Source organism: Myotis nattereri, assembly GCF_964212035.1.
Source record: "Myotis nattereri genome assembly, chromosome: 3".
Taxonomy (NCBI): Eukaryota; Metazoa; Chordata; class Mammalia; order Chiroptera; family Vespertilionidae; genus Myotis; species Myotis nattereri.
The window spans coordinates 54,087,724-54,159,462 of NC_138077.1; the positions used below are offsets into that span (position 1 = coordinate 54,087,724).

The 71,739-nt window shown below is 49.1% G+C and overlaps 1 protein-coding gene across 1 annotated transcript; it reads left to right on the top strand.

Annotated features, from left to right (window-relative positions):
- Positions 1 to 331: 331 nt before the first annotated feature.
- Positions 332 to 39,016, top strand: ZDHHC19 (zDHHC palmitoyltransferase 19; the record flags this gene model as incomplete). The annotated part of the gene is made up of 8 exons (XM_081085976.1): positions 332 to 477; positions 783 to 904; positions 1,408 to 1,547; positions 2,344 to 2,516; positions 2,862 to 2,967; positions 14,305 to 14,390; positions 14,728 to 14,932; positions 38,858 to 39,016. 8 exons carry the CDS (start codon positions 332 to 334, stop codon positions 39,014 to 39,016), a joined length of 1,137 nt encoding a protein of 378 aa, XP_080942102.1.
- Positions 39,017 to 71,739: the final 32,723 nt, after the last annotated feature.

The window sequence follows — 71,739 nt, forward strand, 5'->3', positions numbered from 1 at the left end:
TGGTTAGAACCACCCACCTTTGCCCCAAGTGTGTCTCTACTCTCATGCTGTCTCGGAACGAACCTCCTGCAGGGCAGGGCCTCTCGGTCCCCAGCACAAGTGGGAGTGGGGTGGGCTTGCTGGAGGCAGTGACAGTCACAGGCTGGGGGCGGTTCTGCTGCAGAACCCTGGCCCCATCCTCCTCAGCCTCTGTGATGTCACACTGGGACTTTTCTCCTTCCACCCTGAGCTGCGGCTTCCGAGGCCGCTGTGGCCATGGGGCGCCTGGAGCCAGCAGGGGAGAGGGAGCCTGGTGGCTCTGATCTCCCCTGGGGGCGCGGGAGGCCCAGCCATGCCCCTCAGGAACGATGCCACTCTCCTCGTGAAGGAGCCCCGTCCCCCTCCGCAGGCCCCGCTCCCCTGGATCCTCCCGAGCCTGTTCGCGGCCTTCAATGTGGTGCTGCTGCTGGTTTTCAGCGGCCTCTTCTTTGCATTCCCGTGAGTCTACCGCACGGCTGGCAGGAGAGAAAGGAAACGACGGCGCAGAGGCAGGGGAGGTGCAGCAGAGGGGCCAGGGGAGGGAGGATATTCTAGGCAGGGGGACTCCAATGTGCAAAGGCACAGACGTAGAGGTATTTGGTGTGTGGGGGCTGCAGGTGGCAGGCAACCCTGGGGGCGTTGGTGGAGCCTCGGTGGATCTGTCGGAAGCCGTATGTTTGGAGCTGAAAGGCCTGTGGGCCCTGAGCGGTGAGCCGGTCCTGGCAGGGGCTTCGGAGCAGGGCTGAGTCCTGCTCTGGTCTCAGTTGCAGGTGGCTGGCCCAGAACGGGGAGTGGGCTTTTCCCATGATCACCGGGCCCCTCTTTGTCCTCACCTTCTTCAGTCTCCTTTCACTCAACTTCTCAGACCCCGGCATCTTACATCAAGGTGAGACCTTCTCCTGGGCCCCCTGGAGAAGGAGGTAGCCCCCCCCAGGATCCCTAGTGTCCTCAGGACCCCTTCACCCTAAGTTCTCATCTGCTTGGGCCCTGCTTCTGGCACTTCGTTTCCCAAGGTGTGGAAAGACAGAATTCTGGAGGTTTTCCAGTTGCTTTGGAGGCGGGGGCGGGGAGAGGGAGGGCTGGGCCAGGCTGGGCAGAGAAGCCAGCTCTTCCCACTCTCTCCGCCTCCTTCCCACTGAACAAAAGCCTTAAAGCATCAGTCACGATTCCCAAGGCCCGAGTTCTCGCAGAATTCCTCAGGCGAAAACCATCTTTCCCTTTGGCTGCCAGCCTCTTCAAGTTTGCTCAGCTCACTCTGCGGGGACTAGGGTTTCCCCTGCCCACCTCCCCCCCACCGTTCCTGGAGCCCAGCGAGACGGTGGAACCCCCCACTGGCAGCCGACTGATGGAGGAGCCTCCTGGCGCTGCCCAGTCCTCTCCCCATGCCAGGCTCCAACGAACAGGGTCCCCGGGCAGTGCATGTGATCTGGGTGAACCACCAGGCCTTCCGCCTGCAGTGGTGCCGGCAGTGCTGCTTCCACCGCCCACCCCGGACCTACCACTGCCGCTTGTGCAACATCTGCGTGGAGGTGAGTGCCCCTCTCGCCCGCCCACCTGCCAGCCCCCTGCCCCCATCCAGCACTGGTGTGGACCAGGCGGCTCACTCATAAAGGGCCAGTGGCAGCTATGAAACAACTTCCGGGACTGCTAAAGGCCGAGGGTGGCCGTGACTCCCAGCCACGCTTGGTCACTCATGCAGTCCCCGCCCCTGTGCCTGTGCCTGCACAGGTGCTGACATACCCAGGGCCACCCACATCTAGGCTGGCCTGTGGGGCTGGGAGAAGGAAGGGTAGCCCTGTCCTACTCCCCCCGCCCCCCCCCCCCTCCTGCCCTGGGCTTGCTGACAGTAGATACCCAAGGCCCTCAGACTCACTCTGGCTCAAACCCCGAGCTGAGAGCTTGTCTTTCTCACTTGCACAGCCCACAGAGGTTTTCAGATATGCTGTCGTCTGTGGTCCTTCCAACCCTAGGAGGGGGGGCTGGGCCAGGCTCTCATCCCCCTCCCGTGGGTGAGGAAACAGATGCCCTGAGATGCACTGTGTCCTGCCTGAAGTTGCCAGCATGTGTCCCACCAAAGCCCAGGCAGGCTTGGCTTCTCAAGGCCTCCTGCCAGGCCACGCGGTGAGCCACAGCCCCAATAGCGCCCGCACCCCGGAAAAGCCAGCGCTCAGGGCTTTGTGGCTCACTTGGGAGCAGGGAGAAGGCAGAGCGTGGGGCCAAGGGCAAGTGGCTTCGGGAGGGACGGGAAGGCTTCAGGTTTAGGGTCAACGGAGACTGGGCCAGAGATCGGGACCTAGAGGCCGGCCCCTCCCCACTCTCGCCCAGGATTTTGACCATCACTGCAAGTGGGTCAATAACTGCATCGGGCACCGCAACTTCCGCTGCTTTATGCTGCTCGTGGTGTCCCTGTGCCTCTACTCGGGCGCCGTGCTGGCCACCTGCCTGATCTTCTTGCTGCGTCTGACCCAGGAGACCCCTTCCATAGACAAGGTCGCCGCGTATCCGCCTGACTGCTGTGCCCGAGCAGGGCGCTAGGGGGCGCTGTGGCAGCCGAAGGGGGTCCTGGGGGCGGAGCAATGATGGGGGCGGGGGTTAGAGAGAGAAGCTGCTGGGGAAGACCACGCTGGGCCTAGGTGAGGTGGGTGGGCCAGGGAGCCGGGCGGGGCTGGGAGGAACTGCAGGGAGGTAAGAATCCCGCAGGGTCACGGATGCGGGGTTTGGACAGGTTTACGCGCTGGAGCGCAGGGAGCGGGTGGACGGGGTGGTTGTGGGCCGGACGAGGCGGGGTGAGGGGCAGGGCCTGGGAGGCCGGTCCCGCAGCTCTGCTCCTTAGCTGTGCGCAGCATCGTGGTGGCTGTACCCGCCGCCTGCTTCCTGGTGCCGCTCTGCCTGCTGCTGCTGGTCCAGGCCCTGTCCGTGAGCGCGGCCGAGCGCTCCTGCGAGGGCAAGGTATGCGGGGCCCGGCTGGGCGCCGCTCTATGGGGCCGTGGGGTGGTCACCTGGCCTCTCGGGCACCTCCGCCCTTTCTTGCTCCACCGCCCTGGTCACTGATGGCCTGACTTCCCTCGAAGATGCCTCGTTAGCCCTTACAGACCCAGCCTGGGCTCAAATCGCACCCCGGCGGTCACTCTCCCTCCTGCGTGCACAGGGCCTACTGTGTGCTGGGCCGCGTGTGCACTATTTTGGGCGGGAGGCGCACAGGTGAGTAAGGCTATGTCTTGCGCTTGTGTTGAAATCAGAATAACACCTGCCAGACACCGGTGAACACTCTGAGCGGCCTGTCCTACAACCTGCAGCGCAGACTCAGAGGGAACTGACAGCTCAGTGTAGGGTAGGGGGCGCCGCTTAGTGGTTGTGATGGGCAGCAGACGGGGAGAGCATTGCTGGTGAGGGGCCAGCTAGCAAAAGGCAGGGGAGCCTGACGGTGGCCGGAATGAGGATAGGATGGTGAAGAAATTGTCTTTTATTTTATTATGTTTTGATTGACTTCAGAGAGAGAAAGGAGAGGGAGAGAGAAACATCAATGATGAGAGAGAATCATGGATGGGCTGCGTCCTGCAGGCGAACCCCAGCATGTGCCCTGACCCCGAATTGAACCCCAACCTCCTGGTTTATAGGTCCACGCTCAACTACTGGGCCACAACGGCCAGGCAAGAAAAAGTCAATTGGAGCAGGAGAGGGCATAGAAGTCAAGTGGACTGCTTGAGGTTCCCCAGATTTAAATGGCTCAGAACCTCGGGTGGAGAATTTGGTCTTGGTGCAGTGGACTCCTGGGAGCCATGATAGGATTCTTTTTTTAAACATACAAACACCTACAGCCCTGTAACCAACCCCATAACCAAGATTTAGAACATTTTTATCACCCCCCCCCAAAAAAAAAAAATTCCCTCAATGGCCTTTTTCTCTCTGCCAACCTGGCAACCTGATCTGTTTTCTTTTTCTTTTTCTTTTTTTGAGATTCATATTTTATTTACAAGCAAATGAAGACTGTCCCCTGTAAACTCTAATTTGGGATGAGAAGAGCAACATAGAAAAGTAGTTGCTGGCTCCATAGTGATGTGTGAAAGGAGTCCATCCACCTATTTCTTTAAACAATGATTTTGTTAATAAAAAGGGGTGAGGGGGAAGCCACATGACTTCTTCATGTTGCATATGTGAAAGAATCCAAAAGAAAAACATCATTTTCATTTAGTGAGAGCCCCTGCTCCCCAAGCGCAATAGCCTCAGAGCAAAAGAGTTAATACTCATCAGGGGTGTCTGCTCGAGGAACGGAGAGACCTCGATCTTTAAGAGCCTGAACCTTCAGCTTCTCGTTTTCCAGCTTTGTCTGCTGTTCTACCCTTTGTTCGTCTAGAATTTCTTCAATAGACACTTGCTGCAAGGGTGTGTCACTCTCCTTTTCCAAGTCTATTTCTCCTAGTAGGACCACATTTTCTCCTCTGACCACAAAAATCCCCCGAGGAATATCACCGTATTTTTTGCCCACGTGAATACGCTCCACAGTCTGATGTAGCACTAAATTAGTGTCGATGTCCTCGATGAGGCTGGCGGTTCCGGGCATGTAGTTCATGTTGAGCTGAGATAAGGCTGCAATGTAAAGCGGCGAAGGGCTAGCGCGTCCAACACCTCCTTCCTCCTACCGTGATCGCAGCCTCGGCAGGACTGGGACTGGGACCCAGGTGGGAACCCGCACTTCTGCCCCGGCTTTCAGCCGCCCTGTTTTCTATCCTTATAGTTTTTCCTTTTCCAGAGTCTCATATAAATGGAAACAAAGCCTTTTGAGTCTGGCTTTTTTCACTTAGCATAATGCATTTGAGAGTCGTCTATGTTGTTATCCATGTCAGTAGTTTTCCTCTCGTTGTTGCTGCGTATTATTCCATCAGATGGATGTGCCACAGCTTGTTTATCCATTCGCCACTGCCAATTGCCTTCCAAATGGCTGTTCCATTCTGCATTCCCAAAGCAGTGCATGAGAATCTCAGTCGTTCTGCATCCTCACTAACATTTGGCATTGACGGATTTGTTTGTGTGTGTTTTTTTTCTTTTCTTGATTTTAGCTTATCTAATAAATGTGTAGAAGTATCTCATTGTAGTTTTAATGTGTATTTTTATAATGCCTAATGATGTCGGGCATCTTCTCATGTTCTTATTTGCCATATGAATGTGTTTGAGTAAAAGTCTGTTACAATCTTTTGTCCATTAAAATATTAGATTGTTTTCAAACTATGGAGTTTTAAGAGTTCCCAATGTAGTCTGGATTTAGATATTTTCTCCCAGTCTGTGGCTTGTCATCTCGTTTTCTTTTTATTTCTTTATAGTATTTTGAATTTTGATGAAGTACATGATCCGTTGTTTTTTTATGGATTGTGCTTTTTGATGTTATAATTAAGAAATATTTGCTTGACCCCAAATCACAAAGTTTTTAAAAATATGTTTTCTTTTAGAAGTTTTATAGTTTTAGAATTTATAATTAGGCCTACAATTCATTTTGGGTTAAATTTTGTATGTGATACAAGGTATGGATCAAGATTTATTTTTTTGCATATGGGTTTTTCCAGCACCATTTGTTGAAAAGACTATCTTGCTTCCATTGAGTTGCTTTTGCACCTTTGTCAAAATTCAGCTGGCATGTAGGTGTGGGTGTATTTGAGGATCTCTATTCTTTCGCCAATATCATACTATTTTGACTAGTAGCTTTATATTAAGTTCTGGAATCACACATTGTGAGTTCTTCAACTTCGTTCTTTTTCAAAGTTCTTTTGACTATTGGTTCCTTTGATTTTCCACATAATTCTTATTTTTATTTTTTTTATTGATTTCAGAGAGTTTTTTAAATGTGTATTTTTTAAATTATTGATTTCAGAGAGGAAGGGGGAGAGAGAAAGAGATAGAAACATCAATGATGAGAGAGAATCACTGATTGGCTGCCTCCTGCATGCCCCCCACTGGGGATCTAGCCATGACCCGCAACCCGGCATGTGCCCTGACTGGGAATCTAACCATGACCTCCTGGTTCATAGGTTGATGTTCAACCACTAGCCACACCCGCTGGGCATCCACATAATTTTTAGAATCTGTTTGTCAATGTCTACAAAAATGTTTGCTGAGATTTTCATTTGGATTGTGTTGAACCTACAGGTCAGTTTGGAAAATTGATATTGAGTTTTTGAATTCATGAACATGGTGTACCTCCCCACTTATTAACGCCTTCTTCGACTTCTTTCATTAGTGTTTTGCAGTTTTCCATACATTGATCTTACATATACTGTGCTGGATTTTTTCTGTTTCCTTTTTTGGTGCTTTTATAACTTTTTTTTTTATTGTAAAATAAGTATATATTTCCAAGAAATTAAAGATTGAATCAAGGTGGCATTCTAGAACTCAAAATACCACAGTTTAGCAGCTGATTACCTGGTGAAAGTCTACAATCATTACTGAGGATGTTTTCATTGCAATTCCATCAGGTTAGTTACATCTTTACTCTGTTGATATTCCTATTCAAGTTTATGCTATTTTCTGTATTTACTTGTGTTCTTCAACATCTTTCAATAATTTACACTAAGAAAAGAGAAAAATGGTAATTGGCGTACGACGCTACCCTTTTCATTGGCTAATCAGGGCTATATGCAAATTAACTGCCAACTAAGATGGCAGTTAACTGCCAACAAAGATGGTGGCTAATTTGCATATGTAGGCACAATGCAGGGAGGCGAAAGGGAAAGCAGGAAGAAGCCCCCTGCCACTGACAGTGATCGGAAACCCAGGGGGGAGCTAAGAGCTGGGGGGCAGGGCAAAGGCGGCCCTGGGGCCGCCTTTGCCCTGCCCCCCAGCCATGATCGGAGAATCAGGCGCCTTTGCCGCCCTGGCCAGTGATAGCAGGAAGTAGGGGTGGAGCCAGCGATGGGAGCTGGGCATGGTCGAAGCTGGCAGTCCCAGGAGCTAGGGGTCCCTTGCCTGGGCCTAAAGCGAAGCCCACAATCGTGGGGCCGCTGCCACTGCGGGTCCCCGCTGCCTGGGCCGGACGCCTAGGCCAGAGGCGTTAGGCCTGGGCAGAGGCGGAGCCTGCAACCACGGGGAGCTGGGGGTCCCCTGCCCAGGCCTGACACCTCTGCCGGAGGCCTCAGGCCTGGTCAAGGGGCCGATCCGGTGATTGGTGATCGGAGGGTGATGAGGGTCAACTCCTCTGGCCGAGGCATCAGGCCTGGGTGGGGGGCGGAGCCGGGGATTGGGGGGATATGATGGTCCCCTTGCCCAGGCCTGAAGCCTGGGTCAGAGGCGTCAGGCTTGGGCGGGGGGTGGAGCAAGCGATCAGAGGGAGATGGGGGTCCCCTGCCCAGGCATGATTCCTGGGCCAGAGGCCTCAGGCCTGGGCGGGGGTCAGAGCCAGTGATCGGGGGGAGATGGGGGTCCCCTGTCCAAGCCTGACACCTCTGGCAGAGGCGTCAGGCCTGGGCAAGGGGCCGATCAGGCGATTGGAGGGTGATGGGGGTCTACGCCTCTGGCTGAGGCATCAGGCCTGGGCAAGGGGCAGAGCCAGCAATCGGAGGGGTCTGGGGGTCCCCTGCCCAGGCCTGACGCCTGGGCCAGAGGCATCAGGCCTGGGCTGGGGGCAGAACCAGTGATGGGGGGAAATGAGGGTCCCCTGCCTAGGCCTGACACCTCTGTCAGAGGCGTCAGGCCTGGGCAAGGGGCTGATCCTGCGATTGGAGGGTGATGGGGGTCAATGCCTGAGGGCTCCCAGTATGTGAGAGGGGGCAGGCTGGGCTGAGGGACACTCCCCCCCCACACACACACACACCCAGATCACGAATTTCGTGCACCAGGCCCCTAGTTTTATACATAACAGCCTTGCATATATTTTGTTAAATATTTTTCTAGCTACTTTATAATGCTTTTTACACAGTTTTACTTCTATTAGCTAGATGCAATTGTTAATCTTAAATGAGATTAAATTTTTACTTTTGCATCCAACAACCTTACAGAATTTTCTTTTTCCCTTTTTAAATTAAATTTATTTGGGTGACATTGGTTACTATGATCATATAGGTTTCAGGTGTGGGTTTCCATGTTACAAGATCTGTGTATTGTACTGTGTGCCCACCACCCAAAGTCAAATATCCCATCATCATATATTAGGACCCCTTTCACCTCCCACCCCTTTCTCTCTGGCAATCACCATACTACTGTTTATGTTCATGAGTTTCAGTTTTATATTCCATATATGAGTGAAATCATATGGTTCTTAGCTTTTTCTGATTGACTTATTTCACATAGTATAATATTCTCAAAGTCCATCCATGTTGTAAGTGGCAGTATTTCATCCTTATGGCTGAGTAGTATTCCACTGTGTATATGTACATCTTCTTTATCTAGTCCTCTATCATAGGACACTGGTTGTTTCCATGTCTTGGCCACCATGAATAATGCTGCAATGAACATAGGGGTCCATATATATTTGCAAACACATGTTTTCTAGTTTTTCGGGTATATACTTAGGAGAGGGATTGCTGGGTCGAATGAGAGCTCTATTCTTAATTTTTTGAAGAATCACCAGACTGCTTTCCATAGTGGTTGTACCAGTCTACATACCCACCAGCAGTGAATGAGGGTTCCTTTTTCTCCACAACCTCTCCAATACTTGTTATGGCTTGTCTTGTTGATAACAGCCACTCCAAAACAGGTGTGAGGTGGTAGCTCATTGTAGTTTTGATTTGCATTCCTTAATTGCAAGTAAGGTTGGCATCTTTTCATATATCTATTGGCCGCTGGTATGTCTTCTTGGGAGAGGTGTATTTTCAGGGCTTCTGCCCACTTTTGGATGGGGTTGTTTGGTGTTGAGTTTAATGAGTTCTTTATATATTTTAGAAATTAAACCTTTGTCAGAGCTACTGTTTGCAAATATTATCTCCCATCTGGTTGGCTGCTTCTTTGTTTTGTCATCAGTTTCTTTTGCTGTGCAGAAGCTATTTAGTTTGATATAGTTCCATTCATTTATTTTTGCCTTTACTTCCCTTGCCTTTGGGGTCAAGCGCATAAAATGTTCTCTATGACCAAGGTGCATAACTTTGGTACCTATATTTTCTTCTATGTAACTTATTGTTTCGGATCTTATACTTAAGTCTTTGATCCATTTTGAATTAATTTTTGTACATGGGGACAAACTGTAATCCAGTTTCATTCTTTTGCATGTGGCTTTCCAGTGTCCCCAGCGCCATTTATTGAAGAGACTGTATTTACTCCACTGTGTGTTTCTGGCTCCTTTGTAAAAAATTATCTGTCAATATACATGTGGTTTTATAGCTGGGCTCTCTATTCTGTCCCACTGATCTGTGTGTCTGTTTCTCTGCCAATACCATGATGTTTTGATGATCATTGCTCTGTAGTATAATTTGAAGTCAGGCAGCATGATACCTCCAGCTTTGGTTTTTGTTTTTGTTTTATCCTCAGGATTTCTTTGGCTATCATTGTGTGTGTGTGTGCATGTGCGCGTGTGTATGTGTGTGTGTGCGTGTGTGTGTATGTGTGTGTGTGTGTGTGGTTCCATACAAATCTGATGATTTCTCATTCTATTTCTTTAAAAAATGACATTGGGATTTTGATGGGGATTGCTCTCAATTTCCTAATTGTATGCTTCATTTCCAGGATTTCTTATTGGTTCTTTTTTAAAGTTTCAACCTCTTTGGTAAAGTACTTGTTTTGTTTTCTGAGTGCATTGAATTGCCTGTCTATATTTTCTTGCATCTTGCTGAGTATTTTCAGAACTACAATCTTGAAATCTGTTATTTATATCACATATTTCTATGTGTACCAGCTTGGTTTCTGGGGATTTTTCATTTTCTTTCTGATCATCGTTGCTCTTCTCCTTTGTCTAGTCATGTGTATCTGTCTATATGAATGGCTTCTATAGCAGCTTCCTCTAAAGAGGTCTTACTACTATTTTCCAGTAGATGGTGCTGAATTGCAAGATTTTTTTTTTTTTTTTTTTTTTTACCTCTGATTTCTCAGACTTGACCTCCCTGGCTTCCCTAAAACAGTACAGCTGCACTGCTTGGGGATGGGGTTTGTTTTACCTTCACTATAATGGCAACCCCTGACCTCCATGGGGTTCCACTCCAAGCACCCCACTTGGGGATCAATTACAGAGGGAAACAGTGGTTCTACTGCAATAACTCTTGGTTTACAGACAGTATGCTCCTTGGGCTACTGGAGGTGAGTTTTGGGAGTCCAAGTGGTGGCAGGGCTCTGTGGTTCCATTTCTTGTCTGAAACACCACCACCCGGCCCAATAGTGGAGAGCCACATGGTAGAACCCTGTGCTCTGTCAGACGTCCACTGGCTCAGTCACTGTTAGTTCCACTTGCCCTGTTGGACAGCCCCTCCCCCCGAAGCTCTCTGTCCTCCTGGCTGAAGAAAGTGCCTGCTACCCCTGGCTTCCTCCCCTCTCCAGTCCATGCCATGAGCTCCTGGCTACAGGACTGCACCAGTGGGCTATCTACACGATCCTCCCTTCTTGTCTTCCATTTATGTCTTCCTGGTTGCCCACCTTTAGATGTTTCAGTGTGCAGTTCTCTCAGGCATGCCTTTGTATTGAGTAGGGAATTCTTTGTTGAATGATAGTTGATTAACTTGTTGAAATTTCAGGGGTAAAGGCCAAGGGGATCTCTCATGCCACCATTCCTCTGACCTGCTTTTATAACTGAAAAAACTTTTTCATTTTCCTTTGTTTGCTATTACAGTCATGCATCACTCAGCTGTAAGAGATGCCTCCGAGGCAGTTTTGTTGTTGTGCAAACATCATAGAGTGCACTCACACAAACCTCGGTGACGTAGCCCAGTACACGCCTGGGATACATGGTATAGCTCATCACTCCGAGGCCTCAAGCCTGTACAGCATGTTACTGCATGAATAGCGTAGACAGCTGTAACGTGTTGCACTATGACGTTACAATGGCTATAACCTCACTAGGTGATGGGAATTTTTCAGCTCCATTATAATCCAAGTGGGACCACCATTGTAGATGCCGTCTGCCATTGACCAAACGTAGTTAGGCGGTGCATGGCCATATGGTCATGATGTGGTGCAGGACAGTGGATTCTTGTATGTTGGTCTTGAATCTTATAATTTTGCTAGACTCTCTTATTAGTTCTAATAGCTTTTTTGTTGATTCTGCATAGAAAAACATATCTGTAAATGAGGACAGTTTTATTTCTTCCTTTCCAACATTATGGCTTTATGTCCTTTTCCGCACTGTCCTGAGCTTCCAGTACAGTGTGGAGGAGGAGTGGCAAAAGTGAACATTCTTGCCATGGGATTCCCTCAGAACAATGACTTCTAAAGACTGTTTTAGGAAGATTGTAGTGTGCCACTATAAAGGGGGGGGAGCTAGAGTTATTGAGACAGCTGAGAAGACAGAGGAACCCTCTTTGCCCACCACTTCCCATCCTTCCAGTCACCACTCAATCATTCCACTCCACCCATATTTGGTTCCCAGCCCACCTGTGACTCTTCTGCTCAGCCCTTCCCCATTAACCCCATGTGGTCTACCTGTTTTCTCTCTCAAGCTTCAGTCCATCATTTCAGCCTCTTTTGGGGGCAGCATTCTCCCTTCCTACATCCTGTGGCTCACCCTTCCTCCACTGCTCAGAATGCCCCCACCCATACACCCCAATCCAGGATCTTCAGCCTAAGAAACCTAAATGAAGTTTGCAGTCTGTGATTCACCAGGCAGGGCTCTTTCCCACTGCCTGCAGGCCCCATTTCAGGTACCGCCATCCTACCACCATCCGGTGACACACTTGCTCAGTGCTTGATAGCAAGGGCTCTGGAGCCAGAGTACATACACTCAAACCACAGCTCTATAACATACCAACAGGGGGATCTTGGGTATATTACTTAGCCACCTGGTGCCTCCTGGGTTAATATGCATAAGACACAGGACTGTGGCTGGTACAAGTAAGTGCTGTATACACTGTTGTTATTGTTGCCACTCCTTCCCCTCATCATGTACACATGTTCATGCCTCTCTCATCTTAAAAAGCAAAGCAAAACCCTCCCTTAACATCACAGGCGTTCACTCCACCTGCTGTACTCTCCCCTCCAGCTCAGCCGTATTTCCTGAAAGAGTTGTCCGTGCTCATTAGTGCCATTTTTTTTTTCTTTTTTAAAAAATATATTTTATTGATTTTTTACAGAGAGGAAGGGAGAGGGATAGAGAGTTAGAAACATCGATGAGAGAGAAACATTGATCAGCTGCCTCCTGCACACCTCCTACTGGGGATGTGCCCGCAACCAAGGTACATGCCCTTGACCGGAATCGAACCTGGGACCCTTGCATCCGCAGGCCGATGCTCTATCCACTGAGTCAAACCAGTTAGGGTGTTAGTGCCATTTTTCGCTGTCCTTGGCCCAGCCTCTTTCCTCAGCGTCACACTTGTGCTGCACTCTCCAAGTGGCCAAGCTGGCAGGCAGCCCTCAGACTAAATCTTCCCCGGTTGCACACAGCAGCACCTGAAACGGGACACACCTGCAGTGGCCCCTCCCCAGCCGCTGTGGCCCAGCTGCCGCTCTGCCTGCGCCTTGCGGTCTTGGCCTGGGCCTGCTCTTCCACCAGCACAGCGCCTGAAACATTGTTGAGGCCCCAACATATTTATGAGTAAATGCGTGAACCTACAAACAAAGGAATCAGCAATGCTTTGGAAGAGAAGGAGAGTGGGAGGGAAAAGCCTGATGCCCGCCTGGGGGAGGGGGAGAGAGCCCAGGCAGCAGCGGGTTGGGCAGGAGATGGGGTGAGGAGATGCCTACTTGGTTGTGGTCCTGTGGACTGTAGGGGCATTTGAAACATGGGGTTGGGGCAGGAGACCCAGGTCTGGAGCCAGTGAGAGAGGACAGTTTGGAAACTTCAGAGCTGCTGCATTCCATTCACGTCTCAGAGGGTCCTATGTGGGGAGAGAGAGGAAGGTGGTCTGCTTTATTAATCAGGTCTTATGAATTTATTAAATAATGATCATGCCTTTAAGCATTGAACCATAGACATTTCCCTATACTTCATATACATCTAATACATCAACATTTATTTCTCTATAATTCTGATTGTCAACTTGATCAAGCTCTTTGAGCCATTTACTTAAAATTGTGAATAGAGTGCCAATCTCCCTCCAGTGCTTTAAGCATCTTTAAGCAGGCAGAACTCAAGTATCTCAGTGGTTACTGTTGCTCTTTGGAGCCGTCTTGACTTTTCCGACCCCAGGCTTCAGCTGCCCTGCATGCAATCCTGGTTCCTTTGGGTGGAGAAGACTGTTGGAGATCAAAGTCTTAGGGACAAGGATGGGGTGTAGGGGAGCTAGTGGGGGGCAGAGCTTTGGTTATGACAAACATTTTGTCGCTAAGGCTCTTGAAGTCTGAGTGAGACTTGGCTTATGCTGGGGAGTCAGATGGGGCTCAGGAAGGCCCAAGGCTCATGAATGGAGGGAGGAACAAGGGAGGAAGAGAACCTGGTCAAGAGTGCGCCTGGGGCGGACTTGCCCTTTCCTGTGTTGGGTGCTCAGGACCTTCAGCCCAGATTCCCCAGGGCTGTGTGACTTTGGTTAGGGCCATGGTCGGCAAACTGCGGCTCGCGAGCCTCATGCAGCTCTTTGGCCCCTTGAGTGTGGCTCTTCCTAAGCCTTAGGAGTACCCTAATTAAGTTAATAACAATGTACCTACCTATATAGTTTAAGTTTAAAAAATTTGGCTCTCAAAAGAAATTTCAATCGTTGTACTGTTGATATTTGGCTCTGTTGACTAATGAGTTTGCCGACCACTGGGTTAGGGAAATAGGATAGGGCTCCATACAACCGCTCGTCCAGACAGTGAAATTCAGGGAAGGCACACGTTTAGAAAAAAACGAGAGGTAAGAAAGTAGAGAAGTGGGAGAGCAGGATGTGTGCATATGGAACTGTCTTTGGAGCAGTTTGTCAGCCAACGGAAGATTTGAACGTCTACCTGGAAGGACATAGTAGGAGAATATGTGTGGCCAAAGGAGACAGAGGTGGGGAAGATGCTGCCGAAGGGGGTACAAGGAGATGGGAAGGATCCCTGAGAAGGCAGGAGAGGTGGGTGCAGTGCCAGGGTCGCCTGGACAGAGCAACTCAGAATTGGGTAGGGGAGGCCTCACTCAGCTCACTCTTGGGCCTCTCTGCCCTCTGAGTTTGCAGCAGCCCTGGGCTGAGCTGGGAGGGAGGGCCAGTGGGGTGGTCTGCCCAGTCCTGCTGGCTCTGAGCTCCTCTTTCCATCTACACCCCTCTCCAGTGCCGATACCTGTGGGGATACAACCCCTTTGACCAGGGCTGCGCCAGCAACTGGTATTTAGCAATTTGTGCACCGCTGGGACCCAAGTAAGTTGGCAAACCAGAGGTCCAAGCAGTGGCCCATGGCGCCGGTGGGGTGGGGGGTAGCTGGGCCATCTCTCCTGGCCTCTTAGCACAGTTCCCAGACCCTCACACTCACTTTTCTCTGAGGTTTCCTTCAGGGCGTTGTGGGAGCTTCCAGAGCCTTCCTACTTCCTTTCATTCCTGTCCTAAGAAATGGAGTAGAGGGATATGCAGGCCGGATAAGACCGGCCCCAGCTCCCTGCAGGCCCAAGCCCTGGACTGTGTGTTCCCTAAGCTGAGGAGGCATGGGGACCAGGCCAGGGGGGCCACTACCCCTTGCATCTGGCTTATTGCTCCCCAGGTACATGGCCAAAGCTGTCTGGCTGCAGAGGGTGGTGGAGCCAGACTGGGTGCTCATGCAGAACCTGCATTGCCCAATGTGCCCCTCTGCACTCAACCCCTCAGTTGTCCCTGGGCCTGCGTCTGGCCACCAGCCCCAACCTCTGGCTCCCCACAGACCAGGAAATGCTCCCCCAGGGAGTGGGGAGGCGGCAGCCCTCCAGGAGGTGAGTAGTGAGTGTGTGCTGGGAGAGGGGTGGGTTCGGATTGTACAGGTGCTGGGGGGAAGCCCCCCTCCCATATTGGGCTGGCTCTGAAGCTAGAGCGCTCAAAGCTCGAGGGAGAGGCGTATAGACGGAGGAGTGCTGGAGGTGGGGCCACAGTCCTCCAGGTAACACCGGGGGTTCCTGGAGACACAGAGCCCACACCCCTCACTGCTGGTTAGTCTTGGGCGGTCACTTACCCTCTCTGAGCCTCAGCTCCCTCAGCTGTAATGAGGACTAAACGAGCCCAGTGGTTTATAACTTAGGGGGTCAGTTTCCTTTATTTAAAGTCATTTTTCTTCTCTGAAGTCCAATGGGGGTGCCATGACATTCTATGGTGCCAGCCCACTCGCTTTGCTCTGCCTGGGGGCGGTGGTGGCTGGGCAGTTTCTTGCTCCCCAACAGGTGGGCCCTGAGCTGTGGGCAGGGGCTTGGGAAAAGACCCCACACCCCCACTTCCTTCAGCTCCACGCAGGCCCAGTGCTGCCCCTGCCTCAGGAGGCCCCCAGATGAGGCTTGCCCCTTCACACCCAGCGATGCCCGGAGTCCCTGCCCCCGAACCTCACCTCCTGAGCCCGCCCTCGGTGGGAATTCCAAGACCATCCTCCTTCCCCCACCAAAGTCCATTAAACACCCTTTTCCTGCTGTACAACTGCCCCGCTGCGTGTGTCTGTCCTGGTGTGAGGGGCTGGGACAAAGACCCTGGGAGGGAGGACGGCCCAACACTAGTTGGCTCCGTGACCTTGGGCAAGACACTCAGATCTCTCTCGTTCTTAAAACGGGGCCAACCGTAAAACCCACAGTAGCTGTCCTGGCCGCCGGCCTCCAAGGGAAAAGCCCCGCACTGTCAGGGAGGTCGGCCTCGGGGGAGATCCGGCCCCGCCTGCCGCACCGCCGCCTGGCTGCAGGGGGCGCCCGCTGCCTGGGAATTCGCCAAGCCTGGCCTGCTCCAGCCCGAGGCCTTGGAGCCACCTGGGTGGGTGGGGCTGGCCCTCCGTCTGGGAGTGGGCCCTCGCGATCCTCATCCCTGGAGGTGGAGAGTGGGGGTCTCCACCATAGTCCGGCCCTGCTTCTTCCTGCTGGCGGGTCTCACCTTGGTCCCTCCCTTCTGGGTAGTCAGGTCCTGTTCCTGCGCAGGCCCCAGGCCCTGGGAGCCCGCAGGCCCCTTGAGGGGGTGGTGTGTGCGGGAGTCCACAGGAGACCGCGGCTCCTCTTGGAAATAATGGCACCTTCCTGAAAGGTGGTCAGGGGCTGGAGCGAGTGAGGTGGTTCCTGCAAGACAGGTGGCACACAGTAGGCGCACAATGAATGCAGCAGTTCTCCTCCACACAGCTAACAACACCCAGGGTTTCTCCAAAGACCACCTTCTCAGAATTACCTGGGCCCCGGCCCCCGACCCAGAATGATGGAATGGGAGGGGGTGGGGGTGGGGAAGGGCGAGAATTTGAATCGGAATTTTTACCAAGTGCCCATGTGACCGTGCCATCTGGAAGTCTCAGAACTGCTGCCTTCGGAGGTGAGGATGGGGAGCCACCACCTTGCTTCCCTCGTAGCCAGGTGAAATGGGGGTGGGGGGGTGAAGGTGAGGCGGTCAGATGAGCACCACAGGGGCCTGTGGGGGTGGCTGTGCCTGTGTGAGCCTGCACGTGCTGTGTGCTGGCGGCAGGAGCTCCTTCTCCAGGCGACCTACAGTGCAGGACACGGGGCTCCAGTTCTCATATGCTGAGCTCCTGAGAAGCGGCCTTTCCCTCTGCCAACTCCACCGGCTGCGGCCACCAGGGCCTGTCCCTGTCCAGCCCCAGCCTCACCAGCCACTCTGGCTCTGGCTCTGAGGCTCCTGGCCAGCCTTGTGCAACCCCAGGACTCCAGCTATTTCTCATCCCCTTTGCCCTGCTCCCAGTGTCTCCCCAAACCCCAAGCCCCCTTGGGGTTCATGCTTTTTCTCAGCTCTCATCTCTGCTTAACTCAGCATTGCCCTGGCGTCTGGGGAGGGGTGAAGAGTACTGCTCCCCAGCAAGCAAAAGGGCAGCCCAGTGTGAGCGTAAGTGGCCACAGTTAAAATTCCGAGAGCCCGCATTTACGAGCAAAGCTGAAGCAGCCTCAGGTGGCCTGGGAAGCCCGCTGCCCATGGTCACATGACGAGGGAAGGAAGGTATGAGGCCTTTTCGGCCCCTGAGCCTAGGTGTGCATATGAAACACGGATCTGTGTGAGTCTCTTCTCTGTGTGCAGGGGGCACAGCTCAGCCCGGGCTGGTGAAATGGGGCACCCGCAGAGCTCTCAGGCCCACTCCCAAGTGCGAGTCCTTGGGGTGGCCTGGGCCTGGTCCAGAGTGGACAAGATCCAGGAACCTGGGCCAAGGCCTGGGTGGGGAGGTATTCATGGAACTGGCTGGTTCGGGAGTGGCATCTACCTGCAGTCCGGCTGTGCAGGGGGCTGAGAAGGCCAAGTCCCAGGGCCTGGGTGGGCCTAGTCCTGCCCTGCCCACCCCCTCACTGCCCTGACTGGTTCAGAGCTGGGTGCTGGTCATCAGGACTTCACTTACCGGTGTTAAAAAACAGAATTCAACTGAGTAAGCTTGAAGATCTAATTGGTTTTTTATTTTTATTTTTATTTTTTAAAATATATTTTATTGATTTTTTTACAGAGAGGAAGGGAGAGGGATAGAGAGTTAGAAACATCGATGAGAGAGAAACATCGATCAGCTGCCTCCCGCACACTCCCCACTGGGAATGTGCCCACAACCAACGTACATGCCCTTGACCGGAATCGAACCTGGGACCCTTGAGTCCGCAGGCCGACGCTCCATCCACTGAGCCAAACCAGTCAGGGCTATTTTTAATTTTTACTTTAAAGATTTTTAAAATTGATTTTTAGAGACAGAGGAGGAAAGGAGAGGGAGGGAGGGAGAGAGAGAGAGAAAAAGAGAGAGAGCGATCAAATATGAGGACATTGATCAGCTGCCTCCTGTAAGCCCCCTGCCAGGGGTAGAGCCCGAAACCCAGGCATGTGCCCTGACCAGGAATGGAACCAGCAACCATTCTGTGCCCAGGACGACGCCCAGCCAACTGAGCCACACTGGCCAGGGCCTAATTGGCTTTATTAAATGACTCATGAAGGCTGCTCTGAGGGGTTGTATAAAAAGGAAGGTTTTTATAGGAAGAAGAGTGGGGCAAGGGAGCTATGAGCAAAAGAAAAGAAAGGTTATTTTTGGGCCTGAATGTCATTTTGGGGGAAGAGAACGGGAGGGTTTTGCCATTCAGATTGCCTTTTTTTTCTATGGGGCATGGAGAGGGCCTACATGACAGATTATGTTATTGGTGCTTGACAAGAAAATTCCAGCCTGGGTGAGATTACTTTTCTGGGAGAGGTTGAAACTGCAGTTAGATCAGGTATTAAACCTACGTTTGGCATCATGAGCTTTAGCACGAGTGATGCCGTTTTGAGCCTGTGGTTTTCTCTTCAATACCAGGTCCTTGCCTCCAGCTACATAGGGGGTTCTCCCATCTCAGGCCAGGCCTTCCAAGTCCTAAGCCAGGGTGAGTCACCTCCTTGACAGCCTGAGCACAGATGTAACTTTCCTCAGATTCTCCAAGGAGGCCTTGACCCCCCTGCTGTGGGATGAGGATCCTAGGTGTCTCTAGTCTCTACCAGCCTCAGATTTCTAGGATTTCTGCTCCTCTAGGGGTAAGTGGGACCTAGCCCGCCTCTTTTTTTGACCACCCCCCCACCTCGCCCCCTCTCTGTTATGCATTGGGGCCCCTCAGATAGTCTTTCCTGCCAGGCTGGGGGCATCAATTGAGCTGCACCCACCTTCCTTTTCTCCTCCCTCCCCATTTCTGTTGAACTTGCCCTTGATTCTCAGACACACCTCTTGAAGTCCCACTGAGCCTAAAGGAGGGGTGTTATCAGGGTCCATTGTTGGAATCTACTCTCCACACCTCATGGAGCCATGCCATCCCTGCCTTCCCTTGGGCTGCAGCCAAGGGGTGACCCCTACCCTCCCCCTCATCACCTCTAGAGCCTTCCTCCACGGACCTGCTAGAGGTCAGGGCGTGTGGGTGGGAAGAACACTGAGCTGGGAGTCAGTTATCACTCAGCTCTGCTTCAAACCAGTGCTGCAGGAGCACGTCTGTCCCTTCCACTTGGCCCAGGTTCGTTGTCTATACACACGATGACCATGGCTCCCTCCCCGGTGGTCACGGGGGGTCATCTCACCCAGTTGCCCCTCCACTCCCAACGACAGATGGGAACTAGACAGGGGAGGGACTGCTTAGGGTGACAGGGTCTCCGAGGCAGGGGGGCACGCTCCGTTTTTCCCAGGCTCCCTCCCGCTCCTGCCCAGGGGACCATTGCAGAGGAGGAAGGCCGACGGCGGTGACCACAGGGCCCTGCCTTCCAGCCCCCATGCCTCAGAGCCAGGCCCTGCATTGCAGCACAAGGCTTGGGAAGCTGATAAGAAGTCCGGGCTTAACTCTGTCTCCAGCCCTGTGCTGGGAGCGATAATGACGCCCTGCCGCCTCCCGCTCAGCCCTGCCCTGCTCTGCCCTGCCCGCCTCACCCAAGGGGCCCTGCAGGTGGCTGAGGGTGGGGCAGGGCAGGGGCTGATGGTGCAGAGGAGGTTGCAGCAGTGTCCTGACATGGGGGCCAGAATCCTAATACCTCGCAGGGCACAGGCCCCTGCCTGGCTGCCCCTCCTGGGCACCCGGGCACAGTGCCTGGCACCCAGGGTGATGCTCCATCGGCACCCTGTCCTTTAGTTCCTGCATGCAAAGCGAAGCTGGAAGGACGTGGCCCTGGGCTGGAGGTTTGCCAGGGCCTGGGTAACAGAACTTTTATTGAGCACCTTCCGTGCCAGGTGGTTCATAAGATCGCCTTTAACCCTCATAACAACCCTCTGAAGCTGTTATTCTCGTGTTAGAGATGAGAAAGCTAGCGCTGAGCAAACACCACTTCCCCAAGGTCACCTGCAGCTGCGCGGCCGAGCCCAGGCCATGCCGGCCTTTCCCATGGCACTGGCTTCACAGCAGCTCTCCTCCCGTCCACTCAGAGCTCTGGTTAAGGCATGGGCTCTGAAGCCAGACGGCCTGGTTCCCCGGCCGGAGGTGAATACCTATCTCAGCCCCATTGCGGAGATTCGTTCTGCAGGGCATGCGAAGAGATTGGCACGCGCACTGGCCCATGGCAGGCGCATAATCGACAGCACAGTATGATCCTGGGGCCTCAGGAAGCTGGGCACATGGCAACAGCAGCCTGCTCCTGCCCAGTCTGGTGTGGGTTTCCTAGTGGCCGGCAGCAAAGCTGAAGGATGCTGCTTCCTAGGGGAGGTTGTGGTGGCATTTTACAGAAAATCAAGCAGCACTGCTGTCTCCGGGCCAAAGGGGAATGGAGCCTGGGCTGAGTCTTCAGGGAGCAGCAAGATGACCACGCGCGGGTGCTGCCCTCCCACAGGGAGTTCTTGTTAAGACAGCACCTGGTTGCCCTGGCCGGTTTGGCTCAGTGGATAGAGTGTCGGCCTGCAGACTGAAGGGTCCCGAGTTCGATTCCTGTCAAGGGCACGTACCTCAGTTGTAGGCTCCTGGCCCTGGTCGGGGGCTGCAGGAGGCAACCCATCGACATGTATCTCACATGAGTGTTTCTCTCTGTCTCTCCCTCTCCCTTCCACTCTCTCTAAAAATCAATGAAAAAATATCCTCGGGTGAGGATTAAAAAAAGAAAAAAGAAAGCACCTGTTGTTCCTGTTTTGTGTGTGTGTATGTGGCAGGGGGCGAGGGGGGGGCGGGGGGGGCGGCGCGGGGAGGGTGCCCCAGGCTGAAGGAAATCACAAGCTATGGTGTTCTGAGCCCTGTGTCTGGGCCACACTGAGGGCCGCTGCCCACAGCTCCTGCCCATCTGCCCTCTCCCCGCCGTCTTTGTGCATGTCCCCATTGTCCCTCCGGCCTGTCGGCCTCACCTCTTCTCACCCTCGCATTCTCTCCTTTCTCTCCCTGTCCCTCCTCCTCCTCTTGTCACTGCCTTTCATGATCTTCCTACTCTCTCTGCCTCTCCCCCCACCCATCTTTCCTGGACTACAGCTTCCAGGAACACAACATTAACTGTCTGACTTTCAAGTATTAACTTTTAACTGTGATTCCTGGAAGCCCCTGTGCCTGGGTATGGAAACCCACAGAACTCCGGGCCAGGCCTGCACAGGGCGCCTTTGTCTCTGACCTGGGCTTCCTCCTCTGAGCCAGGCACGCGCTCACCAGGCCGCCTTCTGGCCGGCCTGTCTTGCTGCTGAAATCGGGGATTCCCAAACTGGAAAGCGTCTACTGACTCTCTAGCTCATTTCTCAGTGAGGAGAAAACTGGGGGAGAGGTTCCACAGGGCTTTCCCCAGATCGCATGTCTCGGGAGAGGCCAGGCGGGGCGGGGCCCAGATCTCCTGCTGCTCAGCCTCCCGTCACCCCAGGTGAGAAGCCAGGTGGGTCAGAGGCCTGGACTGACTCCTCCCTCCCTTGGAGGCCGAGTAACTTGGCTCTGGTGGCTAACATCACAACAGCGAGGACAATAACAGCATCGGTTTGAATGCGAACTGTGGGCTGTGCTTTGCTTGTATTATCCGTGTAATCCTCAAAGCAACTTGGGAGGAAGATGATGCTGTTCCATTTTTTTAAAAAATATACATATTTTTTATTTCAGAGAGGAAGAGAGAGATAGAAGCATCAACGATGAGAGAGAATCATCAAACAGCTGCCCCCTGCATGCCCTACACTGGGGATCGAGCCTGTAACCTGGGCATGAGCCCTGACTGGGAATCAAACCGTGACCTCCTGGTTCATAGGTCGACGCTCAACCACTGAGCCACGCTGGCCGGGCGCCTCTGTTCCTTCTGTGGACGTGACCCTGGCCACGTCTCCCCACCTGCAAGCAGAGTTTCCTGAAGGATCCTCGGGGCTGCTCCTGCTCTGACTGCCAGGGGCCCATGGCTCAGTGACCAGCGGAGGACAGTGCCTGGTCTGAGGACAAGCCCTCGGGCAGACGGGGCGTGTGCAGGACTTCTCCCCTGGCCTCGAGGGTGGGGACATTAGGTCACCAAGCAAGAGTACTGACCGCTGGGCAGGACCCTTGGCCATCTGGGCTGGGAGAGCCCCCTGCCCACAGTTCCTAGATACCTGTTCCCAGGCCCTGGCAGAGGGGGAGGCGTGCTCCCGCCCGCCCTTTCCTGGCCGGGGCAGTGGAACGCTGTGGAGAGAGCACAGACTGGGCGTCGGGAGGCCTGGGTTGGAGAGCAGGCTCTGTGGTTCCTGGCAGCGGCCCTGGAAAAGCCCCAGCCCAGTGGTTCTCGACCTCCCTAATGCCGCGACCCTTTTCAGTTCCTCATGTGGTGGTGACCCCCAACCATAAAATTATTTTCGTTGCTACTTCGTAACAGTAATTTTGCTACTGTAATTTATGAATTGTAATGTAAATATCTGATATGCAGGATATATTTTCATTGTTACAAATTGAACATAATTAAAGCATAGTGATTAATCACAAAGACAATATGTAATTATATATGTGTTTTCCGATGGTCTTAGGTGACTCCTGTGAAAGGGTCGTTCGGCCCCAAAGGGGTTGCAACCCACAGGTTGAGAACCGCTGCCCTAGCCCCTCAGAGCCGCTGTCACCACATCTGCAGAGGGAAACGAAAGCCCATGCCTGCCGGCTCCCAGCGGCAGATCACATGGCCTCTGCGGGAAGACTCTCTCTGGACTGCGGCTTCCTTGTGCAGGCCGGCCCGGGTGGGTGTGGGGCGGCTGTCAAGGGAGAGTGGAGGGCCAGACTCGGGCTTGGGAGCCGGCAGGAGTAACTCCCTTTCCGTTTCGTCTCCATCTCCCTTCTTTGGGCCTCCTTTGCAGACTCTGGATGTGAGTCATTTGGAAGTGGCCGAGGATGGACCATCTCATTTTAAACCCCAGACAGACTATGCCTGGGTCACCTTCCTTGGGTGACTTCTCAGCGCCCTTTCTCCCCTACCAAGTACCTGTCCCCGGAAGGAGGTGGCTGGATCTGGGTTCAGGGCAGGAATATGGCCCCCTCTGCTCCCAGCTGGCACTGCCATCTGTTAGCCCCCCCCAGGCGCCTGGCCTCAGGGAGCCCTGGCGTGGAAGCCTCTGAAAGGCCTCCAGGTCTGGCTGTGCCCGGCTCACTCTGAACCTTCAGTGGGGACCTGGCCTACACCCATCTCGGCCAAGAGTTTCTATCTGCCTTGGACACAGTCCAGACCAAAAAGTAAAGGAGGCTTGTTCTTGAAGCAGAGACCAGAAGTAGGCACACAGAAGGCTCTTTGCTTTGGAGTCGCAGCTTTAAAAGGTTTGCTTTCTTTAAATATCCTGCTGCAGGAAAGAAGCCCAAACCCAGACATTCCTGAAACATGAATTCCAGGTGGCTTTAAAGGAGCAATTTGTTTGGTTTCCGTCCCACCCTGTTTCTGCCCAGTGGGTCTCCTCCGGCTCTCGTCCCTGGGTCTGTGGAGGGCCCACACCCAGCCAGCCTCACCCGGGGTTTCCTCAGCACCGAGCCAGCCTGAGGGTCTGTCACAGCCGGGCCCAGTCCCAGGAGAGGGTCTGTGCACTTCCAATCAGGGAGTGAGTGAGGCCCCTTTCCCTCCATCCTTCGCTGCGGCGTTGACACTGGCAACCACACCCTCTTTCTTGAAAACTCTCTTTGCCCTTGACCTCAGGAATCAGACGCTCTCCTTGCTCACCTGTTGACCTCCCAGTGCTCCGTCTGTGCTTCTCCCTCTCACCTCCTACCAGGAAGTCTTCCAGGCCCCCTGCTCCGGGCGGGCCCCCTCTTGGAGAGCTCACTCACCCCCTGGCCCCCAGCAGTGCGGGGCCGGCCAAGCCTCCATCCTCAGGCCCTCGGGCCCTGCCAGTGCCCCATGCTCTGGCCTGGATTTTCTTCTTTCCATTTCCATTTTCCTGAGATATAATTGGCAAATAAAATTTGTATATACTTAAAGTGTAAGCCTGGGCGGTGTGGCTCAGTGGTTGAGTGTTGACCCATGAATCAGGAGGTCATGGTCCGATTCCCAGTCAGGGGACATGACGGGTTGCAGGCTCAGTCCCCAGTGTGGGGTGTGCAGGAGGCAGCTGATGAATGATTCTCTGTCATCATTGACGTTTCTATCTCTCCCTCTCCCTTCCTCTCTGAAATCAGTTTTAAAAAATTCTTTTAAAAGATAAAGTGTGCAATGTGATAATTTTTTTTAAATGTTGATAATATTTTTTTAATGTATATATATTTTATTGATTTCGTAGATGAAGGGAGAGGGAGAGAGAGATAGAAACATCAATGATGAGAGGGAATCATTGATTGGCTGCCTCCTTCACACTCTGTACTGGGGATCGAGCCCACAACCTGGGTATGTGCCCTTGACCGGAATCGAACCTGGAACCTTTCAGTCTGGGGACCGATGCTCTATCCATTGAGCCAAACTGGCCAGGGCACAGTGTGATAATTTGATATTCATATACGCTGAAAGAATTCCCACCATCAAGTTGGCCTGAATTGCCCGTGATTAAATTATTAACTTGGAGTTCCACCAGAGGCTCGCAGCCTTTCCAAGTCACAGCACTTGCAGGGGGTGGGGGGGGGTGGGGCGCGAACAGGGGGGAGAAAGAAGAGAAAAAGCAGAGGCAGAACCAGCCACAAGTGGAGCACTTGTTAGTGTGAGGAACAGTTGAGCAGGGTGTCAGGGCCTGGATCCAGGGGAGAGGGTGTCTGGGCTTATCACACTGTCCCAAGCCCAGTTCAAAGGCTGTCCCAGAGCTAACCGTGACCAGGAAAGGAGCAGGATTAGAGGGCTCCTGAGCAGCCTTGCTTGCCCTCCTTGCCCCCTGGGTCCCAGCTGTGGGGGCCATGGTAGAACTGTGGGGGGTGGGGTGGGAAGGGAGGGCACTGGGTGAGGGGGCATCTGGGGGGGGGGAGCCAATCAAGGGCTTATTGTTCTCGTCCAGGGAGGAGCTGACAAAGTCTGAGGCCTGAAGTGGGAGAGTGGGCATAAGCATTCATTCATTCACTCATCCACTCACTCACTCAACAAAGACTAAATAACCATAATGTATCCAGGAGGTATTGAAATTAATTTTTTAAAAAAGAATATGTTCTGCCCTAGCCGGTTTTGCTCAGTGGATAGAACATTGACCCGTAGACTGAAGGGTCCTGGGTTCGATTCAGATTAAGGCAGCTGTTCTTAACCTGTGGGTAGCGCCCCCTTTGGGGGTCAAACGACCCTTTCACAAGGGTCGCCTAAGACCATCCGCATATCAGATATTTACATGACGATTCATAACAGTAGCAACATTACAGTTATGAAGTAGCAACGAAAATAATTTTATGGTTGGGTCACAACATGAGGAACTGTATTTAAAGGGCCAGAAGGTTGAGAACCACTGGATTAAGGGAACATAACCTTGGTTGCAGGCTCCTGCGGGAGGCAACCAATCAATATGTCTCTCTCACATCAATGTGTCTCTCTGTCTCTCCCCCTCCCTCCCACTCTTTCTAAAAAATCAGTGGAAAAATATCATCAGGTGAGGATTGACAAAACAAGCAAAAATAAAAATAAAGAAGAATATAATAATTATTAGTTTAAAATTACACATATGTATTTTTAAAAGACTGGAAACAGCCCAGTCAGTGTGGCTCAATGGTTGAGCGTCGACCTGTGAACCAGGAGGTCATGGTTTGATTCCAGGTCAGGGCACATGCCTGGGTTGTGGGGTCCATCCCCCATGTGGGACGTGCAAGAGGCAGCTGATCAATGATTCTCTCTCATCATTGATGTTTTTATCTATCTCTATCTCTCCCCCTCCTTCCACTCTGAAATCAATAAAAAAAGATTTTTAAAATAAAAATCCTATATAATAAAAGCGTAATAAGCAAATCAACCGAATGGACAAACAGCGAATGACCATCTGGATGACCATCCAGCACCATGCTATGACACCCACTCGCACCAGGCCAGCCAAGGCGGGTGCGATGCAATTGGTCGGGGGCCTGGCCATCCCCCCATGATTGCCCTGCAGAGGGAGGCCCAGGCCACCGACCGGTGGGCTGTGGCAGGTGGGTGGGGCCTCCCTCTGCAAGGGAAGCCCAGGTCCTGGGTGCCAGAGGGAAGCCGGTGCTGGCAGCCGCGGGGGAAGGAAGGCCTACTCTTGCACGAATTTTGTGCATCGGGCCTCTAGTAAATAAATAAAAGATTGGAATCAAATTGTCAAATGCTCATGGTCATGAGTAAGTCTTTCCTAATTATGGGGCTTCTGGGGTTAGAACATTTGATTTCAGGCCCCGCTCTCCTGTACCTGGCTGTGTGACTGCCAAGCCCTTCTCATCCCTGCGCCTTTCCCTCATCTGTGAAATGAGTGTGTGGACCCAGAAGATCTGTAGCTCGCCCCAGCTCTGATTTGACCTGAGACTATTCAGGCCAAGGGTTAAGGCTGTTTCAATGGCCTGGCTGGGGCTGCTCTGCTTAGCTCTGGGAGCTGTGCCCCCCCCATCCCCCCCGGCACACCCCTCTCCTGGAGGGCTCCACGATGGGAGGGAGAGGCCACCCACAGCCTGGCCAGCTGTCGGGCAGCTCTGATCTCAAATTAGAATCATGCCTCTCCTCTCTGTACACCCACTTAGCACCAGGCAATGCTGCAGCCTGGTGACCACGAGCTGAGGGGGCTATGGCCAGAGCTGCTGCCTCGGCCTCAGCTGGGAAGTGAGGGAGCTCACCAGGCGGGAAAGTAACGTGTTGGTCACCTGTCCCCCCTGGTACCAGACACGGTGTGTGAGTTGTTCTGTAGGTGCTAGTTCATTCGTCCTCCACCGCAGCCCAGGATGGGAAGGTTGATTTTCACCTCCTGGGGGAAGAGGGGAGGCTCAGAGAGGGATAACCGTGGCCAGGCGCACAGCTGGGAAGTGGGGCTCCAGGATTGGAACCGGATGTCTTGCCAGGAGTTGAAAGCAGCTAGAGCCCTAAGCTGCTCCTCGAGGATTTGGGAGGGTTTCCTGCGGAGGTAGGCCCCTCTTGCCCCAACTGCCAGAGTTGTGCATGTGGTGGTGGGGGTTAATCTCACTCTGACTCTACCTGTGGGAAACACATTTCTCTTCCCTAGAAGGTCCTCCTGGCAGAACTCTCCCCTTCTTGTTCTCGGGCCTCTGGTCACCTGCACCCTGACTTCCCAGGGCCTCTGTCATCTCTCTGTGGAGGCTGTGCTCTCTTGGGGGACAGCAGCTCTCGAACAGGAGAAAGTGTAGGGTCCCTGCCACCCTGCTGGCCCCTCACCCTGAGCTGATTCCTGCTCCTTCCTTTCCCAGCCTCCCTGTCTATGACTGTCTTTTTCCCAGCCTGCTCTCCACTGTCCCCCCGACCCCCGATTCCATTTTTCTTCCTTTAAATTTTAAAATAGGAGGCCAGGGGAAATTATGTTCATTCTTCTACCTGGCCTCAGAGGCTCAGGCATGCATTCAAGGCAAAAAGTAATTTCTTGTCAAATGCTATTGCTTTTCTGTTTTGACTCCTGGATTATAATATTTTGCTAATGTCCTGGAATATTGTGAGTTAATTGGCCCTCCTTGGACGAGGCTGAATACCTAAATACCATAATATTTAGGTAATTTTCAGTGGGAAAATGCCTTAGACAACATCTTGGAATATAACTTGGGTGGAAGTGGGGGCTGCCTGTAATTCTTGGGTAGGATTCCTGACCTTGCTGACTTAGCTAATAGTCCATACCTCACAGGACTGTTGCAAGGACCAGACGAGGTGAGGTGTGGGGAGGGGCCAGCACAAAGTAGCTGTTCAGTAAATATCCTCACTGCCTCCCACCGCATACTATCCTGGAGGTTCATCTCTCTGAACCCCCATTTCTTCATCTGTGAACTGGGGTAGCAGTCCTGGAGGTGCCCTGACTATACAGCTGGCCTTTGTATCTGTGGGTCCCACATCTGCGAACTCAACCAACCTCAGACAGAAATAGAGACGTTCCGGTGTTGCTGACATGTACTCTGTAGTTAGGCCTCAGGTAGTTGTGTCCGTACTGAGCACGTACAGACTTTTTTTCTTGTCATTATTCCCTAAACAATGTAGTTGGCAACTATTTACATACCATTTATATTGTATTAGGTACTACAAGTAATGCAAAGATGATTTAAAGTTTATGGGAGGGAAGATTAGATGCAAATACTGCACTATTTGGCATGAGGGACTTGAGCATCTGAGGATTTTGGCATTGGCAAGGGTCTTAGAACCAACCCCTCTCCTGTCACCTGCAGATACTGAGGGCTGGCTGTACCTCATAGGGCGGCTGTGAGGTAGCAAGTGGAGAGCGTGAAGGGCCTTCTATGCTGAAGGTGCGGAGCTCAATTAAGGATTGTTATATGCAGGCCCCACTGCACAACTTAATGGACTTGTTTTTGAAGAGATAAAGCTCCAGTCCCCAAACACTTAAATCCTGGTGAGGACAGGCCACTCGGAGTCAGGCCCCGCCTGGCCACACCGCGCCAGAGGCCTGAGCTACGCTGAAGAGCAACCTCCTGCCCTCACTCCTTCCCCGGGTCCCAGCCTTCCCCGCACTCGGTTCTCAAGTACCAGCTGGTGGGAGGTGGAGCTAGGACCACAGCCTGAAGGTGACACCCAGGATGAGCTGACTCTCACTTCACAGTCAGGCCTAGCGCTCCCTGTCCCCTGAGTCCCAGTCTCCTCTCTGGGCATGGGCCTGGGGCGGGCCACCTGGAGGGCCTCATCCTGGCTGTCCAAGTGGCTAGTGACTACCCCAGCCAGAGGTTTCCCCAGGGCTCGCAGCCACTGCCCAGCTGCCCATTCGTTCCTGCAGGGTCTCCCGAAGCATGCTGCACCAGGCTGCCGGACTTTGCATTTTAATAAGTAAGCATTCGCTGTAATGAGCATTAGAAAGGAATCTAGCCAGCTCCAAAGAGGCCGGACCTGACCAAGAATTGAAGGATCTGGAGCCAAATGGATCAATTCAAAGGAACAAGAGGGGCTGCAATATGAATCTATTTATTGTGTGAGCTCCGTGTTCTTCAGCGACATATATTTTGTATAAAGTGAGATGATTAAAAGTTGATTTAGTGACAAAAAACAAATAAAAAATAGAGCAGGTGATATGCAGGCCTGGTTAAAACTGTGATGGGAAAGAGAATGACTGAAGTTTGGGAAATGATGTTTTTCCATTTAATGCTCACAACAGCCCTGAGAGTCGGTGTTGCTGTCTTTTATGGAGGTGGGAGCAGGCTCAGAGAAAAGAGGCCAGTTGCTCAGGGTCACTTGGGGGCGGGGGGGGGGGGGGTGAAGGAGCCAATCAAGGGACCAGAGAGAGGGCTCCTCCCAAGACCCCTGACAGCTCAGAGCGCACCTCTCCCTTGGTGAGCCGTTTCAGGCAGGGGCTTGTCTTTGGACCAGAAACAGTTGACTCAGACGGGCTGACCTCAAGTCTGTGGCAGAGCAGATAGCAAGACTGATTGGGGATTAGAGAGGGGTGATGAGAGGAGAACCAGGCTGAGACAAAAGACAGGCAGCAGCCTGCCAGGCTGGCCAGGGGTCCAGAACCTGCGAGAGGAACTAAATAACTCAACATGGGGGGTGGGGAGTGGGTGGTGGAGGGGGTGAGGAAGTGGGGGAGGGGGCATTCTTTTAATCATTGGACTGGCCTAGAATTGCCCTTTAACAGGCTTCTAACACCCAATCTGAGACTAGGTGAGAAGGATTTGAGTCAAAGGAAAGCTATACATTCCACAAATGCATCCACACCCACCCACCAAACACACAGACACTGCTCTAGCCACAGTCCCATCACCCTTCCCTCCCCTCCCCCCCTCTCCCCACCCCCTTGCCCCCACACACCTTGGGGTCAGAGGACTTTCCAACTTAAGTGGCCATCTCAGATCTTTTGTCCTGGTGCCTCTTAAAAAACCCCTAGGGTGTACTCTCACCTTTGGGATGAACTGTTGTTAACCTGTCCCTCTGCCTTTGTTATGTTGTGAAGTTTAATAGCTCTGCCCTGGTCTGTGTTGGTCAGGCTAGAACACCGGCCAGTGCACCAAAGGGTCACAGGTTCTATTTCTGGTCAAGGGCATGTACCTGGGTTGCAGGTTTGATCCTAGGCCCTGGTTGGGGTGCAGAAGGTAGCCAATCCATGTTAGTTTCCTCCTCTCTCTCTCTTCCCCCCCATTTCCTCCTGCCTCCTTCCCTTCCACTCACTCTAAAAATCAATGGAAAAACTATTTTCAAGTGAGGATGACCAACAACAAAAACAAGGTTAGCCCCATGAGTGTGGCTCAGTGGTTGAGCGTCGGCCCATGAACCAGGCAGTCATGGTTCGAGTTTGGTGAGGGCACATGCCTGGCTCGTACCCCAGCTGGGGGCGTGCAGGAGGCAGCCGATCAATGATTCTCTCTCATCATTGATGTTTCTATTTCTCTCTCCCTTTCCCTTTCTCTCTGAAATCTTTGAAAATATATAAATTTTTAAAATCACAAAAAATAAAAACAAGTTTAATAGCGTAAGCTCATGCCTGCGGTTGCCAGAGACACACATGCTGGTCGAAATAAAACTAACAAGTAATGAAGGTACCTGATGAGCTAGCCCCATGTGAGGTGTGGATTTGTTAGGTGAAAAGGAAAGGAGGAGGCTGGCAGAGATGAATGAGTTGGCCTTGGCCTGGAGGAACTGGGAGCTCCCTCAGGGAAGGAGAGGGGGCTTGCCTGAGAAAGCTTAAACAACTCATCATCAGATGATTTCAGTGAGGCTTGACGGTCAACCATAGGATGGTGGTCACAGTGACGTGCGTTACCATTCCCAGAGGCTGCAGCCCACCTTCCCAACTGAAGAAAATCTGGTCTTACCTGTGTTGTGTCAGGCCTACTCCACAAGTTACAAAGCGCATTCCTCCGTGAGCCAGATGGGGCAGGAGTGATGAGCCCCGATAGACAGGCGAGGAAGCGATTAGTGACTTAGTTCAGTGGACTAAGGCAGTGAGTCCTGAAGGAAGGCCAAGTTGAAGTTGTTGGTTTTTAAATATATATTTTTATTGATTTTAGAGAGGAAGGGAGATGGAGAGAGAGATAGGAACACCAGTGATGAGAGAGAATCATTGATCGGCTGCCTCCTGCACGCCCCCTACTGAGGATCGAGCCTGCAACCCAGGCATGCGCCCTGATCGGGAATTAAACCGTAACCTCCTGGTTCATAGGTCGATGCTCAACCATTGAGACACACCGGCTGGGCTCAACTTTCTTTAATTTTAATCCTCACCCGAGGACATGTTTTTATTAATTTGAGAGAGAGAAAGAGAGAGAGAGAGAGAGGGAGAGAGACATCAATGTGAGAGAGAAACATCTATTGATTGCCTCCTGAAAGTGCCCCAACTGGGGATAAAACTCAAGGTATTTGCCCTGACTGGGAATCAAACCCGCCACCCTTCGGTGTAGAGGACAATGCACAAACCAACTGATTTACACCAGCAGGGGCAACTTCTTTTATTTTTTATCTTTAAGAAAGATAAAGCTTTTGTTAAGCCAATCCTATTCTTTTTACTATCTTGAAGCTAAGACGTGGAGGGGACAGCAGTGCTACTTAGGCCAGTGATGGCGAATCTTTTGAGCTCGGCGTGTCACCATTTTGAAAAACCCTACCTTAACTCTGGTGCCGTGTCACATATAGAAATTTTTTTGATATTTGCAACCATAGTACAACAAAGACTTATATTTTTGATATTTATTTTATATATTTAAATGCCATTTAACAAAGAAAAACCAACCAAAATATGAGTTCGCGTGTCACCTCTGACACACGTGTCATAGGTTCACCATCACTGGCTTAGGCAGTCTCGACTCTGCCTGGGAACACGGCTGACACCACCGGTGTAGGCTCACTGAATTTCTGTCACCTTCAGAGGCTTCTCCAGTCATCTCCCCTTTAGACTTGGAAAAACTCGCTCTTGGCCACTCAGCAAACAAAGGGCAGAGCTGAGATCCAATCCAGGCCGGCGCCGCGGGACCGGCCGGTGGCGTCAGCTATTGTGGCCCCTCCGTGCTGGGCACCCACCACACGCCCAGCCTTTTGGCTTCACTGTGGACACAGAGAAAAATGAAAATCCTCTGTAATCCCACAACCCAGACCAACCACTATGGGCATGTTGGCGAACGTCCTTCCAGTCTTTCTTCTGTCTATCAACATGCACATGTAATAAAAATTACCACCACACTGTTTTGTGACTCTTAGCAGCTGTATGGACACAAAATTGACTAACCTGGACATACTTGAAGGTGCACAATTTGCTAAGTTTTGACACGGGTGTACCTGTGAAACTGCCACCACATTCAAGATACTGCACACATCTGTCACCCCCAAAAGTTTTCTTGAGCCCCATTCATATCCCCCTTTCCTTCACTCTCCTCACAGTACTGACATCATCTTGAAACTCAGCAGGGAGAGGGTGATTGCTTGAGCTCAGGCTCTCAGTCAAGGCATGCTTCAAGGAAGGCAACCAGTCTCACCTTCTGCAGGCCAAAGGCTGCGTTTGATTTGTCAGCTTCTTGCTGCAGCTTGGCCTGCTCTCCAGCACCCACTGCCCGCCTCCCTGGGCTCCTAGCCCTCCTCCTCTCCCCTAGCCCTCCATCACACAGACCTCTCTCCTTGTATCGGAATCTCCCAGCTCCCTAAAGTTCACCCTGCTTCCTTCTCGGGTTCTGGAGCATCATCCAAGAAGGTTGCTGCGGTCCCTAGTCACGGATGTTACCGGTGTGCTTTAGCTATTGATGCCTAATCTTCTCTCTATGACTCAGGGCCACACCTGCAACCTCGTTTGCTAATGTAAGGTGGCAGATGGAGTGAGCAGTGTGGCGGAGGGGAGACCAACCACAGTGGTTTTACTGGAAACTTGCTTTCTTGCAAAGACCACACTTGTCCTCCAGCCTCAGAGCGGGGTGGTGCTTGTGTTTCTGCCTGGCCTATTGGCAGTCTACCATGCCACCGATTTATTAGCGAATCAGGGCCTGACGCAGCCTTCTCTCCTCATCTGACATCAAATCAGCATCATAGACGCTGTACTTGTAATTGTTTTACAGTTGTCAGAAGCCTGGCTCACACATTTCCTCTTCTGATCTTCACAATAACCTTGTGAGAAAAGCAGGTTCTTCCCATGGCCGATGCTTGCTACACAGCCGTCTCAAAAATCAATTCCTGGTCCATTAATGATGTGACAGGCAGAATATAAACCATTAAGAAGGGAGTGTAGGAGCATATCTCTGTGACCTTGAGGTCCAAAGAATTTTTTGAAAGCACTGACTGTTAAGAAAAGAATGAACAAATCCTACAACGTGAAAATGAAAGCTGATAATATATCAATGTAGGTAAATCAATTGTAGCGAGTGTATCCCTCTGGTGGGGGACGTTGCGGGGCGGGGGTGGCTGTGCATGTGTGGGGGCAGGGGCTGTTTGGGAGCTCTCTGTACTTCCTGCTCTGTAATTTTTCTGTGAATCTGAAACTGCCCACACATATAAAGTCTGCTTAAAAGGGGAAAAAATAATGAAAACCTTCTGTTCCTCAAAGGAAGCAATCAATAAATAAAACAAAAAGCTATAAATAAATAAATAAAGAAAACAAAAAGATGCAAAATAGGAAGAGATGACACTTGTAAAACATAACCAATACAAAGAAGTCTTACAAATAAGTGAGAAAAAAGACAAGGAAAATGCAACTCTTTTGCAAAAGAGAAGACATGCATTGTCAGTAAACACATAAAAAGATGCTGAACTACTTTAGGAAGCAGGAAAATGCAAATTGAAGACACTAGGAAATACCATTTTACACCGGCCAGATTGGCAAAGGGGATAGCAATTAGAATCACCTTACCCAGGCGAGATTTGCATTTGCCCTGTACCAGAGGGGCAGTTCCCCGTAGGGTACACTCTGCAGGAAGTTCAAGGCAGCTCCCTTTGCAATGTCAGAAAGATGTGTCAGCAAGCCATATAACTTTACAAGGTAAAATGGATAAATGGTGGTATCCTATATAATAAAAGCGTACTATGCAAATTGTCCCCTTGACCGATAGTTCTTCCAGGAGTTCGACCAGGGGGCGGGTCAGCCGGGGGAAGGGAGGGAGGCCCCGACCCACAGGCGGCAGCAGCTAGGGACCCTACCAGTGCATGATTTTTGTGCACTGGGCCTCTAGTATCTTATAATGGAAGATGGCAAAGAAAATGTTAAACCTCAGCTTCATTCATTCACAAGTGAATTTTTTTTAAAAAATATATTTTATTGATTTTTTACAGAGAGGAAGGGAGAAGGAGAGGGATAGAGAGTTAGAAACATCGATGAGAGAGAAACATCGATTCAGCTGCCTCCTGCACAGTCCCCACTGGGGATGTGCCCGCAACCAAGGTACATGCCCTTGACCGGAATCGAACCTAGGACCCTTCAGTCCGCAGGCCGACGCTCTATCCACCGAGCCAAACCAGTCAGGGCCACAAGTGAATTTTAAGACTATAGTGTGGAACGATGTATTCCTTTTCCTGGGGCTGCCAAAACAAAGTTCCAAAGGCTGGGTGGCTGAAACACAGAAATATATTCTCTCAGGATTCCAGCCAGGTTGACCAATAGCTGCAGTGTTCTCACCACAGTGGAGGCTAAAAGTCCAAGATCCAAGCACTGGCAAGGCCCCGCTCCCTCTGAAAGCCCTAGGGAAGGGTCGGTTCCAGGCCTCTCAGCTTCTGGTCATTCCTTGGCAGCATAATAGCAGTGTTCACATGTCATTCTCCCTGTGTGCGTGCCTCTGTGTGCAAATTCCCCCCTTTTATAAGGACACCAGCCATCGTGGGTTAGGGCTCACACTAATGACCTCATCTTAATTTGAGTAGCTCTGGGGAGACCCTATGTCCAAAAAAGGTGACATCTGGTAGTACTGGGGTCCTGGGGGTCAGGACTCACAAGACAATCTTTTTTCTTTTTTATGTGGGGGAAACAATTCAATCCATAAGAAATTTTAAAAGTGGCAAGGTACATATAATGAGACAACATTTATATAAAATTTAAGGATACATAAATACATAAAAGTTTAATGAGCTGTAACCGGTTTGGCTCAGTGGATAGAGCGTTGGCCTGCAGACTCAAGGGTCCCAGGTTCGATTCCGGTCAAGGGCATGTACCTTGGTTGCGGGCACATCCCCAGTAGGGGGTGTGCAGGAGGCAGCTGATCGATGTTTCTCTCTCATCGATAATTCTAACTCTCTATCCCTATCCCTTCCTCTCTGTAATAAATCAATAAAATAAAATATATATTAAAAAAAGTTTAATGAGCCAGGCTGGTGTGACTTAGTGGTTGAGTGTCAACCTATGAACCAGGAGGTCACAGTTTGATTCCCATTCAGGGCACATGCCCGGGTTGTGGGCTCAATCCTCAATATTTCTTAAGCTGACTGGCAAGTGCACAGGTTTGTTTAATATCCTATATAATAAAAAGCTAATATGCTAATTAGACCAACAGCCAAATGACCTTCCAGAAGACCATCCGGATAAAGCCGGGACTGCAAGGGCCAAGCCCCTTGCACAAATTTCATGCATCGAGCCTCTAGTTCTTTATAACATTTAATATGTTATTTTTATTTATAATGAATGTAATTAAGAAAAATAATCAGGAGAACAGACTTGGAGGCAAGTATAGATGGCACTTGGCGGAGGGGGAGGAGGGAAAGGGGTGGTGGCTGGAGGAGGAGGAGGTTGCACACTGTACATGTGAACAACTAAGTTCAGAACGGGGATGTGGGTCAGCCAGGCTCACACAGCCGGCCTGGCTCAGCCAGGGGTGGCACCCAGGTCCTGGACCCCTAGCACAGGTCCTTCCCTCCCCACAGCGGCTGCCTCTTGCTTATGGTCATCCTCAGGATAGTTGGATACAGGCCCTCAGGTTAGTCCCCATACGCTACCAGAACCCCACCATTCTTGGAGCCTTGGAGCTAGAAGGGACCACACTGCAACCTCGTGACACACTTGACTGAACTCTCTTGTCCTCTTATTGTGGTGCAAAGCCAGTGTCCAGTCATGTGCACGACGGTGTATCTTTTTATTATGTACTAGAGGCCCAGTGCATGAAATTCGTGCTGGGGGGAGGGTCTCCTTAGCCCAGCCTGCACCCTCTCCAATCTGGGACCCCTCGGGGCATGTGAGACTGTCGGTTTAGGCCCAGGGATTGGGCCTAAACCAGCAGTTGGACATCCCCCTCACAATCCTGGACTGCTGGCTCCTAACTGCTCACCTGCCTGCCTACCTGATTGCCCCTAACTGCCTCTGCCTGCTGGCCTGGTTGCCCCCAACTGCTCCCTCCCCCCTCCCCCCCCCCCCAGCTCCCCGCTGCTGGCCTGGTCGCCCCACGCAGCCTATTTGGTCGTCCATTCAGTTGTTTCGGTTGCGACAGTCACTTAGGCTTTTATATAGATAGATGCTGAAGTGTGTTCAGGTCCTTGTGAGCAATGAGTGGTGTGGTGAGAACATTGCAGCTATTGGTCAACCTGGGCTGGAATCTGACTGCATTTGCTATCAGTTTGACCCTTAGTCAAGTTTTTTTTTTTAACCTTTTCTGAGCCTCATCTGCAAAAGGGGGCTAGTGCTCACCTCACAGGTGATACTGAGGACTCAGGAAATAAGGTGAGTGCCAGCACAGGGTCTGGCACTCAGCAGATGCTCAGTAAAGGTAAGACACCCCCCCCCCCACACACACACACACACACTCCATTTCTTGCACAGAGCAAGTCTGGGTCTTCTCTGCCTCTCTCTGGCCAAGTACAGACCACCTACCCGCTTGCCTGCTCATGGAAGGGCCGCCTGTGCTGCAATCTGAGATGTGGTTTCAGGAATTTACTGCAGGAGAGGCGTCTGAGCTGCTGTCCTGTAGAGTTTTACTGGTGCCTCCTTAGTGCCAGGATGTGGCCACAAGGCAGTTGTCACTCAGGCTGTCAAAAGATGGCCCCAGCTGACCCCGCAGCTGTCCTGGACCCTGGCACTTGGTCCAGTGAGCTGGAGACTGTCCTCTCTGCGGTGACCCTCCCTGGGGTGATGGACCAAGCTCAGTTTTAGCTCAGTCCATCCATCAAGTAAAAGGAATATTATTCCTCCTGCATGCCTCACTTTCCTACTCTGTAAAATGACAGGGTAAATGAGGCCATGGCTCAGCCCTTTCCAGCAGCAGCGATTCTGGACTCCTTGTAAGAGGTCATTCGAACCTGCAGAGTTAGCCCATAGAAACACAGGGCCCCTGTTTTACTTTGTTTGATTTCCAGAGCATTTAGTTCCCCAGCACCTGCAGGAGCTGATCTAACAGAAGTCAAAGGAGAGAAAGTCTGGGTCCTTATGAGCAGCGGAAGGGCAGAGAGCCGAGCACTGGGCCAGCAGCGGCCCCGTCAGTGTGTGCCACTGGCCTCCAAATACTCAGTTTTTGGCTCAGGAACTTTACTTCTGGGAAATTATTCTAAGAAAATGATCAGAAATATGGGTCATAGGGTATAGATAGGATGTGTATCACCGTATTGTTTAAAATATTGAGAAACTTTAAACCACCTAAATGTTCAGAAATCAAAGACCACTTGAATAAATTTTATTAGGTCTCTATGATTGAACACAGGGAAGCTATTTAAAAAATCATGATATAGGAGATTTTTTAAATGCTCATAATACAGCTAAGTGAAAAAGTTATATATATATATATATATATATATATATATATATATATATATTGAATGATATAAATTATAGATGGAGAGTTAGATATAAACACCTATATGTTCAAAATAGAGAGGAAGTATATCATGTTATTATCTCTGGGTAGTAGAGTTAAGGATAACTTTTATTTCTTTATGAACTTTTACATATCATTTATGAGATATATTACAATCTTTAGCTCCTTAGACTTTTCTATAAGTTTAAGATTTTTTAAAATTATTTTTATTGATTTCAGAGAGGACAGGAGAGAGTTAGAAACATCAGTGATGGGAGAGACTCATCGATCGGCTGCCTCCTGCACGCACCACTCTGGCCAGGCAGGTTTAAGATTTTCGTTATTTTTGTGGGTCAGCCTTTATTGGTGAGCAGGCAGGTGGGTGGGGGGTTCCCATGTGAGTCAGGACGCTGTGGAGGAGCAAGCCTCAGGCCCAGCTGGGAGGGGGGTTTCCTCAGTCACCACGGACACAGATGGGAGTGATGGGAATGGGGCTGTTACAGCAACTCCCGCTCCATGATGGTCACCCAGACACACACACGTCCCCCATCCCCCTGCATGGGGCTGGCAGAGGCAGTGAGGGGAAACCCTGAGGGGCGGCCATGAAGTCAGGCTGCACCAGGTCACACGGCCTGCGGTGATGTGACAGGACTCGCTTCAGCCAGGCAGGCTGCCAGGCGTCAGGCGACCTTCTGGAAGGGCAGGGAAGCAGCAGAAAGCAGCCTCAGGAGGTGAGCTGTGGAAGGAGGAGCCTCAGGGGAAAGCCAGTCTGCCCACCACAGCCCCCCTCCCCACCCCCCAGCACCCCCTCCCCCGCAGCATGATGGACCACAGGCTACATTAAAATGCCCAGGGGACATGGAGGGTATGGGTTGGGGTGCAGGGAGGGAACAGGGAAGGGATGAGCAGGGGACAGCAGGGGCTCCCGGCATAACCTCGCGGCTCCCCTGGGGTGCTCTTAAAAATAAGAAACAAAATTCCTAAGGAATGGAATTCTACGTAGAGAAAGCCCTAGTTTAGTTTCTTTTAAAAATGAGAGAAAACGTGATTTGAAGCCACAGTGCGGTCCGCTTCGCAGGGTAGTTTCCTGTAAGAGGAGAGGCCTTGGGATGGCGCAACCCCCGGAACGCAGGCTCCTCGGCACAGAGCACAGAACGGGCCTGTGCGGACTCTTCCTCTCGCCTGGCGCGCTCCGCGGGCCTCGCCCAGGCGGACGTTCGTGCCCGTGTGGTTCACGTGGTGCCCGCTGCTCCTCGGAGGAGCAGAGCCCGTGTCCTCGTCATCCACCGGCTCCTCGGCTTCTAGATGACGAGCTTAAGTGCCCATCTCGATGAAGGTGCTGGTGACCAGCAGCTGCTCGGCCCCGATACCCAGGGCGGGCCAGAGGGCATCAGGCGGTTGCCCACATGCCGCGTGACAACGGCTGGCCGCGCCCTCTGCGTTGGTGCCATTGCAGGCATTCTTGCCAGCGTCCGCCTCCAGCTCTAGGCTCCGGGTGTGCAACTCCGCCTTGGCCTCCGAGGGCAGCGCTCACCGGCTCTGGGAGAGGCTGGTGAGAACCTGGTCGCACATCGTGTGCCACACCCAGGGGCACCCAGGGGAAAGACGGACTTGCAGGCCAGCACAGCCGTCTCCCCTCGGCGGCCTGCCCTGCCTTCCTCACAGCCTTCATCTTGGGGGGCCGTTCACACCCACCGGTGGTTCTGCCTGCAGCTGCGAGAGGAAGTGCAGGAGTCCCTGGTACTGCATTGCCAGGTGGGGCTTCCTGTCCTCGGCAGCACCCTGTCCCCCTTGTCCAGCGGGGTCCTAGCATCTCCGTGTCACTGTCGTTCAAGGCGCAGGTGAGGCACATTTTGGCGCCAACATCAACTATGGAAGTCGAGATACTCCTCGCCCGGAGCCAAGCAGGGTGAGTGAGCTCCAGAACCAGGAGTCGTGCCTGCCACATCCCGCGTCCCTGTCGCCAGTCACCAGCCACCCGCCCCTGGCGCTCTAAGAATCCGGAGGAACCCTGGTGCACTGCTGGCGGAAATGCGAACTGGTGCGACCTCTGTGGAAAACAGTATGGAATTTCCTCAAAAAATTAAACAAAATCTCTAAGGAATGGAATTCTACATAGAGAGAACCCTAGTTTAGTTTCTTTAAAAATGAGAGAAAACGTAATTTGAATCCACAGTGTGGAACTCCCATTTGACCCAGTGATCCCACTTCTAGGAATATTTCCTAAGAAATCAGAAAGAATATAGGCACCCCTATGTTCATAGCAGCACAATTCACCATAGCTAAGATTTGGAAACAGCTTAAGTGCCCATCAACAAATGAGTGGATTAAAAAAAAAACTGTGGTACATCTACACAATGGAATACTACACAGCTGCAAAAAAGAAAGGACTCTTACCATTTGCTATGGCATGAATGGACCTGGAGAGTATTATGCTGAGTGAAATGAGCCAGAGAAAGATAAGTATCACATGATCTCACTCATATGTGGAATCTAATGAACAACATAAACTGATGAACAAAAATAGATCCAAAGACATAGATGCATGGATCAGACTGTCAACCTCAAAGGGAAGGCAGGAGGGGGTGTGTGGGTGGGAAGAGATCAACCAATGAACTCGTATGCATATATGTATGCAAAACCCATGGACACAGACAATAGGGTGGTGAAGGCCTGGGGTGGAGGGCAGGGCACAGGCTAGAAGAGATCAATGGGGGGGGGGGGGGGAGAGGACATATGTAATACTTCAACAACAAATATATATATATATATATTAAGCCCTAGCTGGTTGTGTCAGTGGATAGAGTGTCAGCCTATAGACTGAAGTGTCCAGGTTTAATTCCAGTCAAGGGCAATACTTCAGTTACAGGCTCCTGGCCCTGGACGGGGGCATGCAGGAGGCAACAAATCAATGTGTCTCTCTCACTTCTGTGTTTCTCTCTGTCTTTCTCCCTTCCACTCTCTCTAAAAATCAATGGGAAAAATATCCTCAGGTGAGGATTAAAAAAAAAAAAAAAAAGAACCTGGAAGGTGGGCCAGGTGCATGTCAAGTTTAAGATTTTTGATAAATATTTATTTTACCTGCAGTAAAACAACAAAAATGTAATGAAGCCCTAACTGGTTTGGCTCAGTGGATAGAGCATCGGCCTGCGGACTCAAGGGTCCCAGGTTCGAATCTGGTCAAGGGCATATACCTTAGTTGTGAGCACATCCCCAGTAGGGGGTGTGTAGGAGGCAGCTGATCAATGTTTCTCTCTCATTGATGTTTCTAATTCTCTATCCCTCTCCCTTCCTCTCTGTAAAAAAATCAATAAAATATATTTTTAAAAAATGTAATGAAATTTTTAATTTATTAACAGTGGTAAAAATTTTTAATAGTAATAAAATACACAGGACAAAATTTACCATCTTAACCACTTTTAAATTACAGTTCAATAGTGTTAAGTACATTCACACTGTTGTGCAACCAGTCTCCAGAACTCTTTTCATCTTGCAAAAATGAAACTGTACCCATTAAACAACTCTGCATTCCCACCTAGGCAACCACCATTCTACTCCTTATCTCTATGAATTTGACTGCTCCAGGTCCCTGTTACAGAAAACCGAAGAAGAACCAAGCAACACTTAGAGAGATGGAGTTACATTTAATATTATGTGCGGGCCCAGAGGAAAATGTCTCTCAAATTCTGGGCCCCGTCACACAGGAAGTTTCTTGTATTTATATTTTTTACCCTCTTTGTCTCCCAAATATGGGGTTTTCCGGTCCCCTTTGCAAGTTCTTAAAGGGCCCTATGTGCTGGGGCTTTGAGTCCTCAACCAAAGGCTTGGCCTGGTGCCAGCACTGATAACTTCGTCTGGAGAAGGTTTAATGGCCTCTCTGAAATGGGAGTAGTCTTATTTTCCTTATTATTTAAGCCAGTAAACATTTACAGAAGCCAAAATGCAGGGTTAAAATTACAAACAGCAGTTTTTATATAACATGGATGCTTCACAGACAGTATTTCTCTTTTGGTGACTGATTTCTTTTACTTAACACTAAAGGCCTGGTGCACGAATTTGTGCACGGGTGGGGTCCCTCGGGGTGGCCTGCGGAGATCAGGCCCCAGCTTGCATCCCCAGCCTCACAGCCCTGCAGTCCCACTTGGCACCCCGCCTTTGCCTGGCACCGCCTGCTCACCTGCTCCACCATCCTGCTGCGGTCCATCGGGGCGGGCAGGGCCTTCACTGCCACCCACTGCCAGCACCTTGTTGCCGATGCCCGCCATGGTCCGTGCCGCCCCCTGGTGGTCAGCACACGTCATAGCAAGCGGTCAAACTCCTGGTCTCCTGGTCCAATGACAGCCCAAGGGGACAATTTGCATATTAGGCTTTTATTATATAGTTTGATTCATCTATGTTGTAGCATGGTTCATAATTTCATTCCTTTTTAAGGCTGAATAATATTCCATTATCTGTATATACAGAATTGTATCTATTCATCTATAGATAGACACTTGGGTTGATAATTTTGTGGCTATTGTGAATAATGCTACTATGAACAAATATCTCTTCCAGACCTTATTTGCACTTCTTTTGGATCTATATTCAGAAGTGGAATTGCTAAATCATATGATGATTTTACTTTTAATTTTTTTGAGGAAACTTCATACTGTTTTTCATAGTGGCTGTACCATTTTACATTCCCCCAACAGTGCACAAAGGTTCCAATTTCTCTACATCCCAGCCGATGTTATTTCTTTTATAGAGTCAAAAACTGTCATTTTTAAAAGAGGACGGAGCAGCTGAAAATTTGCCTGTTCCCTCTGAGTGCCAGGCGCTGATTCCTGGGCTCATTGCATCGAGGTTATGCTGAGCCTCATTACGCAGTTCCAGCCTCCTTGGAGCTTGTGGTCCAGCCAGGAGACCTGCCCCGGCTGCGATCCATCACCCTGGACCCCACTGGCAGGGCCTGGCCACGCACCCTAAGCTCATTTCAAAGGCCTCGTGCCAGAGCTTGAGCTGCAGAGGGTTTGTAAACACCCTGTAACCAAGGGCTCTAAAGGGGTGCATTCAGGCCTGGCCTGGCAGGCACAGCAGAGTTCGCCATGGCACACTAATGGCTTCTTTGCTTCTGCATCACAGCCAGGAAAATCCCATGCCTAGACTTACATCTTCCTGGTCTGGTCTCTGGGCCGAAGCAGGAGGCGTGGGGCTGGGTTGTCCCCAGTGAGAGCTCATCCCAAAGGCTGTGCATAAAATGGTGGTCCCTGTTCAAACTGGGGCATTGACATTGACTGGCATCTGTTCCTGGGCCCCGAGGAAGGTCACATAGGTCGTAAGTGGGCAGCAGAGCAGTAGGTGGGGCACAGCAACCTTAACGCTGTGCATCTCCAGACAGACCTGCGAGATAGCCTCCTTCATGGCCGATGCCCGGGCATGCTCCACATCACAGAACTTCCTGCATTTGCTTTGAAATAGCTGGAGGCAGAGGGATGGCCTAGCCGACCTCTGGAGGGCCCAACCAGCCCAAGAATGTCACTTCTATGCTGGTGCCTATCGTAAATATTTATGTGTACAACACAGTTTATTATTCATCCTATTTTGCTTTCTGTCCATGGCATCTGTCTGTGGGACCAGCAGGTCTCTAGGACTTCCCTTTTGGAATTAGTAACATCAGTAGCTCCCATCTCTTTTCCTGGCCTTTGAACCTTCTGCTGGTGGTTAGTGGCGAGACAGAAGACACGGTGAGGGATAGGCCATTGTCAACGCCTGAGACTCTCTCTCACGCTGGGGAAACTGCCTCCCTTCCTGGCTTGTGGAAAACCATGGTCACCCCTGGTGACTTTCCTCAGGCAGAAGCGGGGAGCCATGACGCATGGTCACTGTTACCGATTGGGGTTACAGGCTGGGACCTCAGCTCTTCTCATCGACCCAGAAAAGATTTGAAGGTCAACGAAAATGAAAGTAAAGCAAACTGGGATTTACTGAAAATATAGTCCAGTAAAGAGTGAGCCAGTGGAGAGACAATGGCCCCAAACTCCTGGGTTATATAGTTTAAAAGAGGGATTTTCTGGGTGGAGACTTTCATTTTCATTCAAGGATGATTGACAGAAAAGGGTTATATAACTATGTTTCTTCTGTGCATGCCTTACCCATAATGCATACCAAAAAACCCACAGGGGGATGGGGGGGGGGGTCAAAACCACAATGCAATTTTAATTATAATTAGTCCAGAACCCTTGTAAGGTCCCATTGAGGTCATGTCGTTTTCCTCTGAGCTTGCGCCAAGAACCAGCTGGTTCCAAACCTGCCCGCTGGTGGTCTGCTGGCTGCTGGGCGGCCCATAGAGAGGCGGTCTGAAGGCAATGTTGGTACGACCCCTGTTCAGGACCCCAGAGCAAGCCCCAGCCCAGCCACTCATGTCTAACTTCCTACCTAACAACTAGCCTGGAGGAGGCTTGTGGCCATCTCCCACAGTGTCTGCCCTGTGCCTGAATCTCCCAGAGGCGGCAGCTGCCCTCTCTGTAGGACCTGAAGGTCAGCAGGAGGGTCATGGAATGGCAGCACTCCGGGCCGACTGCGTGGGCATGCAACCTGTGCGGTCACTGGCCCTGTGCTCAGAGGGCCCCACACTTAGTTGAAGGCTCTGTTGTCTCTGAAATTCTGAATATTTTAACGAGGGGTCTCACAAGTTAGGTAGCTGGTCCTGATGTGCCTCTTCTAAATGGCAGCCCTGCAGCTCTGCCCCCTGGAGAAGGAATGACAAGACCTTGCCACACCGAGGTAGCTTTGCCACCTCTGGAGGCCACCACTTTGAATTATCCGCGTCTCTCACCACACCCTGCCTGGTTGGAAAGTCATTGCCTACACGTGCCATCCTAAAAATAGATTGCAAACCCCTAGAAGGCACAGACCAGGCCTCCACGTGGCAGAGTGCCTGGCGCTTGGTAGATCAATGTTGGTTGAAGTAACTAACCACTGAGGACGTCAAATCACATCAGGTTTTTAGCAGCAAAAGAAAACAAAGCAAGTGATTCCTGAATAGAAAGAGTTAGATTTTACCAGGAAAGTGCTTGGGCAATAATGTGATGCTGGATTATGCAAAACCGGAGCTGGTTCCTGGCTAAATGTCCACATTGCTTCATCTCTGGAAAGGCACGGATATTATTGAACACTTGCTGTGTGTAGGCACTGGGCTGTGAGCTCTAACCCACCATCTCCTGTGCAAACCCACAACCTCTGAAGGAGGTACTTGTTTAGGGACCCAGCGAGCTTGGTACCTTGCCCAAGGCTGCACACTGACAGGTAGAAGAACAGTGATTTGAATGCAGGTCTGATTTTGTTGTAGGCAGTTAGGCAGACATGAGCAGAGCCAGGACGATGGGCCAGGTACAGGTCACCAGGGTGGAAAGTCCTGGGTGCCTAGCAAAGGACAATCAATTGTAGGGTGAGACCTTGGTCCCAGGATGACCTTTCCTCCCCTAGCATATTGTGTGTCCTGTAGTTTGGACGCCCTGACCTTTCCTCCTTAGAGAGAACACCTAGGCCGTCGTTGTATTTCAGCTCCAGGCCCATGCAACAATTTCAAAGGCCTCCTTACTGCTGTTCCGATCCAGAGGCGAGCCGGAGATAATAGTTTAGGACCAAAAAGCTGAGGAGCATGTGGATCGGAGCCTGTAGATTCTTGACCCGGATGTATTTCTGCAAAGAGTGATGTGCAAAGTGTGACGCTCTCCTCTCCTGTCTGCAGTGTGGGGAAAACAATAGCTCCTACTTCATGGGTTGCTACGAAGATTGAGGCAATCAGTGATGATTGAGACTTGCCACAAGGAGCTAGACTTTGGGGTTTGGGACTGCCATTCCCAAAGTGGGGCCTCACTGTTGTCTGGAGACTCCCTGAACTCAACTTTGGAATATTAATTGAGTCTTTACCAAAAATGCTTGGCACTCTGTCTTGCTCCTCTGGTTCTTGGTTGCTTCCCCAATATCCATTGTCCCTTCTTCCTTACTCACGGAATCCTGCACTCTGCTCTCCCAGTCTATCGTGCCACCAGGGGAGACCATGTGACCAGTGCTGGCCGAGGCCAGGCTCTCTGGCACAGTTCCCTTCTCTTTCTTCCTACTTTGAAAAGATTCCTGATATTTGAAACAGCAGCAACTATATTTCCATAGAGAAAGGCCAAGAGAACCTCTGAGATGCCAGTCCTGACACTGCTAACACCAGCCCCAGCCCACTTTCAGATTTTCTGTGTGAGACAAAGAAACCTCTGTTTGTTCAGGTGCCTGTAAGTCAGGTTTTCTGTTGCTTGCTTCCATATTTACACTTTCTTCAGCTTCCACTCTTGTGTGCCCTCAGGCCCTTGGGGGACTCTTGGTGCTGGAGGGCTTCTCTCCTTATTCAGGCTTTTGTCAAATCTTTTTAAAAAAAAGTTTTTATTGATTTTTAGATAGAGAGGAAGGGAGAAGGAGAGAGAGAGAAGATCAATGAGAGAGACACATGGATTGGCTGCCTCCTGGGGTTATCAGACCTTTTCGAGCTCTTGGGTCCTTATCATTCTCTGACCACGCATGATGTGCCCAATTTTTCAATTCCCTTCTCTATTCTGATCTCAATTTCCCATTTTCTTTGGTTAATCTTCTCCTCCCCCTCAAAACCACCTTCCTGTCATGCACACTGAGTCAGGTCCCCTCCACACATCATGTGGCACATAAATCACACACACATGCACATACCACACATCTCCCGCCTGGCCTCTTTGTCTTTTATTTTCGTTTTCTTGATAAATGGAGAGCTACAGATCCACATATAATTTTAGAGACAAGAGAGGTTGCCACGGGGACCAGACACCCTCACCAGAGCACAGGGAGCAGGCCCTTTCTTCCTCCCCAGCTCTGCCCAGCCGGCCTGCCTGAGGGGGCAGCTGCCAAGGAGGGAATAAGAACAGAACCTCTTCTGGATTCTTAGTGGCAATGTCTGACCTTGGACGCCAGGGCTTCCAGGCTGCCCTGAGGGCTATTTGGGGATACCTCCCCAGGCCCTACCGCACTGAGCAAGCCCAGAGCTGGCCAGAGTAGCTGATACTTGAGGGCATCAACTATTTCCTTCTGCCTGGACTCAAGCCTACTGAGACCATGCTGCTCCGTGCAGGGGCAGGAAGGTGGAAGCTGTAGCTTTGCCAGAGAAAGGGGTGAGCTGTAAGGAGCCCCTGGGGCTTGGCTCACTGCGGAGGTTGGGGGGATGGCTCCACTCCTTTGTGGGAACACTTTCCCCAAGGGGACTTCTACCCTGCCTGGCTGACTTCAGGGATTGTATAAGCCCTGGCTGCAGGGAGCAGCTCCCATGGTGTGGGCCTGCCCTAGGTATCAGCCGCTCTGGCTCCTAAACCACAAGCCTGAAAGCTTTCCTGGCTTCCCCTACTCTTGCCCCCACGAGCACCTCTTCTGTCTGGGAGCCTTGCTGGGAGGTGGGTAATTTAAGCTTTCTCCTGGGTGTCAGGAGGCTGAGGGCTCACAGGCTGCCCCTTGGGCACTCAAGGCTGACGGGTGAGATCTGCCTGTGGTCATGCCTGGTCAGCAGCTGCTGGGCATGGCTGAGGGTCAAGAATGGAGGGGAAGGGGGGGGTGGTACCTGTACTTTAAAGGTTCCAGATTGAGCTGAGGCCTTAGATGGCACGAGGTGGGCTCCAGTGTATTTTGGAAAGAGATCTGCTTCTTGAGACCTGCCATGTGACCTTGAGCAAGTTGTTTTACCTTTAGGAACCCGTTTCCTTTCCCTTGAAAGCACTCAGCGGACTCTGCGCGTCCTGCAGAGGGTTTCTGTAGCCAATGGTGCTTCCCTTGTGCACCTCTGGCCAATCCAGACCCCTCCTCTACTGCTCCCTCTGTGGACCCATGGAAATTTCCCTGCAGAAGCTTCCCACACATCATAGCAAGCACAGTACAACATGCCGGCAGCCCACATTTATATATATATATATTTTAATCCTCACCAGAGGTTATTTTATTGATTTTAGAGGGGAGGAAGTGGGGGTGGGGGAACATACATGCCGGATAAGGGATCAAACCTGAAACCTAGGTATGTACCCTGACTGGGAATCGAACTCACAACCTTTTTGGTGCACGAAATGACCCGAGCTACCTGGCCAGGGCCAAATATTTTTTGTTGTAAGGTTGTTTGAAAGGATTTTAAGAAAGTTGCTTTATAAATTCTTTGGCCATAAATAATTTACTAAATTTTGATTGGCTGTTTTTTCAGCGACCATGGTGTATATTGGAAATTCTTGTAAAATGAGAAAAGCTACAAAGAGTTTCTAAATGTGGTGGCATTGTTTTAAATACTCCATGAATTAATTTTCAAGCCATTAGCAGCTTAAAATTGGCCTGGTCAAAGTATTTATAGCATGAAAATCAGCAAACACTATAAACCAGTGTAGTGTTAATTCATTGATTTCTCTATCCTCCCACCCCCACCCCACCCCCTGCAACTGATTTACCCCCAACCACTGGGAAATTGTTTTAAATCTTTCCAGGTGATTCCAACGTGTAGCCACAGATCTGGGAGAAATTCATGAAGGAATCCAGACTCAATTCCACCAGGAAGAATGAATCCCTGTGAGAAAGAGGGAGTGTTCCCCTAGGGAAGTGCTCCCTGTCTCCGGCCTCAGGCCTTGTTCTCGGTGAGTCTTAATTTAGATCAAGGCCTGTTCCAAAGGGGTTTAATCTCTTCATGTTTGTGTATTTGCGCTGTGGTCATTTGGTTTGTTTTTATTGTTTTACTGCTGCCATTTTGTTCTGTAACCTTTAGTCTATTTATCGTGTTTATTTTACTTCTCTTTTCATCTTTTACTACTCCCTGGTTCTGTTGGCAAACAGGTGAGGGGCCGGCCCAGCAGGGAGGACTGAAGGCCAAGCAAGCACTGCTCAGCCTTCCTGCCACGGCAGCAGGTGGCCCGGGAGAGTCCTTGATCTTGAACCCAGACAGTTAGGGTCTGTGGGTGGCCTTACGTTCAAAGTCAGCTCCCCATGATTCCGGCCTCTTCCGCTGAGGAAGTCTGTGAGCCCAGGAGACCTTCCTGAAGTCTGCTCAGCAAAGCCCAGCCTCAGAAGCAGTAGGAAGTGGGGCGTAAGCAGGGAGTTATCCGCAGAGGCAGGATCCATCAAGGGTGGCAGGGCTGGTGGAATACAGGGAACAAAAGGAACAAACCAGGTTTGTCTCAACAGGGAGAACTCTCTAAATGTGCTTGCAAAAGGAATACAAATGGGTATGATGGTTACAGATTATAGGCAATGCAAAGGTGGGCACCTCCATTGTTTGGGCAAGAAGGTTATTATCTTTCTAGGATAATCGGCAGCTCCCAGATAAGGAGGGTGGATGGATTTCCAGGTTAACTCCCAGGTCCCGGCCAAGTTAGAATGTGCTTTCTTTAATCAGAACAAAACAATCCCGGTTAACAGGGCATGATTAATGTTTATTACAACTATAGCTAGTCTCCACTATTCGATTTCTCCCACCTGCCCCGAACATTTCTAACACAGTAGGGACAAACGGTGTTAAAAATCTTACTATTATTAGGCAAAAGCTAACACAGTAAGAATTATGACAAATGGTCCAAGGGAGGAAAAAAACTTTAGTTCTCACTAATCCCAAGTCAAAGGGTGGGAAAAAATGAAACATTATTGTGGAGGGTTGTAGCCAAATACTTAAGAAAACTAGGTAAATTCAAGATTTATTTCAATTCATAGGTGAAAAAGAAAACTTTGAAATAATTGGAGTCTAATATTCACAGTTGTGTATTATAGCCTATTGAAACACATTTCCCCCTAAAGTCTCCCTCATTTATATTAAAGAGCCAAAATAAGACCAACTTATTTACTGTATTAAGTCTAGTTTCAATTTGGCATAAACACAATAAGAATAGCAATTGATCATATAGGCGTTTTAAAATCTGGAATCTCATTATTGAGTTTTAATTAACCCTTCAGGGCAACGAAGCCAGCCACCTAGTTGCCATCAAGTTTGCCAATATTACTTATAGACTTGGGTGAATTCCTCAAGTTTTTTTTAAAAAAATAATGCTTTTATTGCTCAGCTGGCATGGCTCAGTGGTTGAGCATCCTCAGTGTGGGGTGTGCAGGAGGCAGTCAATCAATGATTCTCTCTCATCACTGATGTTTCTATCTCTCCCTCTCTCTTCCTTTCTAAAATCAATAAAAATATTTTTAAAAAAATAAAAAAAATGTTTTATTTTTACAGAGAGAGGAAAGGAGAGGAACAGATAGAAACATCAATGAAAGAGGAACGTCACTGATTGGCTGCCTCCTGCACGCACCCCTACAGGGGATCGAGCCTGCAACCCAGGCATGTGCTCTGACCGGGAATTGAGCTGGTGACCTCTTGGTTCCTGGTGAGCCACACCGGCCAGGCCCTCAAGTCCTTGATGTTCCCAAAATGTCTTGAGGTTCCTTTCTTGCCATCTCTCAGGAAAGCAACCTTCATTTCTTATCTGAGAAGACTGTCATGAACCACGTGACCAAGCTAGGTATCTGGCTTTCTCCAAGGGGCTCTTATTGGCTTCAAAGTCAGTCTCCATGTCTTTTTTCTTCTGCTAGGCACCCAGGGCTTTCCATCCTAGTGACGTTCTGTGCCTGGCCCATCCTCCTTGCTCTGCTCACATCTGCCTAACTGCCAACCACAAATCCATAAACAGTAACCCTTGAGGAGGTGGAGACAGGGACAAGGATTGAAAGTGATGGGCAAATAGATTTTAGATTAATTGGTAATGTTCTGATATTTTAAAGAAAATTCATTTACATATGTAATTACACTTTTTAAAAGTCTAAACTTTTTTGTGTGAAGGCAAAGCATAGGGCTTGGAGTTCGAGGGTATGGATTGAAGTTGTGTTTCACCTCTCATTACTACCTGCCCATGGGGCTGCTATTAACTGCCTGCCTTCAGTTACTACCTGGGTGGAATGGGTCTGATAAACACAGTGACACAATCGGATATTACTTGGCCATAAAAAAGAATGAAACCTTTTGGGACAACATGGATGGACCTAGAGGGTATTACACTATATGAAATAAGTCAGACAGAGAAAGACAAATACCATATGATTTCACTTATATGGAATCTAAGGAACAAAATAAATAAACAAACAAAACAGAAGTAGACTCATAGATACAGAGAACAAACATAGGGTTGCCAGATGAGAGGAGGGTTGGGATGGTGAAAAATGTGAAGGGATTGAGAAACACAGATCGGTATTTACAAAATAGTCACGGGGATATAAGGCACAGCGTAGGGAATACAGTAAATACTATTGTAATAACTGTATATGGTGCTTTGCCACTAAGGTCAGCACCACCCCCCCTAGATTGCATTTAGAGGAACTGGGATTTTTATGATCCACAAAAAAGAAAGAGAAAGCTTACTCAAGTGTGGCCACAATATAAGCTTGTAGGTGGAGAGACATGGCCCCCAAAGGGAAGTGTTAACTATAATACCATCTTGCAATTAAATCTTTTCTGTAGGAGGGAAGAGAAGTACTCTGAAATCTCATATATTCAGGCCTTCTTTGCTTTAAGAAACAATCAGAAATTATGTCAGTGATGAAAAATTGAACCCTGGCTCTTGACAGCATTGACCCAAAGCAATACTAGAGAGTCAGAACCCCTTAAGAAGGTGACGGGGCCTACTGGCCCACCGAGAACACCAGGGCCATCTTGTCCTCCTTATCCAGGACCCCCAGGAGGACCAGTCCCACCTCGGCCCTAGGGGACCTGGGCCACCCAGACCCCCGGCTACCATCTGCGCTCTCCAGGCAGTGGCAGGGGGAGTGTCTGGACCCACCCGGGTCTAAGGATGGTTTTCCATACAAAACGTAAGACAAATTAAGATGGATTTACAAAAGTTCTCAGATGACCCTGACAGATACATAGATGTTTTTTAGGGACTGACACAAACCTTTAATTTATCATGGAAGGATGTAATGCTTCCTTCAGTCAGACACTCTCAGGATCAAAGAAGCGGTCAGTTCAACAGTTTGGGAATAAAAATTTCTTAGTAAATGTCAGCGGGGCCCCCATGATCAGCTTGAACTGTTCTTATCTGAGGACTTTAGAAATAGCCCCATTTGTTTAGTCAGGCCTTAACTCAGGATTTATGTCAATTGAACCACCTGCAGACCAAAGCATACAAAGGTCACTATATTCACTAGCTTACATGATTCTAGATCATAGAAAGGCCCTTCCTACTGTATATATATCAACAACCCTTTTAAAATAAACACTAGAATACAGTATATTCTTTTTTTTCATGTATTTTATTGATATTTTACAGATAGGAAGGGAAAAGAATAGAGTTAGAAACATCGATGAGAGAGAAACATCGATCAGCTGCCTCCTGCACACCCCCCACTGGGGATGTGCCCGAAACCAAGGTAAGTGCCCTTGACTGGAATTGAACCTGGGACCCTTGAGTCCACAGGCCGATGCTCTATCCACTGATCCAAACCAGTCAGGGCAGGATATTCTTAAATAGGCTGCATAGGTAAGCAAACAAGTGTCCCATTCTATACCTCCTAAAATTTAGGCCCAAACCTATGATATACTGCCTATACCTAGCATTATTGTTTGGCCTTTGTATACTCAATTGTCTAACTCAATGCATATCAAACTCAAAGGCTAACATGGGCCAAATAAACAAGGTTCAAGGGGGGGAACCAAGAAGGTGGCATAGGTAAACACTGGAGATTGCTGCCTCGCATAACCACTTCAAAAATACAACTAAAAGACAGAACGGACATCACCCAGAACCACAGGAAGGTTGGCTGAGTGGAAATTCTACAACTAGAAGGAAAGAGAAAAGCATACCGAGACTCAGAGGAGGTGCAGTGCAGAAGTAAAATACTAAGGTGCGGAGGTGCATGTGGAGCGGGCTGGTGGCTGAGGGCGCAGTTGTTGTTTTCAATCAGGAGGGAGTCTCAGGCTCTGAGCTCCAGTTCTGGGTGAGTCTCTAGGGACCCAGACTCATACAGGAGAAGCAGGACTGTCTGGCATCAGTTGGAACTCGAGGGCAGCTTTCTCTCAGAGGGGCTTTCAGCGATTACTGGGACATTGAGAAGCAAAGCCTCTGAGGGCAGGACTGAGAGAAGCCATAACTGCTAGCCCCGCCCTGTTGATCCCATGGGACCTGCCCTGCCCAAGCCCTGCAGGGAGGCTTTGGCTGGATAGCCACAGGCAAAGGCTAGATTAGCACCTCCCTAGAGATCCAGGAGCCAGGAAACCCAAAGGTCAGAGTGGGACCATCCAGTTTGAAGCTCCATGGAAACATAAAGGACACACTTGGGGGCAGACTCAGTGAGCACCAAAGCCCCATTGAAGCAAGTCTTGCCCCAGAGGGGTGTCTCCAGCACAGAAGTTCTCCCACTGCAGACACAGCTGATTCTGACAGCCAATTGGCCTGGAGGCCAATTCCTCCCAGTGATACCTACAATAATCAAGGCTTAACTACAACAAGAATGTGCACAAAGACCACAAGGGGGTGCACCAAGATTGTCCTCCTCAGGTAATTGGGGAGGCTGAACCACTGGGCCTTAGAGGACACTTATCACAGAAAACCACTGTATCAACACAGGGAAGCATAAAAAATGCGGAGACAAAGAAAAAGGACACAAATGACAGAAATGGAGGAAAGCAAACTACTGGATATAGAGTTCAAAACCACACTTTTAATGTCTCTCAATAATTTTCTAGAAACTGCCAATAAACTTAATGAAGTCTACAAGAAATCTAATGAGACCCTCGATGTTGTGGTAAAGAACCAACTAGAAATTAAGCATACACTGACTGAAATAAAGAATATTATACAGACTCCCAACAGCAGACTAGAGGATTGAAAGAATCAAGTCAACGATTTGAAATACGAAGAAGCAAAAAACACCCAACCAGAAAAGCAAAATGAAAAAAGAATCCAAAAATATGAAGATAGTGTAAGGAGCCTCTGGGACAGCTTCAAGCACACCAACATCCGAATTATAGGGGTGCCAGAAGATGAGAGAGAGCAAGATATTGAAAACCTATTTGAAGAAATAATGACAGAAAACTTACCCTACCTGGTGAAAGAAATAGACTTACAAGTCCAGGAAGCACAGAGAACCCCAAACAAAAGGAATCCAAAGAGGACCACACCAAGACACATCATAATTAAAATGCCAAGAGCAAAAGACAAAGAGAGAATCTTAAAAGCAGCAAGAGAAAGAAAGTCAGTTACATACAAGGGAGTACCCATACGACTGTCAGCTGATTTCTCAACAGAAACTTTGCAGGCCGGAAGGGCGTGGCAAGAAATATTCAAAGTGATGAATACCAAGAACCTACAACCAAGATTACTTTATCCAGCAAAGCTATCATTCAGAATTGAAGGTCAGATAAAGAGCTTCACAGATAAGGAAAAGCTAAAGGAGTTCATCACCACCAAACCAGTATTATATGAAATGCTGAAAGGTATCCTTTAAGAAGAGGAAGAAGAAGAAAAAGGTAAAGATACAAATTTTGAACAACAAATACACATCTATCAACAAGTGAATCTGAAAATCAAGTGAATAATCTCATGAACAGAATGAACTGGTGATTATAATAGAATCAGGGGCATAGAAAGGGAGTGGACTGACTATTCTTGGGGGGGAAAGGGGTGTGGGGTATGCGGGAAGAGACTGGACAAAAATCGTGCACCTATGGATGAGGACAGTGGGTGGGGAGTGAGGGAGGAGGGTGGGGTGGGAACTGGGTGGAGGGAGTTATGGGGGGGAAAAAGAGGAACAAATGTAATAATCTGAACAATAAAGATTTAATAAAAAAAACACGGTTCAAGTTTATGTGGGCTGCAAAAAACCAAAAGCTTCAATTTTTATAGAAAAGTAGGTTTATTTCGATAGAGACATACTGAATACAAAGAGCTAAAATAAATGAGTAATCGTTAACATAAAATAATAGAACATTTTAATAAAAATTACTATTTTTTCTTGAACATTAACTTACCAGACAATGAGTAACCGCACAAATTAATAAGCGTAACGCAAATAAACCTATTTTTCTTGTTCTCTGAAAGTGAAATATTTCCTGTTGCGCACACAAAACAAGTCAGTACAAGACTAATGATGTGGCAATTGGCTGCTGAAATATTCACTGCTGGTATTAGTGGAGAGGAATTGTGCGCCTGCTTGTAAGGCACGTAAGAGAAATGAATGCAAAGTGATTATAGTCATCAGTCCTTAGCGAACGTTGTAGTTCGTTATTAATAATTATGTATAACAGGATATTGTAAAAATTCAGTTACAAAATTTTTATTAAAACATTTCTTACATACCGTTATATTGGCTGGGCCGCAAAAATATCCCTTGTGTTGTGGGCTGCATGCAGCCCGCGGGCTGAGAGTTTGATACGCTTGGTCTAAGTCAATCCTCAGTTCGATTCCCAGTCGGGCCAGAAGCCCGGGTTTTGGGCTCGATCTCCAGGAGGGGGGTGTAGGAGGCAGCCGATTGTTTCTCTCTCAGAGATGTTTCTACCTCTCTATCCCTTTCCCTTTCTCCCTCTAAAATCAATTTAAAAATATATTTTTTTAAAAAAAGAACTGATTCAAGAGGATTTTCTAAAGAACAGGTGGGCAAAAATATGTATAATCTGGAGATGGAGAGCTGGCTAAATTATATATATCTATATATAGTACATTTTGTTTTTACAAACAGTTTAGAGTCTCTATGAAGGCAAGCTCAATATAAAATCCAAGATCTCTCCCTAAGGACAGAGAAAAGAGTGATCATGAAGGAGCCACCTTGAGTTTCTGAACAGAGATCCTGTAAGAGACTAACATTACCTCCTTCGTTCACCAGGGAAGGGATGGGGAAGAAGCAAACATTTATGTTTTCATTGTGCCCCAGGCTCTGTGCTGGGTGTACCCAGGGCTCACAACACCGAGTTAGGTTTCTCATTTTGCAGATGCAGAAACATAAAACAGGTTCAGTGATGTTATGAACTTGCCTCAGGGGGACATTGAAGATCTGAATTCAGATCTACTTGTAGATTCATCTGAATCACAGCAGGAGCAGTGGCCCTAACAACAGCAATAGCCACTGCTACCCTAGGATTTTTTCAAAGCCCACAACGATGATAATTTTAGTACTGACATTTTACACGTGAAGAAAACGGGATGCTAGAGAGGTTAAGGAAGCTAGCCCAAAGTCACATGTCGGTCTCATTCAAAAGTCCAAGCTCTTAGCCATTCCACCTTATGACCTCCTTCCTCCCCATACCCTCTCCCCAACCCCCAGATTTTGACCTTCTCCCCAGGGGGAGATTCCATCAGAATCTCTGAGGTGGGGAGAACAGCCATATACAGCTCCGGGTAACAACCACGGCTCCAGACTGGGGTAGTAGTTTGGGTTGACTGGTTTATAGGGTGGGGTGCATAGACTCCCAGGCCATCTGGATTGCAGCAAGGCTTTCAACAAAAATGCTCTTCAGAACCTGGATCAAGAAGGGTACTTGGGATAGGAAAATTGATACTGCTGATATACTAGATTGAATTTTTCCACCAAAAGATATTAAAGTTCTCACTCCTGGTACCTGTGAGTGTGACCTTACTTGGAAATAGGGCCTTTGCATATGTAATCTAGTTAGGATGAAGTCATGCTGGATGAGGGTGAGCCCTAAATCCAATGACTAGTGCCCTGATAAGAGGGAAATTGGAAACAAAAACACAAAGAAGACACACAGAGAAGAATGCCATGTAAAGATAAAGGCAGAGATGGAGTGATATAGCTACAATCCCAGGAATGACAAGGATTGCAGCAACCACCAAAAGTTAGGAAGAGGCAAGGAAGGAATCTCTGTAGAGTCTTTGGAGAAAGCATGGCCCTGCTGACACCTTGTTAGGAACTCTAGCTTCCAGAACTGGGAGAGAAGGAATTTCTGTTGTTTTAAGCCATTTAGTTTGTGGTAATGTGTTCTGATAGACCTAGGAAAGTAAACAATCTGGTTGCTCCATACCTGATTGGGCAACCTCAATTTACCATGTGGATTTCGGTAGTGGGATAGAGGGCCTTATCTTTGACCCTAATTTATTTTATTATCTTCTTGGATGAAAATAAAGAGAATGTCTGCCAATCAAATAGGTGGATTATGCAAAACCTGGAGAGAGTACTGAAAGCACGATCTGTATTTAAAAGCACCCCGGTGAACTGCTATAGTGGACCAAATTATATAAGTTGAAATTTAACAAGGACTATGTCCTTCATTTAGGTTCGAAGAACCAATTGCATGCATGCAGAATGAGTTAATGACTTAATGACAGCTCATATAATAAAAGATGTTGACTGTAGCTGAGTATGAGGCAATAATGCATTACAATCATTGACAAAGCTAGTGAGCCTTTAAGGTGCCCCACAGACAAGGAGAAATGATGTGACGGGCATCCCATGGGCCTCCAGGCGGTCAGGCCACACATCTGGAACTTCATTCAGTTCTGGGTACCACATGTCAATATTTTGACACTACTCTTCATCCAGGGAAAGAGAGCCAGGAAAGAACGGGGTGCAGAAACTGTCATGCAAGGGAAATTTGGGGATCCAAGCTTGTTTCCTCAGAGATGAGATGTGGAAATATGGGACATGTCTTTAAGTACAGAATGGCTCTCATGAAACAGAGGGAGTGGGTCAGAAGGTTCCTACCCAGTAGCTCCTGCACTGATGAGGGTAAGCAGCAGCGTCAGTCTTCAGGCAAGGGCACAGCTATTGCTTTTGCAGCATTTATCTTCACTTTTTCTAACAACAGCACCCACATTTCCTTGGTGAGGCCATTCTAATCCCACTTTGTCCATGGTTCCAGGGGTGGGCATGTGACTCAGTCTTAGCAGATCATATTGTTCTATCCCTTTGGCCATATCTATGCATCCAGGGATGGGCATGTGACCAGACCTGAACCATGAGTGTCTATCCCAAGCATTTTGTTGCAATGGCCAGGCAGAGACCCTTTCCTTCCATTAGGATCGAGAAACTGTAGGGTAGAAACCTGGAGCTGGAGGCCAGCTCGCCAAGGTGTGAGAGGAGCCTGCTTGAGTGTGAAGTCAAAACAAGACATGGAACCAAGAAATGGAGAGAGAAAGGTCTCTGCTGCTGCCATGGAAACACCTGGATCCAGCTATGCCTGAAGCTTGTTTGTGACGTGACACACTGCCATCTCCTTTTATGCTTTCCCCAGTTTTGAGTGGAGGCTTTATCCTTTGCAATCAAGTGTCCTAATAGATGCATCCACCTGCAAGTATAGCGAGCTGTCTGATGAAGGTGTCATATGGAAGGAATTATAACGGTTGCCATTTATTGAGTACCTTCTATATGTAGACATTGTGGTATATTTTTTTAAGTTTAATTTTTAATAGAGTTATACTTGTACATAGTTTATCAAGTTAAATCATTCTGTAAGACTTGCTAGGAAAAACAACCATCTCCTGCAATTCAGGTCTCATTTCCAACTCCCCAGAGGCAACCACTTTCAACTGTCATAGCTGATTCTTGATCTATTGACTTTTCACTGTGGAAGATCAGGAATTTTTTTTTTTTCTTTTTCTATCCCTACCACACAGGCTTAGCCAATCACGCTTCCCATCTCCCCTCCCTCACAATTTAGTTATGTTGTAATTTTGTTTAGATCAGTATTTTGACTTTGAAAATTCTATTCACAGCTCCTGGGCTTTACTACAATCACTTTTCCTCCACGACATGTTGTTTTTGCTAGAGTTAATAATTGTCTTATTTTTTTCATTTGCTTAGGATTCGGTATATCTGTTATTGATTGAACCTCAAACTCTCCCCAATTTCTGTGTAAATCTCTATTCAATACACTAAAAAAATTAGGTGTCCTATCAGCGCTCTGATCAGCTCCAGTCTGGAATGGTCCCATCCAGGCCTCCACCAGGGCTATTGTCCTGGGATCTCCCCTCACCATCAGCCAGAGTCTGTTTGCTCCTCACTTTATTGGCTCTTGGTTCCTGGATCCCTTTTCTTCTTTCTTTATTTCCATTCTTGTTTTGGCCGAGCACATCCTTGTGTAGCTTCCTGAGAAAATGGGTGCGTTATAGGTAAACTTTTCAGATCTTCACTGAAAATGTTTCACACTCACACTTAATTGCTATAGTTTGGACATCACTTTTTTAAAATATATTTTTATTGATTTCAGAGAGGAAAGAAGAGGGAGAGAGAGATAGAAACATCAATGATGAGAGAGAATTATTGATTGCCTGCCTCCTGCACATCCCACCCTGGAGATTGAGCCTGCAACCCGGGCATGTGCCCTTGACCGGAATCGAACCTGGGACCCTCAGTTCGCAGGCCAATGCTCTATCCATTGAGCAAAACTGGCTAGGGTATGGACATCATTTTTTAAAAATATATATTTTTTATTGATTCAGAGAGGAAGGAAGAGGGAGAGAGAGATAGAAATATCAATGATGAGAGAGAATCATTGATTGGCTGCCTCTTATGCATCCCCTACTGGAGATCAAGCCCACAACCCTGGTATGTGCCCTGACCAGGAACTGAACCATGAGCTCCTGGTTCATATGTCAGTGCTCAACCACTGAGCTACACTGGCCCAGCTGGACCTAATTTTCCCTCAGAATTTTGAAGGTCTTGTTCCATTGTGTTTTAATTTCCAGTGTTAATGTTGAGAAGGCTGTTGTCATTCTAATTCTGGGTCTATTGAATGAAACCTTTCTTTTGGTTTTGCTTTATTTTTGCTTTTTCAAAACTTGTAGGATTTTTTCACTTCCCTATTGAGCTGCCCCAGCCGTTCTCATGATGAATAAAGTTAATCCCCAAGGAGCGCTAAGAGCAAGGGAGAAGATGTGTATTGGTTATCTATTGCTGTATAACAAATTACCCCCCAAATTAGAGGCGTAAACAACAGACATTTGTTATCTCAGTTTCCATGAGTCAAAAATCTGGGCTCAGCTTAGCCAGCTGCCTCTTACTCAGAGTCTCCTACAACAGAACCAGTCAAGGACAACTGGGCTGCAGTTACCTCAGAGGCTTGACTAGGGGAGGATCTGCTCCCAGCTCACTCATGTAGCAGTTGACCCACCTTAAGTCCTTACTGACTATTGGCTAGGGCAGTGATGGCGAACCTTTTGAGCTCGGCGTGTCAGCATTTTGAAAAACCCTAACTTAACTCTGGTGCCGTGTCACATATAGAAATTTTTTGATATTTGCAACCATAGTAAAACAAAGACTTATATTTTTGATATTTATTTTATATATTTAAATGCCATTTAACAAAGAAAAATCAACCAAAAATAATGAGTTCGCGTGTCACCTCTGACACGCGTGTCACAGGTTCGCCATCACTGGGCTAGAGACATCTGTTCCTGGGCCTCTCCACAGAACTACTCCAAAATAGCAGTTTGCTTCCACCAGAGTAAGGGCTTGGATTGATAGAGAGAGAGAGAGAGAGAGAGAGAGAGAGAGAGAGTCCAAATTCAGAAGCCACCATCTTTTTGTAATCAATCCCATCTGGCTACCATGGCTCAGTGGTTGAGCATTGACCTATGAACCAAGAGGTCATGGTTTGATTCCCAATCAGGGCACATGCCCAGGTTGCAGTGGGGGCATGCAGGAGGCACCTGATCGATGATTCTCTCATCACTGTTTCCATTGGATGGATGTTTCCATTTCTCTTTCCCTCTGCCTTCCTCTCTGAAATCAATTTTAAAAACCATATATATATATATATATATATATATATATATATATATATATGACATCTCTTAACTTTTGTTGTATTATTGTCATCCGAAGGGAGTCAATTAGCCCAGGCCACAAGGGGAGGGCAACAAAGAGGAGAAATACCAAAATACCAAGAAGCAGGGATCATTGTGAGCCATCTTCTTGGAGGCTGCCAACCACAAGAGGCAAATGGGTAATTAGGCCACATGTGGCAAGTGCTGAGGGGCCTGTCGCAGAAGCTGGGAAAAGAAATGCCAGTCTCTGCCTGAGAAGATCAGGGAGGGTTTCCCCGTAGATGCAGCTTTGCGTTGAGACTTGAATGAGTAGGAGATAGCGCATGTGGACCAGGGGTATAAGAGCATCCCAGGCAGGAAGAGAAAAAAAGTGCTGAAGCCAGAGATGTGAAAGGCTTGGTGGTTTCTGGGAGCAACACAGCAAAGCACGGAGCAGAAGGTGATATTCGAGGATGGACGGGGCAAGACCGGCTCCAAACGACCTGTCTGCTCTGCTCTCCCAAGGAGGTGGTGCTTTATCCTGGGGGCTCTGAAGTGCCATGACCAGCTCGCAGGGGAGTGAGATGACTGGGTTTGTGTGTTTATACACTCTCTAGTTGCTGGCTAAGTGGAGGAGGACTGGAGGCAGGGGACCGGTGAGGAGGCTGTGTGTCCAGGTGAACCTGGGGTGAGGTAGATGTGACCAATGGAACGTCTACAGTGTCAGTAAAAAGGGGTACAGCCAGTCTGTGAGCCAGATAAATGGAGGGAAGGGAGGGAGAAGGAAATGGATGCGAGTGGAAGGAGATGCCACACAGCCCAGAGCAAATGGGCTCCATGGATGCCTGTTGGCTGGCTGGCAACGGTGATCAAGTAGGGTCTTGCCCCTGAGTTATGGGAAAGTGGGCAGGGTTGGGCAGTAATCCTGGGGACTTAGGAAGAAAGGTCAGGGTAGAGATGTCAGCTGCCACTTTGGGTCCCTGGTTTGACCACAGGAGATCCATTTCTAAGTCCTGTTCATTGGTCTTCCTCCACACCTTTTGGATGTCTTCCCATCTGTGGTTTGCAGCCAAGCCTCAGCTCCAGACCCAGGGCTTAGAACTCTCCAGGGGCTTCTCGAACCCTCCCTCAGATCCACCCAGCAGCCTCCAGAGCGAGGCCCCCATTTGGTTATCTGAAGTTCATGGAAGACTTTAAGGCCTTGAACTAACTGCCTGTCGCCGATCTACCAGCCTCATCATGTGACTGTGGGCAAATGAGTGACTTTTCAGTCTTCTGTCTATAAAATGAGGAGGTTGGGACCAGCTGCTCTGCATTGTCACTGCCAGCGCTGGCTTGCTGGGATTCCATCTCCCACCCACCTTGCTGGATTCTGTGGACTCCAGGCTGTTTTTGCAACATGCATTCCAGACACCCTGATGGCTGTCCGCATTCCCTCCTTCCCTCTGCTCGGGCCTGCCCCAGACTGCTGTAGAGGCAACAGTGAGCTCAGCACCTTATCTTAATCCTGAAAACCCTTTGTGAGGTTTGGTCTTATTCCCAAATAAGAAGAGCACTTAGGTCCTTAAACACGGGGTGTCCTAACCTGGGATCTGCCCTGCATACCGTGAACCATCAGCCAGATAGTCTTCTGGAACTCAGAAGGTCCATTCCTATGCTCCAGGCAAGACCTTATTCGGCAGAGATCATCTCTAAAAGGTACAAAAGAAAACTGCACCTCCTCATGTAACACGTTCATAGTTGGCAGTTCCTCGAGGCGAGGTTCTTAGGTCTAGCCTAAGTCCCTCAGGAACCCTTGGAACGGAGCAGAGCTACCTTCTGGATAGAAGACTCAGAGACTGGGTCTTGCCGCACTCAGCTTTCCTCCTCCAGAGCGGGGGCCCAGGCCTCCACTTCCTGTCATGCTCTGACGAGGCTCAGCCCACTGCTGCCTGGGCCGCGGTTGACCTTAGCACCAGGAAGGTCTGCAGATGTCATGTAACTAACTGGTCTTGACCAGACATTCTGGTTCCACAAGTGCAGCCTGCATGTTAAAAATTGTTCTGAAAAACGCAGAGCAGTTGCCTAAACACACAGTCCTAGGGGAGGAGGCCAGGGGACAGAGGCCACAGCCAGCAGAGGTTGTGTTTTTCACAGAAACTTTAGGCCCAGTGCTCTGACCCCAGGGGAGACAGTGAACTCGGGCCAGTGGCACATGCCTACTCCCCAGAAATAGGTGTTATGACCCAGCACCCTCTGAGCTGTTTTCTGCTCTGCCTCCTGTGGCAAAACTGCTCTGGCCCCTCCTCCCTAACCCCATCCGGGCCCCCCTGGTGTACATCAGAGTCTTGCTCTGTGGTTTTGTTTGTTTGTTAATGTCTTGTTTCATGCCCATACTTTTAGTCACCTCTAACCTTCTTCTACCTCTTTTCTGACTCCTTCTCTTCTTTCTTTTTCTCTCCCCCCCCCCCCGCTCCCCACTTGCCTCCATTCCCCTCTACCCACTAAGTCAGCAATTTTTCAACCAGTGTGCCACAAGAAATTTTAAAACATGCAATACCTGACTATTTAGTCATGGGCACTGACCTCTTTTCCCTTAGATTGTCAAATAAAAATGACAACAGCCAACACAGCAGTAGCTGTCTGGTGTGAATGCCCTGTCTTGAACCATAAATATATAGGTTATTGGTCATGTCGCATATTGAGGTGGTATTTGATCAGTTAATTCTTATATACAAGTATAAGCACCTGATTTTTTTTAAAAAGTCACTTCAGGCCCAGCTGGTGTGGCTCAGTGGTTGAATATCGACCTATGAACCAGGAGTCACAAGGTCATAGTTCGATTCCTGATCAGGGCACATGCCTGGGTTGTGGGCTCATTCCTCAGAGTGGGGCATGCAGGAGGCAGCTGATCAATGATTCTCTCTCATTATTGATGTTTCTATGTCTCCCTTCCTCTCTTAAATCAATACAAATATATATATATATTTTTTAAATATATTTTATTGATTTTTTACAGAGAGGAAGGGAGAGGGATAGAGAGTTAGAAACATCGATGAGAGAGAAACATCGATCAGCTGCCTCCTGCACACTTCCTACTGGGTATGTGCCCGCAACCCAGGTACATGCCCTTGACCGGAATCAAACCTGGGACCCTTGAGTCCGCAGGCCAACGCTCTATCCACTGAGCCAAACTTCCTCTCTGTAAAAAACCAATAAAATATTTTTAAAAAGGAGCAGAAAAAAAATCTAATACTTCCAAAACATTGATGATTTTCATATGTATAAAATGAAAAAATATATATATATATACATACTGAGTGGCCAGATTATTATGACCACCTGACGTTTGTAGGCAAATTAGCCGTATACTGCATCGTATGGGATATGGAAGCCGAAGGCCTGTTCGAACACCTTTGCTGTCTACAGTTACCAAGATAAGACGTCTCCAACTCTCACAGGAACACAAGGATTGGACAGTTGAGCATTGGAAAAAAGTCATGTGGTCCGATGAATCACGCTTCCAGTTGCATCATGCAGATGGCAGAGTGAGAATTTGGCAGAAACAGCATGAAAGCATGCACCCCACACGCATGAGTACAACCCTTCAAGCTGGTGGGGGCACTGTTATGGTTTGGGGCATGTTTTCCTGGCATGATTGAGGCCTTTTAACTTGTGTGGAACAACGTCTGAATAGCACAACATACCTAAGTATCATTGCTGATCAAGTTCATCCTATCATGTTGATGGCGTATCCCAATGGAGATGGCTTCTTCCAACAAGACAATGCACCATGCCACGGTGCTCGTATTGTGCAGGAGTGGTTTCAAGAACATGAGGGAGACTTTACCTTGCTTAGGTGGCCCCCACAATCACCAGATCTCAATCCAGTTGAGCATTTGTGGGACGAAGTTAAAAGAGCCATCAGGCAGCTGCTTCTACAACCATCAGATCTCACAGAACTGGACAGTGCTATTCATCAGGCATGGTGTCAGATTCCTCGCATCACCTTTCAACATCTCGTGGAGTCAATGCCAAGAAGACTCGCCGCAGTATTGAAGGCAAAAGGTGGCCCAATGAAGTACTGATGGGGTGGTCATAATAATCTGGCCACTCAGTGTATATGAAGAACCAACAGAATGAGAGAGGGAATGGATGTGGAGAGATATTTAGGTAACATGGCCTAATGCATCTATTTTTTTTTGAAGAGGTGATATTTGAATGGAGAGAGCATTTCATGATGTTTCTCCATTGATGTGTCTTCCTCCCTTTGTTAGATGGGGATGTTTTTTATTGTGTGTATCCCAGAGGTAGCACAGTGCCTGGCACATAGAGTTCAGTAGACGGGTATGGTATGAATGAATGAGTGAATGAATGAATGAGAGACTAAGTGGAGGTGATGGCCCACCACCCTCTGCACTGCTCTGAGCCCAGACCCAGGAAAGTGGGCTCCTCCCTTGGATGCCTCATCTCGTCACCTAAGAATGAATAGAAGAGCAGAGGTGTTGGGGAGCTCGCTCTACTGTACAGCAAGCCTCATGGCAGAGCTGCCCTGAGAATCAGGACAGCAGCGCAGCACAGAGGTGGACAGCAGACGCTTGAATTTGGCTCTGGTGTTTATCCACTCTGTGACCTTGAGCAAGTTACCCAACTCTATGAGTCAGTTTTAAATCTAGGAAATGGAGATAATAGCACCTACCTCACTGAGTTGTGAGGATTAAATGGATATAAAGTATGTAAGAGCTTGGCAGGGAGGCGGGTTCAGCAAAGGGGAGCAGCCAGCGTTGCGGTGCCCCAGGTGCCAGGAACTGCTGGTGGCTGAGTGACATGGAGTTGAACTGCTGGCTCCCTTCAGGACTCTCCCAGGGTGTGGGGCAGCCAGGGCTGGGCAGGAGGCTGCGGGCCTGGGCAATACTTCAAGAGAGGAGCCAGCATGTGGGCATACTTTCCACATTATTCCAAATGTTTGCCCACATCTTGACTTCTCTTTAAAAATAATTATTGTAAAAAACAATATGAAGACATTAAAGGAAATTTTACAGAAAAAAATTAATTACCTATGATCTCAGCATTCTAGCCCAATGATGTTATTTTTTTCCTGTCTAGTTTTTCCAAAAACTTATATATTTTTATATCACTGCAGTTACAGTGATCTATTGTATATTTTGCATGTCATTAAATATTTTTATCATAAGTGTTCCTTCATAATCCTGCAGTCTTCAGACAGAACTTATTTATTTATTTTATTTATTTATTTTTAAATTTCTTTATTGATTAAGTTATTACATATGTGTCCTTATCCCCACCAGACATAGAATTTTTAATGACAGCCTGATCTCCCAAGTTGATGAACCAACCATCATTTATTTACTCATTTTCTTATTGCTGGATAAAAGTTTTCTTCTTTTTGCTGTTAAAAATAAGCATATATTTGTTTATAGCTTTTTAATTCTTTATGGCTACATTGCTCCTCAGTAAAACAATTTACACTTTATGTGAGTGTGTGAACTCATTCTCACCAACTCTGCAAAGAGCTGTAGTGTTGTCAATGTGGCTGAACCTTGTTAACTTCATCTGATACATCATGGTGTTTATTTACTATTTAAATTCCTGGTGAATCATTGAGTTTCTGTTCTTTGCTCATTATCACTCCTGATTAGGCTTTGTTGTTATTGTTGTTTTTAATCCTCACCTTCGGGTATTTTTCCATTGACTTTTAGAGAAAGTGGAAGGGAGAGAGAGAGTCAGAGAGAGAAACATCGATGTGAGAGAGACACATCGATTGGTTGCCTTCGCACATTTGGATCGAACCTGCAACTGAAGTACATACCCTTGACTGAAACTGAACCTGGGACCCTACAGTCCCCAGGACGATACTCTTTCCACTGAGCCAAACCTGCTGGGACTTGATTAGGTATTTATAAACCTAATCTTTTGTCTTATTTACTGCAAGATTTTTTTCTCCAGTCTGTCATGTTTCCTGTGGGGCTTTTTTTCTTTAGAATTATACTTTTTAGAAATTATAAAAGTAATATATATTCATGCTAGAAAAAAATTGAAAAATAAAATCTTAAAATATATGTCATCACTTGAATTAACCATACTGTTTCAAAACCAAGTGTAAAAATATTTTTTGAGTCTACTGGAAAGTGAGAATATGGACTGGTATTAGCTGATCGTAAGGGATTATTGTTAATTTTAGGAGTGTATAATAGCAGGGTAAGTATGTAATTTTAAAAATAAGCTTAGCAATTAAGACTGATGAGGGAAGGTTTCAGATTTGCTTTTAAAAACCCCGACACAAAAACAAACAAAAGGTTGGGGGAAATGATGTAAAACCAAATTGGGGGAAAAAGGTTACTATCTCTTGAAACAGAGTAATGTATATATATTATTCACTTAATTATTCTCTCTAATGTTTTGAAATCTGTGATGAAAAGGTTAAAGCATTATCTTTGCAGGAGATCGTCCAGGCTCTCCTACCTAAAATTCCAACACCGACTCTTTAACTCTCATTTTGTATTTCTCATCCCCAGATTTTTGTTGTTTTTTTCTCTCCTTAGCACCTAATTGCTATCTGCCATATAAACCATGCTCTTATCTCATCTGGTTAATTTGGCTTATTATCCCTCTCCGGTTGGAACGCAAGTCCATCAGGATTTCTGTCTGGTTCACTGCTCTCACCATCAGCAGTGCCTGACTACTCCAATCATCGACAAATGAAAAACAGTCGTTGTTCACATTTTAAAATTACAGGCGTTCATTTTCATTTTACATTCAACAGAAGAAGAAAAAAATACTGTAGTAGAATAAAGAACTGGCTGAACATCAGGTCATGATTCCTAGCACTTAAAACAGGTATATGTGGCCCTGCCTGGCATTGCTCAGTGGTTAGAGCATCAACCTGTGCACCAAGAGGGTCAAGGGTTCCATTCCTGGTCAAAGGTACTTACCTGGTTGCAGGGCTGATCCCCAGACCCAGTCAGGGCACTCGTGGGAGGCAATCAATCACTGTGTCTCTGTAACATATATGTTTCTCTCTCTGTCTCTGTCTCTCTGTCTTTCTCTCCTCCTCCCTCCCACTCTCTCTAGAATCAACAGAAAATATATCCTCACTCCTTCAGTGAGGATTTTTTTTAAAAAAGTATATATATACACTGAGTGGCCAGATTATTATGACCACCCTATTAGTACAATGAAGTGAATTAGTTATGCAAATAATCCTATCTAATAATAGACAAACATGGTAATTAACCATACCTCCAACACACTTCCCATTGGCTAATCAGGGCTATATGCAAATTAACTGCCAACCAAGATGGCGGCTGGCAGCCAGGCAGCTGAAGCAAACAGGAGGCTTGCTTGCTCCAGTGATGGAGGAAGCCAAGGTTCCCCGCCTGCCACTGCTGGGCTCTGAGCTTGCACTCTAAGAAACAATGTTGCAATTATAGAAGCTAAACAAACCCCATGCTTTCAGCCAGCCGGCTGAGCTGGAGTTGCAACAGTGTTTCAATTATAGAAGCCAAACAAACCAGATACCTGCTTTCAGCAGCCAAGGTCTCAGAGCTGGAGCTGAGCCTCAGAGCTAAAGCCCGCTCTCAGTTCCAGTGACAGCCATAGAAGGTAAATAAATCCCAGAATAAAAAAAAGAAAAAGAGCCGAAACCGGTTTGGCTCAGTGGATAGAGCGTCGGCCTGTGGACTGAAAGGTCCTAGGTTCGATTCCGGTCAAGGGCATGTACCTGGGTTGCGGGCACATTCCCAGTAGGAGATGTGCAGGAGGTGGCTGATCGATGTTTCTCTCCCATCGATGTTTCTGACTCTCTATCTCTCTCCCTTCCTCTTTGTAAAAAATCAATAAAATATATTTAAAAAAAAAAAAAGAAAAAGAAAAAAAGGAGAGGTTGGGAGCTTCAGTCACCCGCCAGCCTGAAAACGGCCCTCAGCCTCTCACCCAGACTGGCCAGGCACCCCAGTGGGGACCCCCACCCTGAAAGGGCTGTGACCAGCTGCATACAGCCATCATCCCCTCATCCAGGCTGGCCAGGCAACCCAGTGGGGACCTCCACCCTGAAAGGGGAGTGACCAGCTGCAAAGAGCCATTATCCCCTCATTCAGGCTGGCCAGGCACCCAAGCGGGACCCCCACCCTGATCCAGGACACCCATCAGGGCAAACCAGCTGGCCCCCACCCGTGCACCAGGCCTCTATCCTATATAGTAAAAGGGTAATATGCCTCCCAGCACCGGGATCAGCAGAGCAGGGAGGCCTCCCAGCACCGGGATCAGTGGATCAGCAAGGCCTCCCAGGACCAGGATGAGCTGAGCAGCGAAGCCTCACTGACCCTGTGTCAAGCGGACCCACGAGGCCTCCCAGCACTGGGATCAGTGGAGCCGCGAGGCCTCCTGGCCCCTGGAGCAGCATGGCAGGGGGCAGCGCCCAAACCCCCTGATTGGCCCTGCTCTGTGCCTGATAGGGGGGAGCTCCCCAACCCCCTGATCGGCCCTGCTCTGTGTGTGACGGGGTAGAGCCGCAACCTCCCCATCGGCCCTGCCCTGAGTGTGACAGGGGGGAGTGTCCCAACCCCCTGATTGGCCCTGCTGTGTGTGACAGGGGGGGGTGCCCCAACTCCCCTATCAGCCTTACTCTGTGCACAACAGGGGGGAGTTCCCCAACCCCGCTGATGGGCCCTGCTCTGTGCGTGAGAGGGGGTGGTGCTGCAACCTTCCCATCGACCCTGCCTTGAGTGTGACAGGGGGCGGCGCCCCAACCCCCCAATCAGCCCTACCCTGAGCGTGACTGAGGGTGGCATCACAACCTCCCGATCTGCCCTGCTCTGTACATGACAGGGGGCGGCGCCCCAACTCCGCAATCGGCCCTGCTCTGAGCCCGACCAGGGGCTGCACCTAGGGATTGGGCCTGCCCTCTGCCACCCGGGAGCAGGCCTAAGCCAGCAGGTCGTTATCTCCCGAGGGGTCCCAGACTGCAAGAGGGCACAGGCCGGGCTGAGGGACCCCCCCGCTCCCCCCTCCAGCCAGTGCACAAATTTTTGTGCACCGGGCCTCTAGTATAATCATAAAACCTTGAGAGTATTTGCTTAGGAAGTTTTCAATATTCAGTATTTTTGGAAGTGTCAATGAAGTACTGTTGGGGTGGTCATAATAATCTGGCCACTCAGGAGGGTCAAGGGTTAATGAGAAGGTAAGTGCAAAAATGCATACAAGAATGTTCATCATAGCATTGTTAATAATGATAAAAAGCTGTAAAAGCCTGACCAACAGTAAGGGAAAGATTAAATGATGATTGAGTTGTATGATGGAATAGTATGTAGTACTTCTTAAAATGCATGTGTAGACCTACACATTTATAGACTTAGAAAGGTACTCAAGGATGGCTGGTGTGGCTCAGCGGTTGAGCGTCAACCCATAAACCAAGAGGTCTCTGGTTCAATTCCGGTCGGGGCACATGCCCAGGTTTTGGACTCGATCCCCACTGGGGGGCATGCAGGAAGCAGCTGGTGTCTCTCTCTCTCTCTCTCTCTCTCTCTCTCTCTCTCTCTCTCTCTTTCTCCCTTCCTCTCTGAAATCAATAAAAACATTTTTTTTAAATATACTTTTATTGATTTCAGAGAGGAAGAGAGAAATAGAAACATCAATAATGAGAGGGAATCATTGATTGACTGCCTCCTGTCTCCTGCACGCTCCCGACTTGGGATCGAGCCCACAACCCAGGCATATGCCCTTGATCAGAATCAAACCTGGGACCCTTCAGTCCAAGGCTGACGCTCTATCCACTGAGCCAAACCAGCTAGGGCTAAAAACATTGTTTTAAATAAAAAGGATACTCAAGATGAAGATTTCATGACAAAATAAAAACAAAACAAAAAATATGTTCCCAGCTAGTACGTTTAATATTATTTCACTTTGACAATTTCCTATGTATGAGTCAAAAACATACTGGCCGTCTCTGGTTGGCGGGCCTACAGGTGATTTTTGTGCTTTTATATTTTTAATAGATTTTTATTGATTTCAGAGAGGAAGGGAGAGGGAGCGAGAGGTGGAAACATCAATGATGAGAGAGAACCATTGATTGGCTGCCTCCTGCATCCCCCCCCCCCGCCCCTCCCGCCTCCCCGCCCTAGGGATTGAGCCCACAACCTGGGTTTGTGCCCTGACCAGGAATCGAACCAGCGACCTCTTAGTTCATAGCTCGACACTCAAACTCTGAGCCACACCAGACGGGCAATTTTTGTCCTTTTTTGCCTCCTCCCCGCCCCGCCCCCCCCCCCCATTAAAATGTCTGCAATAAATATAAATGACTTGGATGATGGAAAATGAAAAGAAAGTAAGGGTGAGGATCTCCTCTAGAGGTGGGAGCTAGGCAGTAGGACCCAACAGGTGTGAGCTGCATACAGGGAAGCGTGCCTGCGGTTCCAGGGAGCAGTATTCCCAGGGAGCAACCTCAGCCGCCTCCGTCCTCAGAGGAAACGAAATCCTCCGGAACAAGAAGGTATTGAAACCCAATCAACTAACTCTAATCAGCTTAGTGTTCATTCAGTACTCTCAAAACTTGGCCTGCCAGGTGCAGGGATAATGGGATTAGAATGCAAAATTGATTTCAGGATCACAGGGTACGTTCTAGGGGTGGCAATATGGGGTGGCGTTCAATCGCCTCACCCCAGGCCTCCAAGCAAGTGCCAGCCCTTCTAGGTGCGGGGGTGTCTGACCCTCACAGGGACCGAGGGATGACAGAGATTCCTCTTCGGTTACTCCTCTCCTCCATCAGGGAGTCCTTCCTTACACCCAATGACGTTTTCTGCCACCATCATTATAAACATAATGTTTTCATTGTTTTCTTCTGATTATAGTTGAGAGATATATATTTAAAAAAGGATGTACTTGGGCCCTAGCCAGCTTGGCTCAGTGGGTGGACCAAGGGGTCCCAGGTTCGATTCAGGTCCATGGCACCGCAGGGACCTGGTTGCAGGCTCCTCCCCAGCCACACAGCCTCTTCTCCAGCCACCCATTTCCCTCTGGTTTTCCATCACAGTATACAGATCTTTACTTTTTAACTGCCTCCCTCATGAGCGTTCCGTGGAAAGTCTTTTTACAAGTTGCTCCTTTGGTCAAAAACTCACAATGGTTTTCTATTTCACTCAAAATTAAATTCAAATCCTTATCATGGCCATCTCCTCCCACTCCCAGTGCCTCGTCCTACATTCAAGTGCATGGAACTCTATTCTGCCAACGACCTTCCTGGGCTTGGAAGGACTCATCACCAAAACCTACAGAAAGGCATGGCTCCGT